This window comes from Mastigoproctus giganteus, chromosome 14 (genome assembly GCF_048544385.1).
Source record: "Mastigoproctus giganteus isolate SK-2022 chromosome 14, ASM4854438v1, whole genome shotgun sequence".
Taxonomy (NCBI): domain Eukaryota; kingdom Metazoa; phylum Arthropoda; class Arachnida; order Uropygi; family Thelyphonidae; genus Mastigoproctus; species Mastigoproctus giganteus.
Window position 1 is genome coordinate 49112834 of NC_143588.1, and position 72089 is coordinate 49184922.

The window sequence follows — 72089 nt, forward strand, 5'->3', positions numbered from 1 at the left end:
ACCAAGTCTAAGTCTTCCAAACTCTGTAATTGGGTAGTGGAACTCTCTCCACAAGCGTGGAACCAACTAAAACTGCAAGACAGGATCTTTATTGGTTGGAGCAGCCACCGCTTCAAGGAACATGTGGCTGTTCCTAAATGCTTCAGGTGCTGTCGTTTTGGGCACACCATCCACACTTGCACACAGACGGAACCAATCTGTGGGCATTGTTCCCAAAAAGGGCATCAGTATAGCAGTTGTCCAAATAAATCATCTGCTGCGGTGTACGCAAACTGCAAAGCAGTAAAACTGGATCCATCCCATTCAATCACAGACAGCAAATGTACTATTTACATCAAGGCAAAGCGAAACAAACAACTGAACTCCGATTATGGTAATGAGGCCTAAACCATTCAACAACAGTGTTACTAAATTTATACAACTTAATGCTCAGCAAGCACGTACAGTAGCGGAGGAAATAAGGGAAAAGGCAAATTAAGAAAACATTGATATACATCGATACCCCGCACTGACTGTAAGCAAGAAAAGAGGAAATTAGCTGCCATGCTAGTACTGCAAGAACCATACACCCACTCCAAGAAATTAGAGGCTATCCTCTGACATATAAAATAATTCAAGCAGATGAAGATATAGCCTGGGCTGCCATAGTCGTCCGGAACCCGAATATAACGGTCACCAAAATCTCTTCTCTCTACACGGTGTGGGCAGTGTGTGTGCCCATGTAATTGGCCCCTTAGGTGCCTTCTATTTAATATCAATCTATTGTAGACCCAGTCAAGACATCGGCCCAGCTATTAACTACTTAAGAACAGTTATCACTACTCTACCTAACGCTAAAATCATCCTGGGGGCGGATGTTAACTGCCGTTCTGCTGCTTGGCGCAGCCTCAGAGCTGACCGACAAGATTGTCATAATGGGCGTCATTTGGAAGACTTTCTGGCCAACTCACCTTTTGATATAATAAACAGGCCCAATAACCTCCCAGCATTCTCCAGTACTGAGTGGGAGTCTATAATAGACATAACAATTACCACAAGATCAATCTCAAGTAAGGTGTCAGGGTGGCAGGTCAATGAAGCCTGGACCACCTCTGACCATACAGCAATAAGATACAGCCTCACAAGAAATATAGAATCAACATGGGAGGTTAAGTGACCAGCAGATTTCCCACTTCAAAATGCTTTATTCACCGAGTAGTTCAACTAGATGTGATTAACGTATAACTTATACATTAAATAACTACATTAAACTCATACAATTTTCGCATAGAAGACTGAACAATATTTAGTTCTGCTTCGCTAACTCCTAAGATGAGTATAATATGCTAGTGATATCATATAAAGTTTGAGTAGGGCTCATTGGGTGCATAGGTTGATAAAACGGGTCATTCGATCTAATACAGGATTTAAAATATCTAGTTTTCATACTGAACTAACAAAGTTTATAAAGCAACAAGAAAATAATTTTTTTGGGCGGTTAGAATGCCAACAGAGATGAATTAAAATGTATTTAATATTTAAATAAGAATAAAAACCATCTTAAATTTTAACATTTAATTTTTTTTGTGTTTCTTGGAAAGTAGTGCAATATCAGGCAACTCGTTGCAAAAGCAAATTTTATTCTGTTGTGAACATTAAGATCATAGCATTAGCTAGGCAGTTTAGATCCTACTGGCTGTAAAATCATTTGCCTTTGTTTATTCAATTTTCTGAACAGATGCTTCCTGGAGGCCTGAGAACAAGCTCAGTTAGGTCTATTTTTTTAAGGATTTAAACAAATGTATTTTCTAAGTTCAGGACTCCTTAATTCTCGAAGATGTTAGGTTTCATATGGTCCCAATAATCGGATAACTACATTTCATTCTTTCCCAGACATTTAATCATGGATCCAGGAAAATTTACGGGGGGGGATTTCAATAGAAATATATGTAAATAAACAAATATTATAACTTATATACCATAAATGAGCATTTTTCTAGAAACCTCTGAAGAAAATGAGTGTTGTATCGGTGCATAAAATAAAACAAACTTGGATACAGGTTCGGAGACCTAAAGTTTTTTAGTAGAAATCAAACATTAGTGGTAGATATTATTTTTTAAATAACATTCATATTAAGTGGATGTGCACTGTAAATGAATACATTAACTTAATAATATATAATTTAGGCTTAATATATTTGCATTTATTTGTGAGTCGGATGCTGGGGAAGGAGGAAGTGTCCTTGATCTGCCACCGATCACATGTAATGCGTTCGATAAATTTGCAGAGACGCATTTCTTTCCACAAAGTGACCACTTAAACATTTTAGTTCCTCCGAGGTCCTTTGGCCATTTTGTATATTCTTTAAACAACTAAAATAAAAATTCCTAATCACTTCGATAAACAACATATTCAACAAATTCACTTCCTACGAGTGACCAATTTGAATCTTTACGTCTCCTGTAAAAGAAACAATTCATTTGTTGCGTGGAATGCCTGACATATAAATTAAGTTGAAATCGGGATTACATAACGCTTATCCCATTTAGAAAGCAGGAGTTCTTTTACTGACAGCCATGTTAAGAAATTCACGTCTAGAACATTCGGTATATCATCTTCAGCCTTTGTCGATCCGCTGTAGGATGAATGCCTCCTCAAGAAGTTTCCAGCAAATGCGATCTTGGACTTTCTGTTGCCATTTTATACCAGTATATATTAAACTACATAAATTCAGTATATACTGAATTATTACTTATTTACTTCATGATACTTGGCTGCCTTGGCGATTAATACACAAACCAATACCGGTATCCTTCTAGTCCTCATCTTTATAGAATATTACTTCCAATAAAAGAAGTGAAGGCTGAGTGAAAATAATCCTTTCTGTTGGATATTTTGCACTAATCAGTAATTTACTTTTAAAAACAGAAATAAATACGCAAGATGATTTTTATTGTTGGTAATAATTATTACCAACATGTAACGTGAATAAATGCTGACAAATTAAATGATCGATATAATTTATTTTTGCTTTCAGTTCATATGCAAACTTAATGGCTGGAAACCAGGATCCAAAAAGTATGAAATGATACAAGAAGTGTACAAAATTATTTGGAGTTGTTTACTAGCAGAAGCAGACTCTGATCAAGATGGTAAACTATCCTCTGACGAATGGGTAAGGAGACTGAATGGACTATATATATAGTTTTTTTTTTGTTTTAATATCATTCCATATACAATACTTCTCAAAAATATTCAAACCCCCCTTCCACCTCTGAAACTAACGAAGAGCATACGCATAAGTAACAAATATGAAAACATGGAAGAAATATCAGTAGCCTGAGATTCTACATTTTACGTAGTTCCAGGATGTTTTCTTAGAGGTCACCACGTAAATTATTTTTCAGTGTATGATATAGCAGATGGTTACTTTTGCCTTCCAAAGTTGTCAAAGGTTGGAAGATCGATAGTAATATAACAGTTGGGCTACAGTCAAATAGGGCTAACTGGACAGGAAATGGACTAATATTGATCAGAGAATGCTGTAAAGAATCATCATCCTTGAAAAGGCCCTTACAAAACGTCCCATTGGGAGCTTCAAATGTCAGTTTCAGAGCGTTTCATCGTGATTAAAATATGATACTGCTAGATCCGCACACATGTGGGAGAGAGAGAGATCTTTGCATAGTATGGTTGCTAATGAATAGTGGGATATGATCCCTCATCTTTCAGTGATTTTAGAACAATGGAAAGTGATTTATAATGTGACAGATTGCGCTACGCAGTGTTTAGCGTTAACTTGAGTTTTGGCTTGGAGAATGGCCAAAGAACAATATCTATTGAAGTACATCGTCCCAGCAATAGAGTTCGGAGGAGGAACCGCCATAGTGTGGGCTGGGTCTTCTTAGACAGGTTGGGTATAGTGACAAAAGTCTTCATTGTCCAGATTTGCTTGTATATGCTCATTGGTTAACATATTGATGCCTGCTCTTCAAAAATTCTGCAGAACCGTTCATGTTTCTGCATGATAATACTGTCCCACAAAGCCAAGTTTTTATATAATTGATTTGAGGAGAACTAAATTCTACAATTAGCATGGCTGTTCTAGAATACTGATCTGAATCCCATAGAATCCCGAATCATGACGAAGCTAGCACGACCCACTTCGATTTATGAGATAGTGAATGCGCTGAAGAAGGAATTCGCTTAAATTCTAGCTTTGTTCCAAGCACTCTCGTTTGTAAAAATGGACCCACGCGTTTTTAATTCCCATTTCTTTCGAAATTGCTGGTATACTTTTGAGAGGACAGTATATTTATTTCTAAGATTTTTAATTTCTATTGCATCATCTATTATATCATTAATGAAAATGAAACTTATTCCTATTTCCCTAGATCACCGTCAGGTTATTTTCTTAGTATTCTGTGATGATTATAGAAATTGGTTATCGTATTCGTTGCTAAATGTTTAAGAAAGAGTGATTTGCTCTTGTGCTCCCACAAGCAGGATGGCTTCAATACGAGTCAATGATTTCATTTCGTCGCCTGAAACGATCTTTAAATTTGGCGAGCCGTCCCCTATGTTCTGACCTTTTTTTGTGTGCGTAAAATGTTTACTCTCCAAAATTTTCGAAAGGGTTGTTGCTTCAGTTGCAAGTTTTAGGAATTAAAAATTACTTAATGCAATTCACAGTAATAAAAAAAAACAAATATGTTCTTTAATCTCTCTTGACTCTGAACACTGAAAGGAGAATTTTATTTCATTAAAAAACAAATACAAGGTCTTCTTTTTTTCTCAGGTTCGAATGCGGGAACATCTAGGTCCTGTGTTGAACAAAAATGCCGGTCTTCCTGAATGGCTTACAACTTATTTATGGTACAGATTTAATATGTATGACAGAACAGGTAAGTTAATCTTGAAAGGGCTAGAAATGCATCGTTTCACGTTTTGTAGTACCGCTAAAATCAGATATAGTTCAGACCTTGTGCACTCATATTCCTTAAAGGAATATGAGTTTATTTTAGAATATTACTTGCATATTAACCATTTTTCATTGCCAAGAGAAATTCGTAAAAAATATCCAAACAGGCATATCTGTGCCAAATAAGACAAGCCAAATATTAGTAGGTTGGTGGACACCTGTACCATATTCTCTTAACAGTTTTATAATTATATTTTGTATTAAACTGAATGAAATTTTATTATATTGCAAACTAGGTTGCAGTTTAATTGGATAAAATTTACGTTTATAGCCTATGAAATGTTTCAGTATATTACAAGTTAATAAAAATTAATTATGTATCAGTTATCACAATGCAGTGTTTTGAAGTAAAAAAGACTTCATCATGAAAACAAAAAAACATCTTTAGATTAATAAAAATCGATACATTTCTTGTCGTTATTTCAATAAAATTAAAAATTACTTATGAAAATAAAACACACCTTTTAGATTATCAATATTTTTTATTTGTTATTTGAATAAAATTAATCCTCTTCTCCGGCTATTAAGCCTTTTATTTTTTTCAAGTTGTCTCTTACAGGTAATGGAGAAGTGAACTCTGAAGAATATTCTTTCTGTAAACTAAGTTATGCTGACCGTCGTGAGCCTCTTACCCTAATAAAAAGACAATTTACAACGATCGAATGTTAAATATGAAATAAAAAACTTTTCTCTTTCCCCATAGTACTGGTCATCCTTTCTATTCCTTTTGTTCTTTTTATGGACAATTTTGAAAGCCAGATACAGAAAACAATGTACTTCCTTAGTGTGTTTTGTGTTAATTACAGATTTTGTATTATGTATGAACTCTCAAAATTTTGGTTGGGTAAGAGATAAATTATAGTGTTAGACATTCAGAAAGAATTCTAGTGCATTGTATTCTTTACTACATTATTTTTCATTAAATAATTTTCTTGAATCAGAACCACACGTCAGTTACAACATTTTTCATTTAGATAATTTGTTTCCTTCACAAAAGGCATAACAGTTTTAATTCCATTACGTCTTCTTACCATTCACACACCCAGTATTTTCTTATTTAATTAACATTAGAAAACAGGAAGTTTCTTTAATAGTATTTTATTTTATTTTTTTTTTTTTTGCGAAGGTTTCATGGGTGTGGATAATCCGATGGTCAATAAAAATCTAGTGGTAATCAATAAAGAGATCTTGAGTACGCAGTACTCAAAACGTGGCCATGAGTACTGCATACAGGTCCGGAGACAACATTTTAGGAAGGATGTAGATTTTCTTGAGCCTGTGCAGAGAAGCGCAACAAGATTGGTGAGTGAAATGAAGGGATCTTCTTACCAAGAGAGACTGAAGGTCTGCAAATTGTAGCGGCTGGAGACTAGGTACCTGCTAGGTGATCTGATTGAGATGTATAAGGCCTTGAAAGGGTTGAGTACCCAATTCTGATGGGATTCTTCCACTTGCCCAGAATACGAACTTAAGGGGGCATAAATTGTAATTGTAGAATAGATGTGGAGTAATTTGCCTATAGCCAGCGGGTGGTTAATTGCTGAAACAAACGTCCATCTGTCGTTGTGGAAGTTGGTAGCTTAAATAAATTCAAGGAGGAACTGGACAAACATTTAGAGGGAATGGTTGTGTGAATTTTTTTTTTTTTTGGATGATGCCACATAAGGTCATACGCTTGCTTTCTTGCATCACATACCTCTATTACTATTATTATTTCAAGTTTTTGTTGAAATTGAAATTTGGCAACCTTGAAGCAACATTATTCAGGCGCCAGCTATCAAGAACAGCAAAATTAACACAGAACTTTTCATGTATGCATCCAGGAAAAAATGAATAGCCTAAAAATTTTATATTAGAAGTATAATCGTATCATAGACCATAAGCTCTTTTATTAACTGTATGTTTACAATTACCAAAAGAACAACAATTTTTTTAAATAATATTTCGTCATTACAAATGCATAAATACCAACTAGGACTGGACTAGATAAATGCCTCCATAATGAATGCGTAAATTTCCTATAGTGTCATTTAGGTCTACGTGTAGGTTTAGGATTAGGTCTACGTGTAGGTTTAGGTTTAGGTTTACGTGTAGGTTTATGTTTACGTGTAGGTTCAGGTGTAGGTCCACCTAAAGAATAAAATAAAATAATGAAATTCTAATAATTATAATAATAATGAATATTTTAATAGTTCATTCAGTTATATAGTTACGAAAATAAAAACATTAATCAATTAGCCTACAATAATTTGATATAAATCACTTTTATTCTTCTTATATTAAATAATTATTACAAATGATATTATCTATTAAATTATATTATTATATTAGATAAATCCATGTAAGTTTTAAAACGAAACCGTAAAACATGCTTAAAAAAAGCTAAAATTTCAGGTTCAATCAATATTGAAAAATTGATCATATATAAAACTAAAAGTGAATATAATAACAGTTATCGATCTCTCGTAGAAAGCAAACAAACTCCGAAGGACGTCGTCTCTAAAAGATAAAATTCATTTTACAAATAAAATGAGTTTTCCAAATTTGACTTCGTTGCTCTTGCTTGTCGCTATTTATGAAAAAAAAAAAAAAACATAGTGACATGCATTTGGCTTTCGTAGTTTGCTCCTTCTTTGCAGCAACATCAGCTGTGAGATTTTCGATTTATCTTTAAAATATCCCCACGTAAATTAAAATTATAATATTTGTGAACACGACATGAAGTTTACTACTGTGGCTTTCCCTCAGAAGTTTAAAACCCTTGGATTTGAAACTTTGATTTCATCCAAACGAGCTCAGAGTTTGCTTTCGATTAATTACAACTTTTCCAGTAATTTTACTGATTAGTGTTCTTTGATGTTTCTATAAAATAGAAACATCAAAGAATAATCTGTAGTCGGCTGGTGCAGACGGGAACCAGCGTTAGTAGGTGACGAGCAGAATCTTTTTGCTAGCTGAAATGTCCACAGGACAAAGAGAAACACTAGTCTAGATTCTAGATGGAAAGATGCCATTCAACAGTTCATTTTAAACTGAAATCAGACCATACTATTATTACCGAATGACCTGCCAACCATCAGCAACTCAGACATCATATAGTGATCAGTGATTCCAGAATGAATGAATATTTTAAGTTTTAATAAAGTTATGCTGAACTTCTTGAATTATCCTCCACCTCTGAATCAATATTCAGATTCATTTTCAATATTGATTCCACACTATTTGCTGCGTGTATTATTCAAACAAAAGGAAACGGTTACTTTTGACCGTCTCCGAGGAAACTTTGAGTATCTTATGTAATTATGGCTGTTGACATTTCATTTCTTACTATATCAAGCGAAGTTAAATTAATTTTCTGTTCATAATTAATAATTGTCAATATTCATAGCTCAAAATTCGTAAAACTTTCGTAAACTTGTTAACCTATGAAATAAAATAAGACATTTCACTGTTTTCTTAAATGCCGTTCGGCTAGGTCTTACCTTTGCAAGCTTTTTCACATTCTTCCTCTGAATTAAATCTGTTTAGATTACCTCCGCAGCCACCATAAATGAATAGGTTACATTGTTCAATCTCGTCATCCCAGTAGAAAAGCCGGATCTCAGCATCACAAGGTCCCTTATCGGGAGGAAAGTGGCAAAATATTTCTTGACCATTTACCCCTGAAAAGTATGACAAAAAGAGACGTCAAATAACAAGAAACGTTTCCTGAATGGAATCTAAAATTCAATTACATCTATAATAAGATGTGTATATGTAAAGGGCGGTACCTGGAACATTCGTTCAACTCCGCCTCGTGTCTCTGTGAAGAACAGTATCACTACAAATGGGCCAGATATGTGTGTATAGGTTTGTGTGTATTGGTTCTACTTTTCTGTTCTGGCCACTTGGCTACCCAGAAGTATCAGTCACCTGGACAGATGATTCTGGATACTCGTCCACACCACGGGAAGGTGGGTCAGTCCCGATATTTCACGTAACGTTTAAAAACAGACTCTGACTCACTTGGAGGTGCTAACAGGTGGGCCAGGATCCTCTGGGGGCCAATTTCAGAGGGACATTAGCAAAAAAACACACAAACATTCACCTGTGGTGCAGGTTTTAAGAGAAGAAAAAAAAAAAGCGAGGTGAGGGAATGAAAAAAAAAAAAATAGAATAATAATATTCCTGAAAAGGTCAATTGGTTGATCTTTGATTGGTGCTTGAGGTTTTGTTGCTACCGCATTGGTTGTAAGCATACGTTTCCTTCTGGCAAAGGCAGAAGCTGCAAACGCGTGGAGTGCAGACAAATGATGTGGAGTCAGAACATGTTGGTCAACTTGATTTTTGCTGAAGGACGAGACTTCATTTCGCAGCTCATTCCTAATGTCTTCATAACAGGCACATTCGTGGAGATGTTGCCTGTTTTCTTTTGCTCCACAGAAACAGAGGTCAGTATTTAACAGACCTTGCTGGTGGAGTTTTTCTTTAAGGGACCCATTCCCTGTAATAAGATGCGATGTTTCCATACTAATTGTAAACCATGAGCTAACCTTATTCGACATCACAAAGGAGACATCCGGTAGGAAATTTCTGGCTACAGTGTCAACAGTTGAATTGTCCCACCTTGTTTGCCGGATATTATTAGCTCTTTAAAGCATCGAGCTTTTATTCCTTTTATTATCATCATTCAGCGATAGGTCTATATCCATGATGGAGGTAGGTATTCCTTTTTTAGCCTGAAGCATAATCCTCTAAATATTACATATAGGTCCCAGCAATAACCTGGATTGCCACGCGGTGGACACCGTTCGGCAAATGCGATGTATTGCTAGTAGCATTACCCTGTGCATTGAGTTCAGTTTTTGCCTCATTTTACGGTTACCACTCTGTGGAACCAAGCTCCGGCCGCGAATGAGACTATGGGAACGAATACCACTTTATAGTACAGGAGCAGGGTCTGCCTGGAAAGGCCCACTCATTTCTTGAAATTCTAATGATGGAGGCTGTAAACTTCCTGGTTTTTTCACAGGTCAGATCCCAGAACCAACCCTGGGGACACCCTGGTAAATAAGCCTCTGGAACTGTTGGTATTTAGATGATCGATCGCTCTGAAAAGTAGTTCCGGATTAGCCAATAGAGATTGTGGGGGAATTGTACCGATCTGAGGCGTTCCAGGGCGCTTTCCCACCACACGTTGTCGAAATCCGCCTCAAAATTAATGAACAAAGCCATTTCATACTTGTAACTGGACATCTCCTGATGCAGGACCAGGGTTGAGAGGGCCTTCTCACAAGACCTACCTCGGGTAAATCCATATTGTGCAGGCGAGATCAGATTCCGAGAAAGAAACAGATTTGTAATGCACAGAACTATTAACCGTTCTAGGATTTTTCCCAATTTGGCCAGAAGTGCTATGGGTCTAAAGGATCTCGGCTCTGTAATTGGTTTATTGGGCTTGACGATGAGGCGAAGTAGTGCAGTCTTTCAGATTTATGGGAAACATGAGTGAGAGAGACATTTGTTGTATAACAATAGCAGGAGCTCAGGTTTAATTTAAGTAGTGTAATGATGAAAACATATTCCACCTCCACCATGTACAGTCCTGGGCATTTTTTGACGTTAATCTTCTTAAGAACTGCTTCAAGTTCAGGTTTTGTGAATGGGTCAGTTTGCACTGATGTTTGGTATTTTTCATTGTCTTTTCTGATTGTACTGTGTTCTGGAAGGTCTTCCAGCGGGTTATCGTCAGGAAAGAGTATGTTGAGAATGGCGTTGATTGAGTCAGCCCAGTTAGAGGTTTCCTGCTGACAGATTTGATGGTTCTAAAGATGTCAGTTGCGAAAATCTTGTCTCGTGCTAACTTGTATAGTAATCCCCATGTATTCGCATTAACTGATTCATTTACAAAGTTGGACAAAGTTTTTGCTATTTCCTTGGTAAGGTAAGGTAAGGTGTAAGGTATATTGATGTCATGCGGCACCAGGGGTTATCCCCCATCTCCGCGTTGCTTTCATTGTGGGTGTACCAGTTTGCTGGGAATGCCAGAGATTTAAAAGTGTGTGGGTATTGTACATGTGTAATGTCGTGTACCGTTGTTCATCTGGTCATTTAGCCGCTGGGCCCCTGCTCGAGCCCAACGTTACCCCACCTTCGCCCCGTGGAGGCAGACCAGGAACCCAGTAGACTTAGTTACTCTTGCAGGTCCTGCCGCTTAGTTTCCTGAGATATCGGCGGCTAGGACCAAAAAAAAAAAAAAATCATGATATGTATGTGTATATACACATGTATATACTCATTTCACTTGTCTGCATACACCATTCGTTGTATGCCTATACATACCGCTTGGGGGTTTGATATTACGTAGATGGATAGGCCGAGACTGGGCGAAGATTATTTTGAGTGTTGTTAAATTTAGTGTGTGGGGCGTTCACGTTGTATATAGATAGAGTAGGAGGGGAGACAGAAGACTGGGGGGTAAAGATAGAAATATGGGAGCGATAGAGGAGATGCCCCCAGTTGGTCAGTGAGGCATGCCCATGCCTCACCAGAGAGGAAAGGGGGGGGGTTCGGCGAGGGGATACAAGGAGTCCCCGCCCCGCCGTGGTAGGGTTGGAAAGGAATCGAGTCAGGTGCTCGATTCTGGTCCCCAACGAGTCTTGATGGCAGCGTGGTTCAGGTCCGTGTGGCCCTTTTGCAGATTCAGAGTTAAGTCAGTCGCAGAGTTGTAGAACATGTCCTTTTATTCTCGTTGGAGGTATGAAATTTGTTGTGGGAACAGTAGCTTGTCCCATTTAGTTTCCAGTTGTGTTGTCATTTGCTTGTTGGGCTAGTGTGGCTCGACGCCTGTTAAACAGTTTCTGCGCAAATTCGGTGAATGCTATATATGACCCTTTATCGTCCAGAATGAATTGCTTCTGGTCCTTGGGTGAATGTTGTAGTCTTGTCACCAGCTGGCAGCGGGTGTCGTCGTATTGGTGGCAGTCATACATTAAGTGCGACCAAGTTTCTGGAACGCCACAAGTGCAATTTGGATTTTCAATTATTCCCAGAGTTGTTAGTTTGGTTTAAGGCACCATGTCCTGTGAGTAGGTACGTCACAAACAGACCAGGTGCGTACTAGGTTGGTAATTTAGGTTGGAATCTATCTATATTTGGAAAGAATTTATTTGTTATCCGACCTTTGATGGAGACCCCATCGTGCCTGCCACGCCTGCAGCAAGTGGGTCTGGAGTCTTCTTTTTTCCGCAATGCGGTTATTTCCTGGATCTCCGTTGAAGTCAAGGTGTGTACAAGCATTGCCTTTAGCGAGCTCGTGGAGGATGCCTCTCCTCACCATCTCTAGGTCTAAGGGGAGGGTTCCTGCGATGACTTGCAGAGCGTGTGTGTTCACTGTGCTGCAGGCGCGTGTAGCAGTGAGTAGCATGATTCTATGTATGGAATCAAGTATTCTTAGGTTTGCAGCTGTGCTGACCTTTTTGTACCAGGCAACAGCGGCGTATGTTGCGATTGGTAAGAAGGCTGCTTTATAATAAAACATCATCGTTCTCTGTTTCAAGCCCCAGTCTCTTCGGGCAATTCTGTTTATTAAGGCAGTGCATTTTCTTATTTTTCTTCTTACGTAGTTTAGGTGCGGTTTGAAGGATAAGCGGGTATCCAAGATGACGCCCTGGTATTTGAGCTCTGTGCTGAGCCTTATTGTTCTAGTGCCAATTTTAATTTGAGGTGGTCTGTGGATATTCAGTGTTCCCTTTAAGAGTATGGAGTTGGTCTTCGTCGGTGACATTTGTAGTAAATGGTGTGTGGACCAGTCTTGGAGAATTTGCACAGCGCGGTTTGCCAGTATTTCCAGTTGTGCCCTGGAATTAGCTTCTATTGTTAAGATGAGGTCGTCTGCGAAGGCTTGTGAGCGGACCCCTTCCAGATCCTTGTTTAGAAACTGGTCCATCAGGAGGTTCCACATTGTTGATCCAAGTACTGACCCCTGTGGGCACTCTCTATATATTTTTCTTTCTATTTTTTGTAGGGAGCTTTTATCTTGATTGCTCTGTCGGTGAGATAGCTTTTAAGCACATTGAAGAGGTTGCCAGGAATCCCTGTCTCCCGGAGCCGGGTCAGGACGCTCGGCCACCATAGGGTGTCGAACGCCCCGGCAAAATCAATTGAGATAGCTAGCACGTATTTTTTCTCAGATTCTTGTGCTTGGGCAATTAGGCTTTGGAGTGCATCAACTGTGGATCGACCTGGTTTCAATCCGTACTGGTTTGGTGAGGATAGGTTTGCCTGTTGGTAGTGGTGATTTATTCTGGATAACAGTAGCCGTTCAAAAAGTTTACTTAGTACTGTGAGTAGTGTGATCGGTCTGTAGGAAGATGGCTGTTCTGGTGGTTTGTTTGGATTCTTAATTATTAGTTTAACGTTGGCCATTTTCCAATCTTGCGGGTATGCTCCCACTGTGAGGCATATGTTAAAGAGTTGGAGCAAGAGTTCCGGTTCTATTTCTACGATTTTTTGATTATTTCCGGCTCCAGGAGGTCTGGACCTGGGCATTTTTTCGCTGCTATACGTGAAGCCGCCAGGATGAGCTCATCCGTAGTGAATTGCGATTCTGCATTATCTGTTCTGTACTTATCATTTTCCCTGCAGGTCTGGATCTGCTCCTCCGTTTGTGGGATGAAAAGTGACATCTAGCATATTGTTTATTGATGCCTCCCACGAACAGGTTTCTTCTCCTTGGGGCGTGACAGTGGTTGTAAGCACTTCACCTCTGGGGAGCTTTTTTGTGACAACCTTGTACACAACACCCCAGGGGTCAGTGTTCCCTGAGTTTGCTACTAGTCTCTCGCAGGTTTCCTTTTTATTTTTTCTTATTAGGGCGGTATAATTTCCCTGGTATATGTATTTTTCTTATTTATGTAGTCTCTATAATGCCGGGTGACATCAGGAGTTGGCCAGTCTCTGTGGGTCTGATATATTTTTCGCGCTCTGTGGACATCTCTCTTTTGATTGGTCAATTCTGTTCTCAATTCCACCAAGCACAGGGTCTGGTGCAAACTCTCTTCTAACTTGCCGACCTATAGGGTGCCTTGGTTATGACGATTTGGATGGTTTCTGCCAGTTCTTCAGGCGAAAGCGCTGTGCGATGGGAGGAGTCTGATTCTGGAAAGTCCTGTTTAATGGAATCTTCATATGCTGCCCAATCTACCTTTTTCATGGAGAATCGGACAAAGCCAGGCTATGGTTCATGGAGAGGGGCTGGCGGTTGGTTATTAGTAATGTGGAAATATATAACCCTGTGGTCACTAAGCGTCCATTCTCGAATGGTTGTTCAGTTCTGTATGTGTGTTCGGAGATCATTGTTAGTAATGGTTACATCAATATTTGACTGTCCTATTAAACTGCAATATGTAGATAGTTTGTTTGGTAGATTCTGGATGGTTAGGTTCCTGGTGAGGATAAGATCTTCCAGCAGCAGTCCTCGGGGATCAGGAACTAGGCTGTGCCAGAAATGGGACTTCGCATTAACGTCAGCCGTTATTAGGATGTTCTTTGAGCCTCAAAAGTGTAATGTATGGTCAAGATAGTTAAGTGATTCCTCGAACTGTCCTGAGGGCGGACAGTAGAGGGACATTAAGTAGAGGGACATTAAGTAGAAGGTCATTGAGTGGTGCGTGATTTGAATGCAGGTTGCAAACCTCGTGCAGAGCCCATGAACCACCAGGACATCCAGTTTCTCGTTTAGAACAATTATACAAGTTTTTAAGTCTGTATTGGTTTGCTGTATGATTCTTACTTGGGTTGAGTACCCTGTGATTTTATGGGTATTGGTAGAGGGGATTTTGGTTGCATACGGCTCCTGAATTGCAATAATATCAATTTTGTTATCTTCAGCTGCTTTTTGGATTTCATCTGCCACCACACGTGATCGTTGTCCATTAATTTGCATGAGCCTAAGTGTTTGGGAGATTTTGCTTGGATGGTTAGTTGGTTGATTGGTGAGCTGAATATCTGGAGTTTGATTGTCAGCCGACTGGGGACTAGGACAGAGGGTTTCAGCCATCCGCGGTCCTAAGTCGCGCCAGTTCTAGAGCTTTTTGGTATTCCGGGCAGGCTGCATCTCTAACAGAATGATTATGGTCACGACATTTTCTTTTGCAATTAATGCAGCTCGGCTGCTCAACCTTGCTCGGGCATTCGGCATGCACGTGATCGCTTCGGGCACAGTAATCACATGTTGGTGATGTGTGGGTGCAATGCATTGAAGTATATCCAAACCCCGGGCAAAGGAAACATTTTGTCACCAGAGTGAAGGGTCTAAATTTATGGGAGCTGCACCCAAGGAATATCGTGTCAAGAGACATCAGACTCCGGAACAGGTTTGGAGGCAGTGTGATAACTCGGTGCGGTACTGATCCCTGTTTAGCTTTGAAATTAAGCCGATTTAGGACACACCTTCAATGGTGTGTCCTAAATCAGCAAGATTCTTGAAGAACAGATCCTCCAACATTTATTCATTGGTGAGGTCTCTTGGTATACCGTATGAAACAACGGACGAGTTAGCTAGTTTTGGGGGATTCGATGAAATTCCTGAAGATTGCAGGCTGTTGGCTGCTGCGATGGTCACTAAATCATCTTTGGAGGTCGTCTCCGGTAAGACTGCACGGTTCCGGATGGGCCTAAGTGCTTTGACTTTCACAGTCTTAAAATCTGTCTTCAGGATTTGTTGTACTAGATCTTTGATTTCTCCACTGGTCTTGAGTTCACATCCCTTCGAAGCTCGTAGGAGAAGAATGTGCTGTGTTTTCGAGTTATCACATTTTGTTGATTACATTTGGTTGATAGGTCTAGGCTGTGGGATCGCTTTTTTGGGTTTTAACAGGAGCTGGGCAGGGACAAGGATCTTTCTCCAGTTCCGCGTTTTCTTCCTGCGGTAGAGGAAGCCTAGAAAATGTGTCCAGAACTTTCTCAAGTATTGTCGTCCTTGACTTTAGCTCTTCACTTACTGCCTTGAGCTTCTCATTATCAATAAGGAGGGCAGTTGTGATCGTTTCTAGGCTAGCCCATAGCTTTTGTATATAATTTCCTGCGGCCTTGGTGAATCTGTTATATACATTCTTAAGAAATGTGATGATATTTTTATGGAGTACTGAAATAATCTGATTGATTGAAGTTGATTCGTTCTCATTCCCTTGCACGTTGTAACCTTGGAAGAGCCGAAATTGCCAGCCTGCTAGTAGCAGGAATTCCTGAGGCAATGGTTTGATCAAGTGAGGATGGTGGTGGAAGGTAAGTTAGCATTAGCATTAGTAGAGGCATATGATGCAAGAAAGGAAGCTTATGCAGCATCAGCCAAAAAAAAAAAAAAAAAAAACTTCCACTTCACCCCTCTGTTCGTTCAAAATACCTGTCCAGCTGAGCCTTAAACTTATTTAGGCTATCAACCTCCACTACAAGGGATGGAAGTCTGTTCCACCAACCAACCACCCGCTGGCTAAAGGCAAATTTCCGCACGTCTATCCTACATCTGTCTTTCCCCAGTCTGAATTTATGCCCTCTCAGGTGATTATTCTGAGCAAGAGGAAGAATTTCATCAGCATTGAGCATGCTCAAACCATTCAAGGCTTTATACACCTCTATCAGATCACCTCGCCAGTGCCTAGTCTCCAGACTCTGTAATTTGCAAAACTTAAGCCTTTCTTCGTAAGAGCACCCCTTTGTTCCATTCACTAATCTTGTTGCCCTTCTCTATACTCGTTCCAGCAGCTCTACATCCTTCTTGAAATCAGGCCTTCAGACCTGTATACAATACTCGAGGTGTGGCTTGACCATTGCCTTATTAGTATTAGTAACGGCCGCATGGTGCAAGAAAGCCTATGGCTTATGCTGCACCAGCCAAAAAAAAAAAAAAAAAAAAAAAAGATAAAAACAAAAATTAAATAAAATAAAATAAATAACTAAATAATAATAATTAATATATAAAAATAAATAAAAAGGAAATTAAACCTATAATCCTATGCGCTTCCCTTACCCGAAAGTACTATCCAGATGACCTTTGAATTTCCCCAAACTGTCGGCCTCCACCTCCCATGAAGGCAACTTATTCCAGTAATTTATAACTCGCTGGCTAAAATAAAACTTCCTGCAGTCCAATCTAAACATTTCCCCCCGTAACTTGAATTTATGTCCCCTAGTTCTAGCATCATTTATAATCTTGAAAATTTTGTCCTCATTCATTTTACTGATGCCTCTCAGAGCCTTAAACACCTCAATCAAATCTCCTCTAAGGTGTCTAGTTTCCAAACTCTGCAACCCACATATTCGAAGTCTTTCTTCATAAGGACGCCCTTTTGCCGATCTCACCAGGCGAGTTACCCTTCTTTGCACCCTTTCAAGAAGCTCGATGTCTTTCTTTAGGTGCGGTCTCCATACTTGAACACAGTATTCCAAACATACAAGGGAATAATCACCTCCTTATCCCTGCTAGAAAAATTCCTGTATATTATTGATAAGACACCATGAGCTACTCTTGCAGCCCGTCTGCAAAGCTCAGAGAACTTCATATCTGCCTGCACTATTACTCACAGGTCCTTTTTGCTCTCTACCACTGTCAGTGTAGTACCACAGAGTGGATACGTTGTTCTGGAGTTGCTGTTTCCCATATGTAGTACTTTACATTTGTCAATGTTAAACTTCATTTGCCACATCTCAGCCCATCTGCTCAACCTTTCCAGATCCTGTTACAGCAGCATAGCGTCAGTAGTGTCCTTAACAACCCTGCCAACCTTTGTATCGTCTCCATACTTGGACATTAAGCTTGATATACCATCATCAATATCATTTACAAATACAGAAAACAATAATGGACCCAACACTGAACCCTGAGGGACTCCACTAATAACATTAGTCCACGACGAGCAGTGTCCATTGATTACCACTCTCTGTCTTCTCCCCCTCAACCACCCCTTTATCCATAACAGCAATTTGCTTCCAATGCCACACTGCTCCAATTTGTGCAGCAGTCTTCCATGTGCAACAGTATCAAAAGCCTTTCTAAGATCCAAGTATATAATATCAAAGTTATTCCCTGCATCCAGTTCCTTTGTGACTGCATCATAGTATCCAATCAAATTGGTCAGGCAAGACCCGCCCTTAACAAACCCATGCTGTGTCCGAGCTATAACTGAAGTCTTGTCTAGATGATCCTGCAGTGCTTTTTTAACCAGTGCCTCCATTAATTTTCCTGGAACAGAAGTTAAACTCACAGGTCTATTTACTTGTGTCAGCCTTTGATCCTCCTTTGTGAATTGGGGTCACATTTGCACATCTCCACTCTATGGGTACCTCCCCTGAGTCCAAGGAAGCTCTCATAATTGTGGCTAAGGGTTTGCTTACTTCCTTTGCCGCCTCCTTTAATATAACTGGATAGATCCCATCCACCCCAGGTGCCTTTCTTGTGTTTATCTTCAACAATTTCTCCTCCACTTTACTCTCAGTTATTACAAGATTATCTAGGTTACTGCCAGAGTTGAATACACCTCTGACATAGTTGGTGCATTGGAAGCTGACGTTAAATTTTGTATTGCCATTGGGGGGGGGGGGGCAGAACATCAGCCTGAGCAATTCAGGAAGAGGAAAAGAAAACAGCTCAATGTGGAGAAGCTGGGGGTGATGAGGAGGCAGCACAGGCAAGTGATTCTAGGAAGGAGGCTGCAACATGGGTTAAGATGCTGAAATATAGTTTGGAGGAAATTGACTCGTCAGGATCTCCGGGGATTCCTTCGCAGGGCGTAGCTTTAACTGCGCAGCATACGTCATCACAGGGCAAATTTAAAAGCTTAAAGTATTACAAAAGCGAGGGATTTTTAATTTTTATTTTTTTATTAATTAATATATTTTTAAAATTTTTTGATAACAGCATGTGGCGAGGACAGACGAGAATGTATAGTGGCAGCACTCATTCAGTAATGCATCCCAAAACCCATGATGTGAGTATCAAAAATATTTATAGCTAAGAAAACAAACATAATTGTTTGTTTTCTTAGCGGTATTGGAATTTTGTTAATTTAAAAATTCAATTTACATTATGTGTAGGATTTAGAGTTAAAAAGCCTCAGGTAAGACTCCACTTGTATAGTAATACAAGTAGAGTCTTATGCGAGATATAATGAAAAAGAGTTCCCTATTTCATTATATTTCGCATAAGTAACAGTTCCCGAGTAGAGAACACTATTGTTACTTATAATTCTGAGTGGGCACCACCACCTAGACGGCCGTTTTAGGGCTATTTGTCCCCTCATCGGTGAGTGGGTAGATATTCCGATGGTATAACAGCTGACAACCCAGTTGTGAATTAAGTTCACAACATCAGAGATGCTAGTGGGGTGTAGTTTAATATGTGTAAGGTTAAGGGCTAAAAAAGACTCGACCGCGGGACTTTTCAGCCCTAAACACTACACGTATTAAGTAAGCTACACCCTACTTGGCATCCCTGGTATTGCAAACAGAATTCACAACTGGGTCGTCAGCTGTTATACGGTAACATCGGGATACCTATCCACCCACCGAGTGGATGATTATCAAATAGGTGCCAAATAGCCCTAAAACGGCCGCCTGGGTGGTGGTGGTGCCCACCCAGAATAAGTGAAAATAGTCTTCTCTACTTATTCGAGGTATAATGAAATAGGCAACTCGTTGTGAAGGAATTCACAGTACAGTAGAACCCGGATAAGAAATTCCCACATAAGAAGTTTTTCCCTCTACTAGGTCTGGTTTCTTAATTCCCAATTTCAACTCTAAATATTGTAATGTATTATATTCCCAAGTACGAAGTTTCCCAGGTAAAAAGCTTTCCCGCATAAAAGGTACGTGATATAGCATACATGTACTGTATTATTTTAATGATTTCTTTCCCACTTAATACGTTTTTTTAAATATACAAATTGTTTATTTTTATAATAAAAAATATAAACATTTTGGTAATCGAACAAGTTAGTGAGTGAATAGCATCAATTCAGTAAACCACCGAAGTAGGTGAAATGGCATCGCTTTTACATCTCATATTGTGAATGCTTTCACAACGAGTTGATCTGATATTGCACTACCTCCAATAAGCAATGCTTCGCCAGTGGGGAAGACTAATGTTATTTATTCTCGGCGGATATCGCCTCCAGTGGGTAGTGGTATTCGCCAAGAATCCACTGGTGAAATGTTGCCTATTCGAGAATCCACTCGTGGAGTGTTGTCTATTCGAGAGTCTGCGCGGGGTAGCACAGTGGTATCGTCACCGTCCTCCCCACACCGGGTGGAAAAGGCCTGGGTTCGAATCCCGTCGATGACGCGAGGAACTTTAGTGGGCTTTTTTCACTCTGTGGCTGAGTTAGTCGGTCTCAGGCGTAGATAGCAACCTCAGAAACTGGGGTTTTTTCGTCCAGCAAAACAGGCAAATCGACCAGAGAACACACGCAATTTACAGACACGAATACGGGTTAATGTAATCATTTACGGGTAACCCTAATATAGTAATTTGATTTTTTTTTTTTTTTTTTTTTGTCTATTCGAGAATCCACTGTGGAAGATAGTTTAAAAATGATACTGCGCACTAACATTTGTTCAATTAATGAATTTTCCGTGGTCAGAGGCTTTCAGAGCTGAAACCTTTTTAGTATAAACATTTTGATTTAATGGAAGTGATATTTTGCAATTGTTTTAATCGAAATCCATAATTGGATACGCCGACCACGTCAAGAGTTAAGTTCCGATGGTGGTGAACAGTTCTGAATTACTTGTGGTTTGTTGCTCTGTCTTATTGTAATTGTGACCTTTCCAGACTCGTCTGTTCAGACATCACTAGCCAGAGGTGCTTTTGAACGATACATTGATATTTTTTCATTATTTTGAATAATTAAGAGGAAAACACAAAAGGCGATATTCACTTGGGATATTTTGGCACATTATAGCCATAACAGCTTATATAGATGTTTCATTCTATCCATTCGAATTTACTGCAATTACAGCTTGCCAAATTTGAAGTAAATTTTAAAAATACAGTACTGGAAAGTGGTTGCAAATAATACTTAATAAAATGTTATATGGTTCTTAAATCTTTTTTAAATTATTATAATCTATTTTACAAATAATAAGAAGTATATAAGCATGTGCACGTTTAAAGGTTCGCCCGATTAACGGTTTCTACAACTGGAAGTTGGAATAGTTTCATCTTTATATATTATGTCTAAAATGTTTTTTCTTAAATTTTCAGCTAAATTTATATTTTTAAAAAAAATAAAAGGCATGAAAAACACACCCTTTTTAAATGTTTAATCTTCTTATTAAAAACTAAAAAAAAAACAAAAAAAAAACACATACAATAAGTATTGCAATCCGTTAATAAAAGATGAAATAAAGTGTATTGATGTCTAACGGCACCAGGGGTTTCCCCCATTTCCGCGTTGCTTTCATTGTAGGTGTACCAGTTCACTGGGAAGGCCAGTGATTTAAAAGTGTGTGGATTTTGTATATGTGTAGTGTGGTGTATCGTTGTTCATCTCGCCATTTAGCCGCTGAACCCCTACTGAGCCCCAACGTTGTGCACACTTGGCCTCGTGGAGGCAGATCAGGTACACGGAATGAAATTTTACTCTGGCAGGCCCTGCCACCTAGCTTCCTGAGATTTCAGTGACTAGGGCCTAAAAAAAAAAAAAAAAAAAAAAAACTTCCTGAGGGTGAGCGCTAGAGTTAGGAAAGCGAATTGAGGTTTATGCGGTTTAATTTGGACGAGTTTAAGTTTTTGCAGTTTGTGTGAGGTTATACGCTGGCGTATAGGCAGAGTAGGGGGAGCCAGAAGGTGGGGGAAAGAAAGAAAGGAGTATGGGGACGATAGAGAAGCGACCCCAGGATGATCAGTGAGGCAGGTCCGTGCCCCACCAGGAGGAGAATAAGGGTTGGCAGGGGAGGAGAGGAGACAAGGCTGTCTCCTCCTCCCCACCAGGGGAAAGGGACTAAAGGTACCAGGCAAGGGAGCCCGGTACAGAACGCCATCAGGCATTGTCAGTAGAGAGCACGAAGAGTCCAAGCGATCTGAACCGGGTCTTCGTTAGTGATCTTTTTCAAAGTAGAGTCAAATCCAGTCGTAAGGTCATGCATGAGGCAGTCTCGTCCTATGGTTGGTCATGTAACCTGTTCAGGTCGCCCAGTATGCCTGTTATCAGGATGCTGCCTTCCATCCTAGTAATATCATTTTCTTAGTTCGTGCGTTGGTCATTTGGTTTAGTCATCCAGCTAGTGGTCCAGTGCGAATAATTTGTATCCAGTTCATGTCAAGTCCTGTGTCAGTTTGTCTCTTGTTCAGACGTAGGTCTTCCTGGTTGTCAGTTCCCTCACGAACAAGGCTAAATAATGGTCATGTTCGTGGTTGTAGGTTATTTTGTACAGTTTTCTTGTGTATTCCAGTTTTCTCCAGTCCTAGTTTTGTGATGCATCATCAGCTTCCGGGTGCTGTGCATGGTGGTTTGCCAAATGTGCTTGCCTTCTGGCAAAGATGTAAGGGCTTTGTATTCACGTTCCCAGTCGGGAAGATGCTGTTCCATGTTCTGTGGGAAGTAGGTGATAGCAGTGGTGGGCATGCATCGCAGGTCCTCATAGTAGTCGCAGTCATACATGAAATGTTGCCATGTCTCCTCGCAGCCACAGAGGCACGGGGATCCTCGGTGATTCGGAAGGTAGACAGTTTTGCATTAAATGGCCCGTGCCAGTCAGTAGAAAGATGACGTGGAGCCCCGGTTGGAACCAACTCGGGGTTTTTGGAAAAACTTGTTTACGCTCGGAAGGAACTTCTTGGTGATTTCCCCTTTAGTGTATTCTGTACACCGATCCTGCCATTCTTGTCGGAGGTGGTCGAGCAGTCTGGTTTTTTCAAGTTTCCTGTTGTTGACAAGATCCAACGTGTAGTTCAGGATAGTACACGGTATTTCTTTTGCCATATTATATGTCAGGGCGCATCTAACAATTTCCAGCGGGAAGACTCTCGCCAGAACCTGGAGTGCGTGCGTGCTGACTGTCGAGACAGCTCGTGTGATTGTCAGAAGTATTGACCTTTGAATACTGTCCAAGGTTCTTCTATTTACCACTGTGGTTACCTTTTTGTTCCAAACTGGTGAAGCATATGTGACGACCGAGATGAAGGTAGATTTGTAGTAGAGGGACAGGGTCGGCTTGTTTTTTTTTTTTTTTTTTTTTTATTTGTTGATATTGGACTTGTTTAGTCCCCAGTCCCTCCTGGTCACTCTTGCGGACAATGCAGAATATTTCCGTATCTTTTGTTTAATGTCCTTTTGATGGGGCTGGAAAGACAGATTTTTGTCAATGATGATTCCGAGATATTTGATTTCTGTAGCGAGTTTTATTGTGCTGCATTGGATTTTCACTTGCGGTGGTCTGGCAAGGTCGAGTCTGCCCTTCTGGAGTACCGAGCACGTCTTACTTGGCGAAATCTGCAGGCAATGGAGTGTAGCCCAGTTTTGCAAAATTCCTATCGCGTGGTTGGCTTTTTCTTCGATCTGCGCTCGTGAATCAGCAGCAACAGTTAGTATCAAATCATCGGAGAAGGCTTGGTCGCCGATTTCGCCAATATCAAGGGCCAGGAATTCATCTAAAATCATATTCCTTAACAGGGGTCTTAGGACGTAGCCCTGCGGGCACCCCCCTCTGGATTTGCCTGATTAGCTTCCTATACAGTGCATGCACTTCGATTGTTCTCTGTTTTAGATAACTCTTGATTGTGTTATACAGGTTTAGAGGCACTCCAATCCGCCTAAGTCTCGCAAGGACGCTCGGCCACCAGATGGCTTCAAACGCCCCCCCCCCAAAAGATGAAATACTGGTAGACTAGAAGAAGAAATGGTGGCTGCAGAAACATATGAATTGATAAGATAGCCCTCCTAATTTTAGATAATTTCAATAAAATTTAATAGCATTAGTTAATTTATTATTTTGTTAATTATTTTAATAAATTATATAATAATGTATAATGAAATGCTGCGAGCCAAAATAAAATATTAAGTTACGTAAAATGAATTAATATAGATATAATTTATGTCACCTGGTCTGCATACAATGTCACGTAAGAATTGCATGCTTGAAAAACACAAAAACCTTACCTGTTTGATAGCAAAGCAGAATCAAACAAACAGTAAATATTGAAGTCTCGTTTATCCACGACATTATACGTACTTGTATTTAACCCAAGTTCGTAAGAAGAGAAAGAAATCGAGTGAAGGTTGTTTGTTACCCTACTATATATATATATGCAACTTTTTTTAGCAACGCACTAAAATTTCAGAACATCTTTGAATGTTTTGCACGTTTCCACTTCAAGAAACGTGTTCAAACAAATTTTCTCAATCCTCTCCCATCATTACTCATCGAATCCAAGAAGCATGTACCTGTGCTTCAAAAGCGTTACGAACGTGTCCTGCTTTAAGTGTGTCCTACTATGTCTACATATCGCTCAGGTAAACCTTTAAGACAAGGTTGTGTTCTCAGAAACAGACAGGCCATGACGCAACAGATTTTGGGGAAAGAAATATATAATGGTAAAGTATTCAAAGTATTTGTATATTGTACGGCGGTCTCCAGAGTTCCCACTATAAGCCGCTGATTCATTTCACAAGACAGCGACGATGCCGGCAAGTGTGTATGTGAAGGAATGTACAGTGTAGAAGCACATAAAATACTGCACCAAGTCGAAGTCTCCCAACCTCTGCAATTGGGTAGTGGAATTCTCTCTCCACAAGCGTGGAACCAACTAAAACTGCAAGACAGGATCTTTATTGGTTGGAGCAGCCACCGCTTCAAGGAACATGTGGCATTTCCTAAATGCTTCAGATGCTGTCGTTTTGGGCACACCACCCACACTTGCACACAGACGGAACCAATCTCTGGGCATTGTTCCCAAAAAGGGCATCAGTATAGCAGTTGCCCAAACAAATCATCTGCTGCGGTGTACGCAAACTGCAAAGCAGTAAAACTGGATCCTTCCCATTCAATCACGGACAGCAAATGTCCTATTTATATCAAGGCAAAGCGAAACAAACAACTGAACACCGATTATGGGAGTGAGGCCTAAACCATTCAACAACAGTGTTATTAAATTTATACAACTTAATGCTCAGCAAGCACGTACAGTAGCGGAGGAAATAAGGGAAAAGGCAAATTAAGAAAACATCGATATACATCGATACCCCGCACTGACTGTAAGCAAGAAAAGAGGAAACTAGCTGCCATGCTACTACTGCAAGAACCATACACCCACTCCAAGAAATTAGAGGCTATCCTCTGACATATAAAATAATTCAAGCAGATGAAGATACTCCCTGGGCTACCATAGTCGTCCGGAACCCGAACATAATGGTCACCAAAATCTCTTCTCTCTACACGGTGTGGGGAGTGTGTGCCCATGTAATTGGCCCCTTAGGTGCCTTCTATTTAATATCACTCTACTGCAGACCCAGTCAAGACATCGGCCCAGCTATTAACTACCTAAGAACAGTTACCACTACTCTACCTAACGCTAAAATCATCCTGGGGACGATGTTAACTGCCGTTCTCCTGCTTGGCACAGCCTCACAGCTAACAGACCTGGTTGCCATAATGGGCGGCATTTGGAATACTTTCTGGCCACCTCACCATTTAATATAATAAACAGGTTATTGGGCCTGTTTATTATTTAATATAATAAACAGGCCCAATAACCTCCCAACATTCTCTAGTACTGTGTGGGAGTCTATAATAGACATAACAATTGCCACAAGATCAATCTCAAGTAAGGTGTCGAGGTGGCAGGTCAATGAAGCCTGGACAACCTCTGACCATAGAGCAATAACATATAGTCTCACAAGAAATATAGATTCAACTCCTACTCCGCACTACGATATCAACCGCTATACCATGAGCAAAGCCAACTGGGAGATGTTCACCACCTCTCCCCAGTCAACAATCATGGATCATAACGACTCTGATATTCACTCCCTGAATCCCAAGCAGCATCAGAAGCTTGTCACTGACATCACCACCCTCTCCTGCAAGCAATCTATGCCCAAGAAAAAAACCTCTTCCAAGTGCTGTTCCATTGTGGTCTCAAACTCGAACGCCTATGCTGGACTGTTCATAACAAGAGGAAAGCTTTTCAGAGAGTTCGCACTTCTTGGCCAGCTACTGATGTGCAAGCCCTTCGTGAAGACTACAAGAGGACTAGGAACCAATACACTTTAACATTAGCATTAGTAGAGGCATATGATGCAAGAAAGCAAACTTATGCAGCATCAGCCAAAAAAAAACATCATTGGTCTTGGATTGAGCATTAATTATGTTCTTTAAATTACAGAACTGTTAAATTGCAGATCTTTATATTTATATCTGAGCTGGAGACTGTAGGGTCAAAGGCTCCCAGTGAGACTCTTGCACTGATTATTAATGTTGCAGTGATTTGGTAAAGTGACAAGAAATGGATATTTTATTGGACAATAGAAATGGGTTGTAGTGAATGTTGTCTAACTATTCTGTCAACTGATTGTAATTGACTTTGAATATCCGTAAATTGTTTGCAGTTGGATAATGATGTGACAGCTGTTTTGCCATGAGTGCCGAAATGAGGTATTGTGACAGTTAGACTGGTTGATGGTCGTTCGGGTTGAGGTCGTTGAAATAAAAAAATAAATAAATAAATAATAAAAAAAACTAACTTAGGGAATTGTGACCTGAAACATAATACAGTTCTTAATGAATACTTTGATGGTTGGACATCTTTGCCTGATGGATTGTTGGATAATGGTAGACAGACTAACGTTGATGGTGTCTATTTAGACTTGAAAATAAATTGTCAGTGTCTTCTGCATCTTTCTGAGAGCTTGGGCTGCACCTGGATTGTTTGCCGGAAAAGAATTGGTTTTGTAATCGATGTTGAGGTTTTGTTTGTCTGTGGAGCTTTTTGGACAGTTGGTCGTCTGTAAAGTGTAATTTGTGGCCTATAAACTTTGTAGTTTTGGTTTTAAGGTTTTTGAGTTTATATATGTAAATAGCTATGTTGCTAGCTCTGCACCATAGAACATTGTAGTTTTGATTTTAATGTTTTTGGGTGTATATATGTAAATAGCTATGTTGCTGGCTCTGCACCATAGAACATTGTTGTTTTAGTTTTAAAGTTTTTAGGTGTTTAAGGCTGTGTCTATATTGACCTTCTATTTTTTTTTTTCTGTAAACTTTTTCACACTTTTCTCTTATTACTCAGGGGATGTCTTTTCTTTCTTCCCCTTGCTTTCTGTCCACTTTCCTTCTCTTCCATTTCCCATATTATTACACTTAAATCCTACTTCCTTTCCTTGAATACCTTGGGGCTCCCAGGCTTGCCTGATAGCCCCAGTAAGAGTCTACTTTTTGGTAGTTGATCCTGGTTGCCTCCACGTGGCTTGGGATGGGAGTCAGGGTGCTGGGGCCCAATTGTCCTAAATTCCGGCACTGAACATTCAACACAACCCACACATAAACTGTACTTGTAGACATGTGTATATGTAATGGGCGGCACCTAGAACGTCTGTTCAACTCCGCCTCGTGTCTCTGTGAAGAACAGTATCACTACAAATGGGCCAGATATGTGTGTGACGTACGTTTGTGTGTATTGTGTGTGTGTTCTGTTGTTCTGTTCTGGCCACTTGGCTACCCAGAAGCATCAGTCACCTGGACAGATGATTCTGGGTACTCGTCCACACCACGGGAAGGTGGGCCAGTTTCAGTAGAGCACGTAACGCCTCAAAAGAGACTCGGACCCACCTGATGTTGCCAAAAAGTGGGCCAGATTCCTCCGGGGGCCCAATCCAGAGGAAAAAGGAAGGAGCGAGAGAGAAAAGAAAAAAAAATAATAATAATAAATAAATAAAAAAATAATAGTAATAAAAAAAAGAAAATAATAATAATGATAATAATAAAGTAAACACAACCCGTGGTGCTGGTAAAAAAAAAAAAAAAGACACGTTGCGATAAAAAAAAATAAATAAATAAATAAAAGAATAAAATAAAATAATAATAAACTAATAGTAAAAGAAAAGAAAAAAAACGCACAGACTGGAGCTGGGGGGGGGGGGAAAGGGTAGTCTTCAATAAATACTCTTGTATCCAGAATAATTCAGATGTGGAACTGATGACCTTTAGGATCAGTGCAGTGACAATTCATGCAGACATGAACCATAGAAGAAAATAAATCAGAGAAGCAAACTATTGTCTCGCTTACACAGTTGGATTTGGTGGATTGTTCTGGTGCGCTAATCTGGCGTTGATTCTTTTTCTGCGAGAAAACACCTCGGAGGCAAAGTTCTGAAGAGTTGAAGATAATTCTTATTATGCAGAAGCATTTCCTCTTTCCCCGGAGAGAGATCTGGAACGTCAGTTCGGAGCTTGACCCAAAGATCGTCGTAGATTGCAGAGTTAAAGAGCAGGTGACTCCAATCTTCTGTATACCCGCAGCTGCAAAGATCGGTGTGATGCAAGCTAAACTGAAAGAGTTTTTAATTGAGAGAGCCATGTCCTGTTATCAGAAATGAAGTTTACATAGTTAAAGAGCACCAGGTTTTAACCGATTTAGAGAGTAAGAAGGTCACATCAGGCAGGAATTTTCTTGTCGTCGCTCCAAGTGCGGTGGTGTCCCATCTGGTCTGCCAGATGCTAATTAGCTCGTTAAACCATCTGGATTTCTCTTTTTTAGTATCTTCATTTAAATTTAGCTGGATACCAAGTAATTGGAAAGGTTCGGTGAAACACAAGTAGTTGCTCTTGACATCTCAAAGGCTTTTGAGCGTGTTTGGCATAAAGGTCTTCTAAACAAGCTTCCATCTTATGGTTTGCCAACTGTTTTTAGTAATTGGTTATCGAGTTTTCTCTCTGATCGCTCACTGAGGGTGATGGTAGATGGCTCTCTGTCTTCTAATTTCTCAACTAATGCCGGTGTCCCCAAAGGTTCAGTTCTTTCCCCCACTCTTTTCCTCTTGTATATTAATGACCTTCTTCCATTGACTGGAAATCCTATTCATAGTTTTGCCGATGATAGCACATTGCATTCCACTTTCCATTATGAGAAACCATGTCCTGCTCAATCAGCTTCAACTTCTCGAAAATCTGCTACCAATTCCTTAAATGCCGATCTTCAGGTAATTCTCCAATGGGGCAAAGACAACTTAGTTGATTTCAACCCTTCTAAAACTCAGTCTTGTCTTATATCTCGCAAAAAGGATTCTTCTGCTCCTATGCTTATCTTTATTGACACTCCGATTTCTAGGCAAAATGATATATCTCTTTTGGGGATTACGCTGACTTCTAATCTCTCTTGGCACAAGCACATTACAAATATTGCTTCCTCTGCATCTAAAAAACTTGGTTTTCTCTTTCGCTCTCGGCGGTACTTTTCTTCCAAACAGCTGCTCACTCTGTATAAATCGCAAATCCGCCCTGCCATGGAATATTGTTCCCACATCTGGGGTAGTGCTCCCAAAACCTCTCTCAGGCTTCTTGATTCCATTTAGAAGAGGGCAGTTAGGTTAATTAATGATTCATCTCTAACAGAGTCTCTCCACTCGCTTTCTCATAGACGTACTGTTTCTGCTGCATGCCTCTTCCACAGATACTTCCATGGGCACTGTTCTTCTGAATTGGCTTCTATAATTGCCGCTCCCTCTGTCAAAACAGTCCGAACATGTGCTGCCACCAGCCAACATCTATTTACTGTCCAACTTCAAACTCACAGAACCAACTTTTCATCTTCCTCATTTATTCATTCAACTGCCGTTTTCTGGAACAACCTTCCTTCATACGTATTTCCTGAAAATTACAATCTACAGAAGTTCAAGTCCAATGTCAACAAATATCTTCTTTCGTCTTCTCAACCTCCAACCCAAGCACGGTACTAAGTACTATAGGTTCTAATACCTCTCGTGTTTGGGGTTCACATAAAAAAAAAAAAAAAAAATTCTGAAGGTATTTGTTTTTTGTGTCGAAAGCAGATGCCACGATAGATGACAAATAGATCCAATGGGAGGGACCCCGCAATAAGTTGCACTGCAGCGGTGTAAACTGTTCTACAGACTCTGAGAATAGAGAGGAGCATGCTCCGCTGGATGGAATTCAGTTTTAACCTCATTTTGGAATTAGTGGCCCGATGAAACCAAGCTCCTGCTGCATAGGTGACTATGGGCAGGAAAACAGCATTATAGTAAAGAAAGGGTGACTTCCTAGAGAGATTCCACTCCCCTCTGGAAATTCGAATAATTGACCCTGTGAACTTTTTGATTTTGGTACTTATGTGAATCAGATGAGGATAGAAGGAAAGCTTACGGTCAATAATGACGCCAAGGAGTTTTGCCTCAGCGACTATAGGAAGCCGTTTGCCAAACATTTTGACTTGGGGGGGCCGCCTGAGATCTAATTTGGATTTAAAACGCATCATTTTTGTGTTCACTGGATTAATTTTAAGTTTGTTAGTCAATGATCAGGTGGAACGGTTAGTTAAAATCTGGTTTGCATTCACCTCCAACACTGCACGAGAACTGCCGGGGACCACAATTGTCAGGTCATCGGCGAAAGCAAAAATTTTGCAATTCTGGAGAGAGTGGCCCAGCCAGTCTTGAAGCACAATGTTCCAGATAAGGGGCCCCAGGACTGAACCTTGGGGGCACCTTCCTAGAGACTTGGAGGAATTTGGACTTGACAATTATTGAGCGGTAAGAGAAATAGTTTTGAAATAATTTGTACATATGAAAGGAGCAGCTGGCAGACCGGAGACGTTCAAGGGCGCTGTCCCACCAGACAGTGTCAAAGGCGCCCTCGAAGTCGACCATAATAGCTAGTTCAAACTTGGATTTAGAATTTATAATGTGCCAGACAAAGTCAGACAAGGCCTCCTCGCAAGAATGACCTGGGGTGAAGCCATATTGACAGGGAGAAAAGAGATTTTGTTGTTGAAACAGAGCTGTTAGTCGAAGAGCCATAAGCCGCTCCAAGATCTTCCCTAGATTAGCAAGCAGCGCAATTGGTCTGTAGGCACATGGATTTGAGGCAGGCTTATCTGGCTTTTTGATAAGACGGAGCAAAGAAACCTTCCAACTGTACTTACCTACACATACACATACTTGCCGGCATTGGCGCTATCTCTTTCCAGATGCATCAGCGGTTTCTAGGAGAAACTCTGGAGACCGCCGTACAATACACGAATACTTTAAATTCTTTACCATTATATATTTCTCTTTCCAAAGTCTGTTACGTTATGGCCTGTCTGTTTCTGAGAATACAACCTTAAAGGGTTACCTGAGCGATATGCAGAAATAGTGCAATTGCTTAAAGTAGGACACGTTCCTAACGCTTTTGAACACGCACCTGTGCTTTTGAAGCACAGGTATGTGCTTCTTTTGGAATCGATGAGCAACGATGGGACAGGTTTGGAGAAAATTTGTTTGAACACGTTTCCTGAAGTGGAAACGTGCAAAATATTCAAAGATGTTCTGAAATTTGAGTGCGTTGCTAAAAAAAAGTTGCGTATATGCAGTGTCTAAAAAATATTGGTACAAACGTTTAGAGAAGGTAGGTAACATCTAAAGGCATGTGAATCCCATAGGAACCCATAACCGGAAACGTCACCGTAAGTCGGTAGACGACGCTGTTCATCAGTTCGTGAGAGGGAAAATTTCTGGTTTACTCATTCAAGCAGTAGTCGCCGCACGAAGAGCATGCATCGATATACGAACTGTGAGCTGGCAGACATGCACCTAGCGTATGGATTAGCAGAGGGCAATGGACGAGCCGCTCAAAGAATTTATGGAGAACGCTTTCCAGACAGACATGTACCGGACCACCGTTTGTTTGCGCGTGTGCATCAAAATTTGCGCGACTATGGGTCATTTAGAGGTAACAAGAGTAGTGCGGGCAGACCACGTTCGACGCGAACTCCCGCTATGGAAGAAAGTGTGTTGAATGCCGTCCAGAATAATCCTACTACCAGCACACGTGCCGTTGCCTCTGCCTTAGGAGTGTCTCGTTGCAGTGTACAGCGTGTCTGGCACGACGATTCCTTACACCCCTTTCATCTCCAAACGGTTCAGTTACTGCTCCTCCAAGATCATCCTGCACGTGTGGCTTTTGCGCAGTGGTTTTTCCAAGAAAGTGTTCAACAAGACTTGAATTTTCCAGCCTATGTTTTGTTTACGGATGAGGCTTATTTCACTCGGGAAGGCTAATTCACAATGCTCATGTGTGGGCTCACGACAACCCCACACGTTGTGCGCCTCCATGCGGCACAACATCGCTTCGCAATAAATGTGTGGGCAGGTATGGTCGGTGACTGCTTAGTCGGTCCATACCTGTTACCATCCCGCATTCAGCTAAATATTGGATCATTCTTGAACAAGTTCTACCAGGATTACTTGACGATGTTCCAGCAAATGTGAGACGCAACATTTGGTTTCAAAATGACGGAGCGCCTGCCCATTATGGAAGGTGTGTTCGTGACCATTTGAACAGGCATTTTGGGCGTCGATGGATTGGTCGTAGTGGACCCGTTGCCTGGCCCCCACGCTCACCTGATTTATCGAGCCTTGATTTCTTTTCTGTGTGAGGCCCTCAAATCTATCGTGTATGAATCGCCTGTGGAGACGGAAATGGATCTCGTGGCGAGACTCGTCTGCGCTGCTGCTACTGTCAAAGAAACTCCAGGTGTGTTCGACCGTGTCCGCCAATCCATGCTGCGTCGGTGTCGGTTGGTTGGTTTTGTTTTTATTGGCGCATTAGCTACTAAGGCTATAATGCGCCAGCTGCGTCGGTGTCACGCATGCATCGCGTCTCATGGTCGAACCTTTGAGCATCTGTTGTAACATCATGAAATGCATCCATCTCGTACTCCATTGTTAATATTATGTCAAATAAATGTTTGCCACTAATTACTGTCTTGTGTCATTTCTGCTTCTTGTGCCTCTGCTACTACTTTCCCGTGACGTTTCCGGTTATGGGTTCCTATGCGATTCACATTCCTTTAGATGTTACCTACCTCCCCTAAACGTTTGTACAAATATTTTTGAGACACCCTGTATATAGTAGGGTAACAAACAACCCTCACTCGATTTCTTCCTCTTCTTACGTTGGGTTAAATACAAGTATAATGTGGAGGATAAAGAGGACTTCAATATTTACTGTTTGTTTGATTCTGCTTTGCTATCAAACAGGTAAGGTGTTTGTGTTTTTCAAGCATGCAATTCTTAGGTGACATTGTATGCAGACCAGGTGACATAAATGATATCTATATTAATTCATTTTACGTAACTTAATATTTTATTTTGGCTCGCAGCATTTCATTATACATTATTATACAAAACGTGAAATGATGCATTGCTAGCCTTTTCAAGATTAACTTACCTGTTCTGTCATACATATTAAATCTGTACCATAAATAAATAATAAGTTGTAAGCTATTCAGAAAGACCAGCATTTTTCATAAGCACAGGACCTAGATGTTCCCACATTCGAAACTGGGGAAAAAAAAAAAACTTGTATTCGTTTTTTAATGAAATAAAATTCTCCTTTCAGTGTTCAGAGTCAAGAGAGATTAAAGAATATATTTGTCTTTTTATTACTGTGAATTGCATCAAGTAATTTTTAATTCTTAAAACTTGCAACTGAAGCAACAACCTCGGTCGAAAAATTTAGAGAGTAAGCATTTTACGAACACAAAAAAAGATAAGAACACAGTGGACGGCGCGCCAAATTTTAAGATCGTTTCAGGCGACAAAATGAAATTGTTCACTCGTATTGAAGCCATCCTGCTTGTGGGAGCACAAGAGTAAATCACTGTTTCTTAAACATTTAGCAATGAATATGATAACCAATTTCTATAACCATCACACAATACTAAGAAAATAACTTGACGGTGATCTAGGGAAATAGGAATAAGTTTCAGTTTAATAAATGATATAATAGATGATGCAATAGAAATTAAAACTTTACACTGTCCTCTCAAAAGTACACAGACACCAGCAATTTCGAAAGAAATGGGAATTAATAATGCGTGGGCCCATCTTTGTTCCAAACGAGAGTACCGTCTTTCGTAGAAGACTTTCAGCTAATCCGCAATAAGGACCAGCTAGAATTTAAACGAATTCCTTCTTCAGTGCAGTCACTATCTCATAAATCGAAGTGGGTCGTGCTAGCTTCGTCATGATTCGGGATTCTATGGGATTCAGATCAGTACTCTAGAACACCCATGCTAATTGTAGAATTTAGTTCTCCTCAAATCAAATATATAAAAACTTGGCTGTGTGAGACAGTATTATCATGCCGAAACATGAACGGTTCTGCAGAATTTTTAAGAGCAGGCATACCTAATGTCCATATACAAGCACTCATGGACAATGAAGACTTTTGTCACTATATCCAACCTGTCTAAGAAGATCCAGCCCACATTATGGCGCTTCCTCCTCCGAACTCTATTTCTGGGACGATGTACATCAATAGATAGTGTTCTTTGGGCATTCTCGAAGCCAAAACTCAAGTTGACGGTAAACACTGCGTAGCGCAATTTGTCACATTATAAATCACTTTCCATTGTTCTACAATCACTGAAATATGAGGGATCATATCCCACTACCCATTAGCAATCATACTATGCAAAGATCGCTCTCTGCCCCACGATGCAACATCAGCGATTTGCCACCGTAGCAGGTTCAATACGGTGGCGGACCACTGAAGTGTGCGGATCTAACAGTATCATGTTTTAATCACGATGAAACCCTCTGGAACTGACATTTGAAGCTCTTAATGTGACGTTTTGTAAGGGCCTTTTCAAGGATGATGATCCTTTACAGCATTCGCTGAACAATATTAGTCCATTTCCTGTCCAGTTAGCTCTATTTGACTGTAGCCCAACTGTTGTATTACTGTCGATTTTCCAACTTTTGACGACTTTGGGAGGCAAAAGTAATCATCTGCTATATCATGGACTGAAAAATAATTTATGTGGTGACCTCTAAGAAAGCATCTTGGATCTACGTAAAACGTAGAATATCAGGCTACTAATATTCTCTGATATTTCTAGCATGTTTTCACATTTGTTATTTATGCGTATGCTCTTCGTTACTTTCAGATGTGGAAGGGTGGGCTTGAATATTTTTGAGAAGTAGTGTGTATGGACTGATAGTAAAAGAAAAAAAACTATATATATTGTCCATCCAGTCTCCTTACCCATTCGTCAGAGGATAGTTTACCATCTTGATCAGTTTCTGCTTCTGCTAGTAAACAACTCCAAATAATTTTGTACACTTCTTGTATCTTTTTATACTTTTTGGATCCTGGTTTCCAGCCATTAAGTTTGCATATGAACTGAAAGCAAAAATAAATTATATCGATCATTTAATGTGTCAGCATTTATTCACGTTACATGTTGGTAATAAACATTACCAACAATAAAAATCATCTTGTGTATTTATTTCTGTTTTTAAAAGTAATTATTCATAAGTGCAAAATATCCACCAGAATGGGTTACTTTCACCGAGCTTTACCTTCTGTTATTGGAAGTAATACAGTATTCTATAATGATGAGCAGTGGAAGGATACCGGTATTGTTTTGTGTATTAATCGCCAAGGCAGTAAGTATCATAAAGTAAATAAGTAATAATTTAGTATATATTGAATTTATGTAGTTTAATATATTTGTGTACGATGAAGATTATAGTGTGGTATTTGTTCACTGAGTCGAATTGGAAGTTATATCATTTAGGACTTAATATGATGTTCCCATTCCACTTTTAAGCCACACTTAACATTTAATTAATATCATCTTGTCAGAAAGTATCTTACTACTTACAATTTAACTTACTACTCTGTGGCTTACGTCATCGCAGGGCAAGCCCAATGTTTAAAGTAAGAAGCTAAGCACTGAATTTACAAAAGCAAGGAATTTCTTATATTTTAATGTAAATTTTGGAAAAAAATATGTCTAAAATATTTATTGCTAAGAAATAAAAAAAAATAAATAATAAAAAACACATATAACGTTAGAATTATGTTAATTTAAATTATTAACAGTATTAGACCTTTTAAGTTATATGAAGTTTGGAGGTATATCTTGTAATTTCTTATGTTTCTGCTGGGGACAAAAACATATGAAAATTACCTAATTAATGCAATAGTCTTAATGCTCACAACAAACTTTGCTTTCTCAACGCGTTGCCCTGATACTTCACTACTTCGAAAAGTGCTATCGCCAAGAGGTTTGTTATTATTTGAAAGAAAGGATCTGCTGTGTTAGAAGAACAAATAAGTCCTGAAAGTGACTGTCATCTTTTAAACGAATAATAATAGAATAAATGCTTGGCGATGCTATTTTTTGAAAGAAGTGCAAAACCAGGGTCACGCTTTGTGAAGGAAAAGTTTATTCTGCAGTAAGAGATAACATCGTTTCTTTTTCTATTATGTTTGTTTGTTTATCATCTGCTGGCTTCCCAAATTATTATTATTATTTATTTATTTGGCTTCCTAAATTATTATTATTATTGATTTATTTGGCTTCCCAAATTATTATTATTATTAGCCATATGGTGCAAAAAAAGGCTGAGGTTTATGCTGTACAAGCCAAAAAAATTCTCCGAGTTTCCCTGAGAGAGAAAGAGAGAGAGAGAGAGAGAGAGAGAGAGAGAGAGGAATCACCAAGAAAGAGAAGAATGATGATATCCAGCTCAGGGTCCTGGGTGTGCCAAGCGCATACTCACTAGATGTGAGCCCCTGGGTAATTTTGCATACAACCAAACCATAGTTTTCGCCAAACTCCAGTCACATTTGATTTTTGAACTTTCTTCCATACTGCTTCGTCCTTTCATGTAGAATACATTCGGCCTACTAAATGGCGCTCAGATTTGGCGAGAAACATTGCAACAATGATTCATTTTCAATTAACTTGGATAACTTCTATTTGGTAGCAGCACGTTCTAAACAGTCTGGTTTCTATCCTTTAAAGATGGAAAGATGATCTGTCTTAAACCCAATAAGCAGTACGCTTAATGGAAAAGAAGAAGAAGAAAAAGATATTCTAAAGAGACAGGCCAGAGCCAAACAGGAAAACGCAATTCTATCTTTCATACCCTCTAACATCAAGTTGTTAGAAGGTAGAAGGTTTCAGGTTACATCGTTATAGGAGTTTCAGAAGGTTTCAGGTTAGAAGGTTTCAGATTACATCGTTATAGGAGTTGAAAGGCAAGCTGGCACATGCAACTGTGGCAGCTTCCTTTCAACGTTATGGTCTGTCTGTTTCTGATAATACAACCTTGTATTAAAGGGTTACCTGAGCGATATGTAGACATAGTGCAGTTGCTTAAAGCAGGACACGTTCCTAACGCTTTTGAACACGCACCTGTGCTTTTGAAGCACAGGTGCGTGCTTCTTGGATTTGATGAGTAACGATGGGACAGGTTTGGAGAAAATTTTTTGAACACATTTCCTGAAGTGGAAACGTGCAAAACATTCAAAGATGTTCTGAAATTTTAGTGCGTTGCTAAAAAAAAGTTGCGTATATATATATAGTAGGGTAACAAACAACCCTCACTCGATTTCTTCCTCTTCTTACGTTGGATTAAATACAAGTATAATGTCGTGGATAAAGAGGACCTCAATATTTACTGTTTGTTTGATTCTGCTTTGTTATCAAATAGGTAAGGTGTTTGTGATTTTCAAGCATGCAATTTGTATGTGACAATACAAATGAATGAGGAGAATGAATGATGAATACCTGAACGTCAGTTCACGTGCCGTCCTACATAAGGAAGAGGCGGGTGATTTGTATATGCAGACCAGGTGACATAAATTATATCAATATTAATTGATTTTACGTAACTTAATATTTTATTTTGGCTCGCAGCATTTCATTATACATTATTATTATATTATTATTAAAATAATTAACTAAATTAACAAAATAATAAATTAACTAATGCTATTAAATTTTATTGAAATTATATAAAATTAAGAGGGCTATCTTATCAATAATGTGGGGAATTTGCCTTCAGCGAGCGGGTGGTTAATTGCTGGAACAAACTTCCATCTGTCGTTGTGGAAGTTGATAGGTTGAATAAATTTAAGGAGGAACTGGCCAGGCATTTGGACGGAATGGTGTGATTTCTTTTATTTTTTATTTTGGCTGATGCTGCATAAGCTCATACACTTGCTTTCTTGCATCACATGCCACTACTACTACTAATTCATATGTTTCTGTAGTTACCATTTAAACTACTGCATTGGTGGCGCCCCTGTTTGTTACAAAAACTGTGGCGCTATACCTGATAGGTGTAAATTTTCTTTTTAATTTCTGGAAAAACGTTTATGGTCTTTTTTAAATTCTTCTTGTAGTCTACCAGTGTTTCATCTTTTATTAATGAATTTCAATACTTATTGTATGTGTTTTTGCTTTTAGTTTTTAATAAAAAGATTAAACATTTAAAAAAGGTGTGTTTTTTATGCCTTTTATTTTAAAAAAATATATAAATTTATAGCTGAAAATTTAAGAAAAAAAGTTTAGACATAATTTATAAAGATGAAACTATTCCAATTTCCAGTTGTTAAAACCGTTATTGGCACGAACCTTTAAACCTGCACATGCTTATATACTTCTTATTTGTAAAATGGATCGTAATAATTTTAAAAAGATTTAATAACCATATAACATTTTATAAAGTATTATTTATATCCACTTTCCAGTATTTTTAAAATTTACTTCAAATTTGGCACACTGTAATTGCGGGAAAATTGAATATTGCAAACTTCTATCCCGAGTTGTTATTGTTGTTATGGTCGTTTAATTCTCTGAAACCATTACTGAACGTCTATATTTGTCCGAGAAATTCTTTTGTGTATTCTTAATTACATTTTACAATAAAAATGAAAAGAGACACCGCAGATTAAGAAATAAGATAACTGTATTTACTTCTGTGAACATGATGAAGCATTGTCTTGACTGTCTCTCTGGAATTCCAAAATTCTCGAGGATGAAAGAATATTCTTCAGAGTCCACTTCTCTAATACCTGTAAGAGACAACTTGAAAAAAATAAAAGTCTTAATAGCCGGAGAAGAGGATTAATTTTATTGAAATAACAAATAGAAAAAGATTGATAATCTAAAAGGTGTGTTTTATTTTCATAAGTAATTTTTAATTTTATTGAAATAACGACAAAAAATGTATTGATTTTTCTTAAATCTAAAGATGCTTTTTGTTCTCATGATGGTGAAGTCTTTTTTGCTTCAAAACACTGCATTGTGATAACTGACACATAATTAATTTTTATTAACTATTACAGATTATCGAAATTGCTGAAACATTTCATAGGCTATAAGCGTAAATTTTAACCAATTAAACTGCAACCTGTTTGCAAATTCCATTCAAACGAATACAAAATATAAAACTGTTAAGAGAATATGGTAGAGGTGTCCACCAACTCTACGAATATTTGGCTTGTCTTATTTGGCACAGATCTGCCTGTTTGGATATTTTTTACGAATTTCCCTTGGCAATGAAAAGTGATTTGGATGCAAGTAATATTCTAAAATAAACTCATGTTCTTTTAAGGAAAACCCGATGTTACGACCCTAACTAATCGATGTTGAACTATTCCTCAAGTATACTGCTGTCACAATGAAACAGCCTTCTGCCACCTATCTAAAAATATCTCACTTTGCACCTGATGATGTCATGTACTCTGTTGCCATAATTGCATCGGTACAAATTGTTAGCAAATAAATGTATATCACTGTATTTGAATTATGCCTATCATTGATGCGATATTCCATTGTAGACAGACTAACTTATTATATTCTTTAAACAAGCAAGCCTAACTTAAGTTAGGCTTGCTTGTTTAAAGAATTTAGAAATGTATACTTAGGTTACTGTAAAATAAGCAAGTTTTCTGTTTATACAAGACAGAGAGAAGACAAGAACATTATACTGTATTTAGTAGTCCAGGAAAGCGGTTACTCAAAGAGCGTGAAATACCGTTGCGCTATTTAATGGACAATTACAGAATTGTACGTGTTTTAATGCTATTTTCAACAATTTTAATAGCGTATCACTAATGAGAAATACTCCCTATTATGTATTAATGTATTAATACAATAAATAAATAATACCCTCCATCACAGATTACATGTTTCTTGGTTTAGTCTCGGTTCGAATCATAGCTTATCTAAAATGTTTCATAATGTAATCACAAGGCCGTGTCTGGTTCCTTTTTTTGGGTGTTTGGGAGGTACCCGCTATTTTATCCTTGAAGTTGTTTTCAGAAGAGTAATTTTGCCGATTTGTTCCATTTTAGTGTACACTGTGGGTAATAATTTCAGTTACAAGTATGAGGATAAACTACACATGTGTATAATGTCACTCTGTTATTCACAATATGGTAAACTTTTGTCCAAGACGTGACGGCGTCTGGCTGCACAAGGGCTAAACTATATCTGATTTTAGCGGTACTACAAAACCTGAAATGATGCATTGCTAGCCTTTTCAAGATTAACTTAACCTGTTCTGTCATACATATTAAATCTGTACCATAAATAAGCCATTCAGAAAGACCAGCATTTTTTATCAGTACAGGACCTAGATGTTCCCACATTCGAACCTCAGAAAACAAAAAAAAAAAAACCTTGTATTTGCTTTTTAATGAAATAAATTTCTCCTTTCAGTGTTCAGAGTCAAGAGAGATTAAAGGACATATTTGTCTTTTTATTACTGTGAATTGCATCAAGTAATTTTTAATTCTTAAAACTTGCAACTGAAGCAACAACCTCGGTCGAAAAATTTAGAGAGTAAGCATTTTACGAACACAAAAAAAGATAAGAATACAGAGGACAGCGCACCAAATTTTAAGATCGTTTCAGGCGACGAAATGAAATTGTTCACTCGTATTGAAGCCATCCTGCTTGTGGGAGCACAAGAGTAAATCACTGTTTCTTAAACATTTAGCAACAAATATGATAACCAATTTCCATAACCATCACAGAATACTAAGAAAATAACCTGACGGTGATACTAAGAAAATAACCTGACGGTGATCTAGGGAAATAGGAATAAGTTCCAGTTTAATAAATGATATAATAGATGATGCAATAGAAATTAAAAATCTTAGGAATAGATATACACTGTCCTCTCAAAAGTATACAGACACCAGCAATTTCGAAAGAAATGGGAATCAATAACGCGTGGGCCCATCTTTGTTCCAAACGATAATGCCGTTTGGAACAAAGCTAGAATTTAAACGAATTCCTTCTTCCGTGCAGTCACTATCTCATAAATCGAAGTGGGTCGTGCTAGCTTCATCATGATTCGGGATTCTTTAGGATTCAGATCAGTACTCTAGAACAGCTATGCTATTTTAGAAGTTAGTTCTCTTCAAATCAAATATATAAAAACTTGGCTTTGTGGGATAGTATTATCATGCCAAAACATGAACGGTTCTGCAGAATTTTTAAAGAACAGGCATCATTGAGTTACCCAATATCCATATACAAGCACTTATGGACAATGAAGACTTTTGTCACTACGTCCAACCTGTGTAAAAAGACCCAGCCCACATTATGGCGCTTCCTCCACCGAACTCTATTGCTGGGACGATGTACTTCAATAGATAGCGTTCTTTGGCCATTCTCCAAGCCAAAACTCAAGTTGACGCTAAACACTGCGTAGCGCAATTTGTCACATTATAAATCACTTTCCGTTGTTCTACAATAACTGAAAGATGAGGGATCACATCCCACTACTCATTAGCAACCATACTACGCAAAGATCGCTCTCTCGCCCAGATGTGTGTGGATCTAGCAGTATCATGTTTTAATCACGATGGAACGCTCTGGAACTGATATTTGAAGCTCCTAATGTGACGTTTTGTAATGGCCTTTTCAAGGATGATGATCCTTTACAGCATTCGCTGATCAATATTAGTCCATTTCCTGACCGGTTAGCCTTATTTGACTGTAGCCCAACTGTTGTATTACTGTCGATCTTCCAACTTTTGACGACTTTGGAAGGCAAAAGTAAACTTCTGCTATATCACACTGAAAAATAATTTACGTGGTGACCTTTAAGAGAACATCTTGGAACTACGTAAAATGTAGAATATCAGGCTATTGATATTTCTTCCATGTTTTCATATTTGTTACTTATGCGTATGCTCTTCCTTACTTTCGGATGTGGAAGGGGGGGTTTGAATATTTTTGAGAAGTAGTGTGTATGGACTGATAGTAAAAGAAAAAACTATATACACAGTCCATCCAGTCTCCTTTCCCATTCGTCAGAGGATAGTTTACCATCTTGATCAGAGTCTGCTTCTGCTAGTATACAACTCCAAATAATTTTGTACACTTCTTGTATCTTTTTATACTTTTTGGATCCTGGTTTCCAGCCATTAAGTTTGCATATGAACTGAAAGCAAAAATAAATTATATTGATCATTTAATTTGTCAGCATTTATTTACGTTACATGTTGGTAATAAACATTACCAACAATAAAAATCATCTTGTGTATTTATTTCTGTTTTTAAAAGTAATTATTCATAAGTGCAAAATATCCACCAGAAGGGGTTATTTTCACTCAGTCTTACCTTCTCTTATTGGAAGTAATATTCTATAAAGATGAGCACTGGAAGGATACCGGTATTGTTTTGTGTATTAATCGCCAAGGCAGTAAGTATCATAAAGTAAATAAGTAATAATTCAGTACATACTGAATTTATGTTGTTTAATATATATTGGTGTACAATGAAGATTATAGTGTGGTGTCCCCTGATTCGAAATGGAATTTATATCATTTAGGACTTAATATGATGTTCCAATTCCACTTTTAAGGCACACTTAACATTTAATTAATCTCATCGTGTTAAAAAGTACCATTTTGGCTATGTATATAAAGTGCTTAGCATCATAATACACAGCCATTTCTGAATAGGCGCCTTAGTCTAAAGTACCATTTTTTAAAATTACTATTCATAGCTTAATTTCATCTGTTTTGCTTGTTTGTTTTTACGTGTGTTTTTAGTATAGTTTCTTGCATCCTGCTTGACAGGGTGTGGCTTTAACTGCCTATCTTACTACTTATTATTTTATCTTACTACTCTGTGGCTTACATCATTGCAGGGCAAGCCCAAATATTTAAAGTAAGAAGCTAAGCACTGAATTTAGAAAAGCAAGGAATTTCTTATATTTGAATGTAAATATTGGAAAAAAAGATGTCTAAAATATTTATTGCAAGAAATAAAAAAAAAACAAAAAAAACCACATAAAATGTTACAATTATGTTAATTTAAATTATTAACAGTATTAGACCTTTTAAGTTATATAAAGTTTGGAGGTATATCTTGTAATTTCTTATGTTTCTGCTGGGGACAAAAACATATGAAAATTACCTAATTAATGCGATAGTCTTAATGCTTGCAGCAGAACAAACTTTGCTTTCCCAACGAGTTGCCCTCATACTTCACTACTTCGAAACAAGTGCTATCGCCAAGAGGTTTGTTTTTATCTGCTGTGTTAGAAGAACAAATAAGTCCTGAAAGTGGCTGTTATCTTTTAAACGAATAATAGAGTAAATCCTTGGCGATACTATTTGTTTGAAAGAAGGGCAAAACCAGGGTCACGCTTTGTGAATGAAAAGTTTATTCTGCGGTGAGAGATAACTTCGTTTCTCTTTCTATTATGTTTGTTTGTATATCATCTGCTGGCTTCCCAAATTATTATTATTATTAGCCATATGGTGCAAAAAAGCCTGAGGCTTATGCTGTACCAGCCAAAAAAATTCTCCGAGTTGCCCTGAGAGAGAGAGAGAGAGAGAGAGAGAGAGAGAGAGAGAGAGAGAGAGAGAGAGAGAGGAATCAACATGAAAGAGAAGAATGATGATATCCAGCTCAGAGCCCTGGGTGTGCCAAGCGCATACTCACTAGATGTGAGCCCCTGGGTAATTTTGCATACAACCAAACCATAGTTTTCGCCAAACTCCAGTCACATTTGATTTTTGAACTTTCTTCCATACTGCTTCGTCCTTTCATGTAGAATACATTCGGCCTACTAAATGGCGCTCAGATTTGGCGAGAAACATTGCAACAATGATTCATTTTCAATTAACTTGGATAACTTCTATTTGGTAGCAGCACGTTCTAAACAGTCTGGTTTCTATCCTTTAAAGATGATATATCTTAAATCCAATAAGCAGTACGCTTAATGGAAAAGAAGAAGAAGAAGATATTCTAAAGAGACAGGCCAGAGCCAAACAGGAAAACGCAATTCTATCTTTCATGCCTTCTAACATCAAGTTGTTAGAAGGGTGCAGGTTACATCCTTATAGGAGTTTGAGAAGGTTTCAGGTTAGAAGGTTTCAGATTACATCGTTAAAGGAGTTGAAAGGCAAGCTGTCACACGCAAGTGTGGCAGCTTACCTTTCAACTCCTATAACGATGTAATCTGAAACTGTTTGGTCGTTGTTTGTTGTAGGGGTTCAGGCGCATCAGCAACTTAGGCCCTATTGCGCCGTATATAATATGTCTGTAAACTGCGTGTGTTCTGTGGTCGATTTGCTATTTTCTGGACGAATAACCCGAATTTCCGGAAGAAACACTATGCTACCCTCGCCTGAGATCAACTAACTCAGCTACACTGTGAAAAAGGTCCATAAAAATTCCTTGCGGCATTGACAGGATTCGAATTCAGGTCTTTTACACACTGTGCGGAAAGAATTACTACGCATCCTTTGACAGCAAATAATTTTGCCCTTGGATCGTCCCCGAGTTTTAGAATGTATCCCGGGTCACTCACGAGAATTGCAAATCGTAACATAATAATTATTATTATTATTTTTTTTTTTTTTTTTTTTTTAAGGAAGCCTGAGGCTTAATCTGCACCAGCCAAAAAAAAATTCCCGAGTTGCCCTGAGAGAGAGAGAGAGAGAGAGAGAGAGAGAGAGAGAGAGAGAGAGAGAGAGAGAGAGAGAGAGAAGTAGAAGGTATCACCAAGAAAGAGAAAAGAATGATGATATCCAGCTCAGGACCCTGGGTGTGCCAAGCCCATCCTCACCGGATGTGAGCCCCTTGTCACTATTCTCTCTCTCTCTCAGGGTTAATACTGTATATTCAGCACATGATAAGTACTCTGGATCTGGCCGACGACATTTTAGCTTGCCGATACCATGGCTGCATTAGTGTAAACGTCAGTGGCGTAACTAGAGTATGTCAAATGTGGCCTTGGCTATAATAAGTGTTGAATGTCTTAAAGGAAATTTCCCAATAACTGAATTTACTATTTATTTTGAAAAATATGACCACGATTTTTAATATTTTTATTATTATACACTGGTGTACAAAACTTAAGGACCAGCACTATTTCTAAAGATTACAACCACAAAATCTTTATTAAGGTACTCTACTAATGAGAGTAGATTCGGTCTCAGCAGCGATTCTGTACGTCAGTTAATCTGGCAAGAGGTTGGCACACGGTATCACCCCACAAACATCACTGAAAGGGATCGATATGGTGGTCGAGGTGTTCTCGTCTGTTCTCACTAGGCAGGGCAGGCGTTATCTTGGATGGACGTACACAACTCCAGAAACTAGAAGGCGGTACTGTAACCGGTGCACGCTACTGTACTGAGGTAATCCTTCCTCATGTGCGTCTGTTCAGATGTGCCATTGTCCCCGAGTTCGTGTTTATGGATGATAACGGAACACCCTATCGTACTGCAGCTGTGATATGCTTTTGGAAAGTTAGGACATTGTTCGTAAGGATTGGCCTGCCCGTCCTTCGATCTAAATCCCATCGACCACATATGGGACGTTCTGGGGAGACGCCTAGCGGCACGTCCACACCCACCAGAAAATGTTCACCAGCTGAAGATGGCGCTGACAGAGGAATGGACGATGTTACAGGAAGAACTTATAAACAACATTGTTCTAAATATGGACAGGCGGTGCAAAGGCTGTATCGACATTAGGGGTGGCCTTATCTCCTACTGAGGACCACCTCTTCCCTTTGTTCCATCTTTGTCAGTGATGCATCGGTATCATGGCAGCCAGTCATATGTTGCTATTTTTGAATAAAGTCTCTCTGTACCGTTTTGTTTCCATTGCTGTGTCGGTGTTGTTTCCATCATCATTTCTGTACCTCACGAGGTTCCTTTGGTATGCGTTTCCCATATCCAGGCCACTCCTATGAGAAGCTACAGGTGAAAACCTGACTGGTCCTTAAATTTTGCACACTAGTGTACAAGGTTGTAGCTTTTACATGAAAGTTTCAACCTTTAAAACCTGCTGTCCTACAAGGCAGACTGCTGCATAGAAAATTATATATTACTTCGATAATAATTTGATAATTAAAAGTATAAAAACTGTTGTTATTTCGCTTTATTGAAACATAATCTGCCTTACGTTATTTTGCGGCCAGTAGAACTTAAATTGTTTGAATAATGCAACTCTCTTAATGCCCACAAACGGTAAACACTTTGCCTTCGCAACACGTTATTCAGGCATTGCATTACTTCCAAAGCGTTTATTTTAAAACCCAGGATCCTGAGTTGGATATCATCATCCTTCTCTTTCTTGGTGATTCCCTTCTACTTCTCCTCTCTCTCTAAGGGGGGCGCCTCCGTAGTCAGGTGGGCAGGAGCAGCAGTGCGTAGCATACGCTTCTTGACTAGACCGGGGTTCGAGCCCTTGACCACCAAATACGGAGGATGCGGAAAGGTCAGGGAATGACCATCGCATTTCCCGGAGCAATATGGCCTTAGTAGCTAATGCTCCTAAAAACCAAATAACATAACAAACTCTCTAAGGGTAACTCGGGAATTTTTTTTTTTTTTTTTTTTTTTTGGCTGGTGCAGTATAAGCCTCAGGTTTCCTTGCACCATATAGCTAATAATAATAATAATAACAAAGTAGTGCAATTGGCAGATAAATCTTTGGCGATGTCATTACAACAACCATTGTCTCATGTTTTAGTGTTGCATTTGTCTAAAAGTAATGCAATACTAGTGCAACTCGTCGTGAAGGCAGGGTTTGTTCTGCTGTTTGCATTATAACCATTACATTAACTGAGCAGTTTAAATCTTGCTGGTTGCAAAAAGAAAAAAAATACAAGAGCGGACAGAAGACTCTAACTGCATGAAATTTAATATACAATGCTAATGTTATATTCATTGTACGGATACTGCATACAGTGCATAGCTACCAGGGTGGTTCCTATGGTATGTGGCGCCCTGGTGCCAATCGAAATTTGGCACCTCCCTTTAAAATTTTCTTCATATGTGTTTGTAAACTTTAGGTTTTCAGGTGCCTCTTGAACGTTGGCGCCCGGGTGCACTGCACCCCTCTCACTCTCGGAACGACTCGCCCCTGAGAGCTATATAGAAGCAAAATAGTTTGTATGAAGAGCATCATTAAACCGCATTACATATGACTTTGTGATTCATTTCACTCGTTAAAATATTGGTAAATATTATAAAATAACTATAATTTAACTGAGCAGGTTAACTTTCTTTTAATATTTTGAATACCTATTGTACGTTATGGTTACTGTTTACTTTGATTTTAATTCCGAACTAAGAAATCAGTTGAAAATTCTTTCACAGAACTTTGTCTTATTTTGAAGTCAGAAGAATATATCTCACTATCCACAAAGTATGTGTGTACTTGTTTAAATTCGTGATGCAGTTAAATAATTAAATTTGAAACGTTCTGATTACTGGATCTTTTGCTTATTTTATTTAGCTTATAGCAATTCCAAAGAACTAGAGAACATATTAAATCAATGTAAATCAATACACAGGGCCGTGTTAAGATGGGAGCAACCACATCTAGGAACCAGCCTTCGGGAGCAGCGCATAATTAATCTCAATGGGACTTTTTCGTAATTGGATAGCGGCGAAATAATTGTTGGGACTTTTCATGTAATGGAAGGGGGGGGATATTCTTGTTCCCACTCCTCCTTTTAAGTCTTGATACGGCCCTGGCCACATATACAACTTAACTTTATCGTTCTAAATTCTGAAAGCAGATTTGATTTTCTTTCATTGCAGAACTATACCAAGAAGCTTGATTTCGTTTACTTCTGCGAATTGTCTGCTGAATATTTCTATTCCGATGATCCATGTGCTCTTGGAAACTTCATTTCGGAAGGCTGCAATTCTGATTCTGTACTGAGACCAGTGGCGTAGCTGCCATGTAGGCAGGCAAGGCAATTGCCTCCGGGCCCGGGCCCTTTAGGGGCCCGGCGTCTTTGGCTGTCTCCTGTTTTTACAATTTTCATTAATTAAGTAGGGGCCCGAACATATTCTTTGCCTTCGGGCTCCAAAAAGGGTAGCTACGCTACTGACTGAGACTGTAAACTAAGTTATGTTGACCGTCGTGAGCTTCTGACTCTAATAAAAAGACAATTTACAACGATCGAATGTTAAATATGTAATAAGAAAACTCTGCTCTATACCCATACTACTGGTCATCCTTTCTATTCCCTTTGTTCTTTTTATGGACAATTTTGAAAGTCATATACCGAAAATACTGTACTTCCTTAGTGTGTTTTGTGATAATTACAGATTTTGTATTATGTATCAACTCTCAAAATTTTGGTTGGATAAGAAATAAATTGTAGTGTTAGATATTCAGAAAGAATTCTAGTGCATTGTATTCTTTATTACATTATTTTTCATTAAATATTTTTCTTGAATCAGAACCACACGTCAGTTACAACATTTTTCATTTAGATTATCATTTTTTTACTTCCCAAAAGGCAAAACAGTTTTATTTCCATTATGTCTTCTTACCGTTCACACACCCAGTATTTTCTTATTTAATTAACATTAGAAAACAGGAAGTTTCTCTAATAGCATTTTTTTTTATTTTATTTTATTTTATTTTTTTTTTTTTTTTGTTGCGAAGGTTTCGTGGGTGTGGACAATCCGATGGTCAACAAAAATCCAATGCTAATAAATGAAGAGATCTTGAGTACTGCGTACAGATCTGGAGGCCACATTTTAGGAAGGATGTAGATTTGCTTGAGCGTGTACAGAGAAGGGCAACAAGATTGGTGAGGGGAATGAAGCGATCTTCTTACCAAGAGAGGCTTAAGTTTTGCAAATTACAGCGGCTGGAGCATCTGACTGAGGTGTATAAGGCCTTGAATGGATTCAGTACGCTGAATTCTTATGGGATTCTTCCACTTGCTCAGATTACGAACCTAAGGGAGCATAAATTCTAATTGAGGAAAGACAGAAGTAGAATAGCAGTACGGAAATTTGTCTTTAGCCAGCGGGTGGTTAATTGCTGGAACAAACTTCCATCTGTCGTTGTGGAAGTTGGTAGCTTAAATGAAATCAGCGAGGAACTGGACAAACATTTAGAGGGAATGGTTGTGTGAATTTGTTTTTTGTTTTTTTTTTTTTCGCTGATGCTACATAAGGTCATACGCTTGCTTTCTTGCATCACATGCCTCTATTACTATTACTATTACTATTTCAAGTTTTTGTTGACATTGAAATTTGGCAACCTTGAAGCGACAGTATTGAGGCGCCAGCTATCAAGAACAGCAAAATTAACACAGAACGTTTCATGTATGCATCCAGGAAAAAATGAATATCTTAAAAATTTGATATCAGAAGTATAATCGTATCATACACCATAAGCTCTTTTATTAACTGTATGTTGACAATTACAAAAAGAACAATTAACAATTTTCTTTTTACGTAATATTTCGTCGTTACAAATGAATAAATACAAACTAGGACTGGACTAGATAAATGCCTCCATAATGAATGCGTCAAGTTCCCTTTGTGTCATTTATTTGTGTTCAATCTAAAAAATAAAAAAAAATAAAAATGAAATACTAATAATTATAATAATAATGAATATTTTAATAGTTCATTCAGTTATATAGTTACGAAAAAAACAACATTAATCAATTAGCCTAAAATAATCGGATATAAATTACCTTTATTCTTCTTATATTAAATATTTATTACAAATGATATTATCTATTAAATTATATTATTATATTAGATTCATCCATGTAAGTTTTAAAACGAAAGCGTAAAACATGCTTAAAAAAAGCTAAAATTTCAGGTTCAATGAATATTAAAAAATTGATAAAAGATAAAACTAAAAGTGAATATAATAACAGTTATCCATCTCTCGTAGAAAGCAAACAAACTCCGAAGGACGTCGTTTCTAAAAGATAAAATTTATTTTACAAATAAAATGAGTTTTTCAAATTTGACTTCGATGCTCTTGCTTGTCACTCTTTTTTAAAAAAAATACATAGTGACATACATTTGGCTTTCGTAGTTTGCTACTTCTTTGCAGCAACATAAGCTGTGAGATTTTCGATTTATCTTTAAAATATCCCCACATTTATTAGAATTATAATTTTTCTGAACACGACATGAAGTTTACCACTGTTGCTTTCCCTCAGAAGTTTAAAACCCTTGGATTTGAAACTTTGATTTCATCCAAACAAGCTCAGAGTTTGCTTTCAATTAAACTTTTCGAGTAATTTTATTGATTAGTGTTCTTTGATGTTTCTATAAAATATCTGTAGTCGGCTGGTGCAGACGGGAACCAGCGTTAGTAGGTGACGAGCAGAATCCTTTTGCTAGCTGAAGTGTCCACAGGACAAAGAGAAACAGCTTGAGAAACACTAGTCTAGATTCTATATGGAATTACCTATAGCGAAAAATCAGACCGTACTATTATTACCGAATGACCTACCAACCCTCAGCAACTCAGACATCATAATTATACTGATCAGTGATTTCAGAATGAAAGAATCTTTTAAGTTTTAATAAAGTTATGCTGGACTTCTTGAATATTGATTCAAGAAGACCAGCATAGACTCATTGACTCAAAGATTCATTGACTCCACCTCTGAATATTGATTCAAAGATATCTGCTGCGTACATTATTCAAACAAGAGGAAGCGGTTACTTTTGACCGCCCACCCCAGGAAACTTATGAGAATCTTATGTAAGCTGTAACGTTATGGCTGTTGACATTTCATTTCTTGCTATATCAAGTGAAGTTAAATTAATTTTCTCCTCATAATTATTAATTGACAATATTCATAGCTCAAAATTCGTAAATCTTTCGTAAACTTGTCAACGTATGGCAGTAAAATAAGGCGTTTCACCGTTTTCTTAAATGCTGTTTGGCTATGTCTTACCTTTGCAAGCTTTTTCACATTCTCTCTTTGTACCGAATCTATTATTATTACCTCCGCAGCCACCATAATAGAAGAAATCACATTTGCCTTCTTGGGCATTGAAGTAGAAAGCCGGGATCATAGCTTTACAATGTCCGGGTTCGGGATGTAGGTTGCAAAATTTGTTCTTGCCATTTACCCCTGAAAAATATGACAAAAGGAGAAGTCAAATAACAGGAAACTTCCCCTGAATGAATCTAAAATTCAATTATATCTTTTTTTTTTTATTAGTTGTTGGCGCATCAGCTTCTATGGCCATATTGCACCTCCCAAAGTTTTTGCATTTTACTGTGATCCAAGCCCGAGGCGGGAATCGAACCCGCGACCTTTGGGTTGCCAGGCAGGCACCTTACCTACCTGGCTAGCCTGGTCGGCCAATTAGATCTACAATAACAAAAGAAAAATATCAGCTGTGGAATATATTGGACTGTAAAGAATTACGCCGTAACAAATCTATCTGGAAATCACTATGAATATAATCGCCTATGATAAGTACAAGTCTTAATACTGTAATGGGGCAGTCTAAAGTTCCCTTTCACAGCTACGCTGGCTGTTCTTCGACCCGATGTGGAAAATGCCTGGGTTCGAATCCCGTGTGAACGGCAAGGAATTTTTAGAAACAAAGACACTCCTAAAAGGTCATCGGACTCAAGGAGCCCTTTCTGTACCCTTCTCTGTAGCTGTCAACTTATGATGGAAATATTTGTGACATTGTGTTGAACGGTGAACGATTGTATCGAATATAAACGAGCAGCCAAGTGGTATATCCGGAAGAGAACTCCAGATTGCAAACGTTAACTTGAGTCATGTGAATATTAAATCCCACTAGGTAGATTGCATGAGCCCAATATTACAATATACTAAAAAATGGGAAGCTATCCCAACGCAGGTTAAAGCACAATTTGAAATAGCATCATAAATAACGCTTTATGTTATTTTATTTTTTTATTATTTATTTATTTTTTTTATTTTTTTTTTCTGTTGACTGTCAGAGTACGCTGTATTTCACACAGTTAAAGGCTTCCTGGTTCGCAGGGAGTAGCTTTAACTGCGCAGCATACGTCATCTCAAGGCAAAGTTAAAAGCTTAAAGTAGAGAAACCAGTCTGAACTTACAAAAGCAAGGGATTTTTAATTTTTATTAATTAATGTCTTTTTAATTTTTTTTATAACAGCATGTGGCGAGGAGGGACGAGAATGTATAGTCGCAGCACTCATTCAGTAATGCATCCCAAAATTGTTGATGTGAGCATCAAAAATATTTATAGCTAAGAAAACAAACATAATTGTTTGTTTTCTCAGCTATATTGAAATTCTGTTAATTTAAAAAGTCAATTTACATTATGTGTAGGATTTAGGGTTAAAAAGAATCAGCCTGCGGGGATCGTTTATTGTCATATTAAGTTGTGCATTACCGTCATTTCTATATACAGAAAATCAACCGACGTTGTGCAGTGGCATCATTACATAACATCTCATATTGTGATTCCTTCACAAAGAGTTGCCTATGTCATTATATCTCGAATAAATAACACTTCCCGAGTAGAGAAGACTATTGTTACGTATTCTGAATGGGTACCACCACCTAGACGGCCGTTTTAGGGTTATTTGGCTGCTCATCGGTGTAACAGCTGATTCACGACACAGTTATGAATTAAGTTCACAATATCAGAGATGCTAGTGGGGTGTAGTTTAATATGTGTAGGGTTTAGGGCTAAAAAGAGACTCGACTACGGGACTTTCCAGCCCTAAATACTACACGTAGTAAGCTACACCCTACTTGGCATCCCTGGTGTTGCGAACATAATTCACAACTGGGGCGTCAGCTGTTATACGGTAACGTCGGGATACCTATCCACCCACCGAGTGGATAGGTATCAAATAGGTGCCAAATAACCCTAAAACGGCCGCCTGGGTGGTGGTGGTGGTGGTGCCCACCCAGAATAAATGACAATAGTCTTCTCTACCTATTCGAGGAATAATGAAATAGGCAACTCGTTGTGAAGGAATTCACAATACAGTAGAACCCGGATAAGAAATTCCCACATAAGAAGTTTCCCGGGTAAAAAGTTTTCCCGCATAAAAAGTACGTGATAAAGAATACATGTACTGTATTATTTTAATGATTTCTTTCCCACTTAATACGTTTTTTTAAATATATAAATTGTTTATTTTTATATTAAAAAAATATAAAACAATATAAACATTTCGGTAATCGAACAAGTTAGTGCATAGCATCAATTTAGTTCGTAGTAAACCACCGAAGTAGGTGAAATGGCATCGTTTTTTGCATCTCATATTGTGAATGCCTTCACAACGAGTTGCCCTGATATTGCACTACCTCCAATAAGCAATGCTTCGCCACTGGGGAAGTTTAATGTTACTTATTCTTGGCGGATATCGCCACCCCTGGGTAGTGGTATTCGCCGAGAATCCACTGATGAAATGTTGTCTATTCGAGAATCCACTGTCGAAGATAGTTTAAAAATGATACTGCGCACTAGCATTTGTTCAATTAGTGAATTTTCCGTAGTCAGAGGCTTTCAGCGATAAAACCTTTTTAGTATAAACATTTTGATACAATGGAAGTGACATATTGCAATTGTTTTCATCGATATCCATAATTGGATACGTCAACCAGGTTAAGAGTTAAGTTCTAATGGTTGTGAACAGTTCTGAATTACTTAATGGTGTTTCTCTGTCTTATTGTAATTGTGACCTTTTAAGGTATGTTAAGACACATCTGTTGAGACATCTTTTCTAATGTTAATTAGAGTCTGTGTCTTCATTTCTCCTTTTTGATAATTATTATAATTATTTATGTATTTGAAAAAATATGCATTACTTTTGGATGATCACTCAATCACAGTACACTGAAAGCATTATAACCTAAAGGGAATTTAGTTATCCAAATAATAATCAGAAATTAGATAGAGGACTCCTTTACAAAGTAAAGCAGATACTATTTAATTTATGATTGTTTTCCAGACATTCATAACTAGAATTTAGCCTTTTAGCAAGACCAATCATTTGGAAGTAGTGTAACACCAGTACCACTCGTTGTGCAAAGTGTTTTCCTGCTATGAGCATAAAGAAGAGTATAAAAGACAGTCTGTGGTAAAGAACTGTCACAGGAGATGAAATATATAAACATCAACGGTTTTATAGACATCCCTAGTCTTACATGAGATGTTTTTGAAAGATATAGTACTATTATATTTTTTTCGTAGGTAGTGCAACTCGTTGTGCAAGCAAAGTTTTTTCTCCTGTGAGTATAACGAATAGCTTGTCAATGGTAATGAACTCTCCCAGGTTTTCTTTAGACATCACTAGCCAGAGGTGTTTTTGAACGATTCATTGATATTTTTTCGTTATTATTTTGAATGATCAAGAGCAAAACACAAAAGGCGATATTCACTGGGGATATTTAGGCACATTATAGCCATAGCAGCTTATGTGCCATTAAACCTCCATAACAACAACAACTCGAGATAGAAGTTTGCAATATTCAAATTTCCCTCAATTACAGTGTGCCAAATTTGAAGTAAATTTTAAAAATACTGAAAAGTGTATGTAAATAATACTTTATAAAATGTTATATGGTTCTTAAATCTTTTTAAAATTATTACAATCCATTTTACAAATAATAAGAAGTAAATAAGCATGTGAATGTTTAAAGGTTCGCGCGATTAATGGTTTTTACAACTGGAAATTGGAAGAAACTAATAGTTTCATATTTATATATTATGTCCAAAATGTTTTTTCTTTAATTTTCAGCTAAATTAATATTTTTTTAAAAAATAACCTTTTTAAATATATATTAAAAATATTTAATCTTCTTATTAAAAACTAAAAAGAAAACATATAATAAGTATTGCAATCCATTAATAAAAGATGAAATACTGGTAAACTGCAAGAAGAATTTTAAAAAACCATAAACTTTTTTTTTTCCAGAAATTAAAAAGAAAGTTTACACCTGTCAGGTATAGCGCCACCGTTTTTATAACAGAGGGGTCACCACTGGAGTAGTTTAAATGGTGGCTGCAGAAACATAAGAATTGATAAGATAGCCCTCCTAATTTTGTATAATTTCAATAAAATTAAATAGCATTAGTCAATTTCATATTTTGTTCATTTAATTAATTATTTTAATAATAATATAATAATAATGTATAATGTCAATTTTAATAATATAATAATAATGTATAATGTCAATAATGCATTAGTCAATTTCATATTTTGTTCATTTAATTAATTATTTTAATAATAATATAATAATAATGTATAATGAAATGCTGCGAGCCAAAGTAAAATATTAAGTTACGTAAAATGAATTAATATAGATGTAATTTGTCATCTGTTTGTAATTTGTCATCTGGTCTGCATATAATGTCACGTAAGAATTGCATGCTTGAAAAACACAAACACCTTACCTGTTTGATAGCAAAGCAGAATCAAACAAACAATAAATATTGAAGTCCTATTTATCCACATTATATTTGTATTTAACCCAAGATCGTAAGAAGAGGAAGAAATCGAGTGAGGGTTGTTTGTCACCCTATTATATATATACTGGACTTTTTAGCAACGCAGTAAAATTTCAAAACATCTTTGAATGAAGTGGAAACGTGTGCAAACAAATTTACTCCAAACCACTCCCATCGTTTCGTCGAATCCAAGGAGTACCCACCTGTGTTTGCAAAAGCGTTATGAAAGTGTCCTACTTTAAGCAACTGCACTATGTCTACATATCGCTCAGGTAATCCTTTAATACAAGGTTGTATTCTCAGAAACAGACAGGCCATGACGTAACAGACTTTGGAGAGAGAAATATATAATGGTAAAACCAAAGTCAGGGTGTTAATTAATTAAATAATATAATTAGACTGCCTTTAGTGATTAGAAACAAAGTATGGCTCAATTACACTTCGCTGGATTAGTTAATGACTAAATTATTTGAAATGTAGCAGTCAGTCACCTGTTAAGCTTATCTTTCCAGCTCTTTTGAGATTATCTTTTCTATTAGAATGCAAGCAACTGAGGAAATATTGTTTTCATTGTACAGTAGCTTTGACAGAATTGTTTAGATAGTGGTGCCTACCAAAAAAAAAAAAAAAAAAAAAACCGCAGATAATAAAATTATGTGATATGTGTTTGTTTATTTATTTATTTATTTATTTTGGTGCATACTCGTGTTTTGGTACAATTTGTTAGCTTTGTTCCTTTTGGCAATACTAATGCTAAAGAGATTTCTGATCACATCTCCAATATTTTTAGTATCAAAATTTTAATATCAAATTAAAATTAGTCTTATTTTTTAATTCAATGGACAAATGCAACTAGCCTAGAAAATATATTGCTGAACATTAGCTTGCACCCTTTAGCTGCTGAATTAGGAAAAAAAAAACGTGTTGTTTTCTACTCTTGCGTTAATCTTTTTCAATCCTAAATCCATTAATTCATGGTAATCCATGGATTTACCATCAAAAAGGTTAATCCAACATTCTTGGTAATCCATCACTTTCCTTGGTAAACTCTCTCATAGTATAATTCATTCCAAATAAGGCACTTTCCTTTTTAATATCCTATAAATCACTACCAAAACAAAATTTTGTATACTCCGACAAGGTCATCCGTTAGACAGAGAAGTTTGCATCTTGGAAGCCATTCCAGGCAGTTAATGTATCAGCGCTAGAGTTAACAATTGTCCTGCATTTTTTGTGCAGATGTAGATGCAACTCGCAATGTGTGTGTTTACAACTGGACACATACAATACCCAGACTACTGGAGGCGACACAGACTCACCAAATGGAGTTCCTATGACGACACCTGGAGTAGACCTTCCCGAACATGACTCATCCACCACAGCAACACTCACGCTGCTGGATTTCCACCAAGTTGTCGGCTCCTACTGACTGGCCGTGTTAGCCGTACCTACCCTGTATTTGCGGGGTATCTCTATCTCTCTCTCTCTCTTTTTTTTTTTTTTTTTGGGTGGTCCTTCCCCCAACTCACTCTTCCCTCTGGTGAGGCATTGGGCATGCCACACTATCAGCAGAGGCCATCTTTCTTCTGTTTCCTACCATCCGGCCTTTTATCCCCTCTCCCCCCTATATTTCTCTTACACAATGCTTTTTTTTTCCTCCTTTTTTTGTGTGGGGGTGGTTTTTCGTCCACCCGCGACCCCACTCTTCTCTCTGGTAGGCACTGGGCATGCCACACTGTCAGCAGGGGCCATCTTTCCTGTCGGCCCCTTCCTTCTGTTTCCTATGCTCCAGTCTTCTGGAGGGTAGGAAACAGAAGTTTCTTTCTTTCTTTCTCTTACAAAAAGGGGTTTGTCTGTTTATATATATATATATATATATATGCCCCACAGGTCTAAATCTAAATACATCAAAATTATTGCCCGACCTATTTGGTCCTAGAACAAGTTATCAGCGAACAACCCTACGCTCTGTTAAAATTACAACCGTTGCTCAAGAAACAGCGATCATCTCATTTCCAAATCTGGTTCTAGCCACTGAAATCCCAGGAAAGTAGGTGGCAGGACCCGCCAGAGTACTATAGCACCAGTGGAACGCTAAGTCAGCCTCCCCGTGGAACGGTGTGGTAACGTCGGGTCCCAGTAGGGGCTCGGCGGCTAATAGACCGGAGGAACAGAGGGCACAACACAATATACAGCACATGACGCCCACATACCTTCAAATCTCTGGCCCGATACAATGTACACCCGCGGAGATGGGAGAAATCCCAGGAGCTGTTAGACACTAACATACCTTACACCCAAGACTACACCAACATACATAGCGTAACTTTGGTTTACCTTTTGCCAATTCTTAATGTTTTTGAACTTGTTCTAAGTCTAAAACTTTTTGCGTATTTTAATTTTACGATCCAGCAATGTTAGAGTGAATGCAAGAGAATTTTCATTCTGATCTGTTGCATTGCGGCCATCTACATATGAAAAAACAATTAACATTTGAGTATCTTACAAAAAAGGGCTAACAGAATATCTGAAATGCACTTCGGAGCAGAATAAACATGTAAACCTGAATTATTTACAGAGACAGAAGTAGAGTTTACTTCAAGTGTCTGCTCAGTTAAAGTGATGTGAGCATTTCTAATTTCTAATTTCAGAACAGCGCCGGACCAAGGTATTTCTGAGCCCTGGGCAGAAAGATTTTTCGGCGCCCTTTTACTAAGAATATACAGTATACATTTCTTGCCTCATCATTCTTCTGTTTTTGGCGCCCTACTAGCCCGTACCTTAATCCGGTTTCGGAACTTGAAAAGCATAATTGAGAGACATACAAAAAAGGTGCATTATAAGCGATCTATTTTGCATTTGGATACCGATGACCTACTTCGTTGTCTTAGGTGATTCATTGAGAATATGAGATCAAAGAGCAGGGTTAGGTGAAGGTGAACCGCTTGAACGAATACAATTGCAAAGAGCACAAATAAATAGAACAAGCTAGCAATGAAAGATTATTACTGGTAGCGATGGAGGAAGACTGTAAGAGAAAGATACTGCTTGCAAAAACGTGAAAGCCATTCACAAGTTCACCACTTCTTTTTCTTTCTCTCCATATACCTTCATCCCCATATTTCGTGGTACCAACGTTGAAAGTAAGCATTGCATTTCTTGGAACAATAGCTCATTGATGAGAAGACACAGAGAAGCTAGTGAATGACCTTGATCCGCCTAAAGAAATTCTCTTGACTTTAGTTAACGCAATGGTCTTAATACACAATCGTTACTTGACCAAATTCGGAGCTTTGAAAGTGAAAAAAAAAATGGGAAAACGAGCTAATTATTAGCTAAACTAAAGAGTTTGATGGTAGATGGAATCTTAAGAAATAAGGAAAGGTACGTGCAGGAAAAACAATAATAAAAGGAGTTCATTGTATATGTTTAATAATAATAACGAAAAAATATTGTAGTTATATGAAATTAAGAGAATTATTTTGTCCTTTCATATTTTTACAGACAGCAGGGTTTAAACAGTCTGCTTAATGTTCAGCAGAACAAATTCTGCTTTCACTACGAGTTGCTCTAGTATTGCACTACTTTCGAATAATCGGCAATCGTCAAAAGGCTAATCGTAGTGCAGTACCAGGACACGCTGGCGTTGAAAACAAAATTTGTTCAACTACATTAACTAGGTAATTTAAATCCTGCTGACTACAAAGATATACGAGTATTAAAAACATTTCTTGGACCAACAGCTCATTGATGAGAAGACGCAGAGAAGCTAGTGAATGACCTTGATCCTTCTAACTTCAAATACAGGAAGTCTTCGTTGTGGTTACTTTCGTTCCTAGAACGACGACGAATAACGAGGACCAATCAACCTCCATATGTATTCTCTGCACATGACATGTATTGCCTGAAAGATATGTTCCAAAGCCAAAAAATATATAATATTAATAAAAATAAATATTTATCTATGTAAATAGGACAGATGTACTTTGAGATCAGATTTCTCAATTTTAATAAAATATAAGATATTACTAAATAAAAAAACAGTTCGTGGCTCAACCTCCTTCTCCCTCCGTGTACATCTTGCACTCTCTCCCACATAATTCGTGTTCTCGAGTCGTTTTACCCTCTAGTATAAACTTCCTTTGAGTTTAAGCTATAAACAATACCACCAGTTTATTTCTGCAAGGACTCGGTTACTGAGGCCTCATTTCAGTCGTTTTATTTTGTTTTCTTTCTCTTTGTAAACTTCTTTGTAATAGGAAATTACATTTAAAGCGATCAAACTATCGATGACTATCATTGAAAGCTTCTTCATTCGCCAACTTCTTAGTTTACACGCTTATGTAAACTCCATGCCTTGTCCATAATTATCCTCATACTAATGTATTAATGCTGCATTTATTTTATTTATAATTATTTTTTTATCTTTTTAATTCTGATTTTTCAAACATGATTTTTTCTGCGAATGTCTCCATCCCCCAAAACCGAACCGCCTAATTCGACTATATGGACGGCACCCTTTTAGACCAGGGGCCCTAGTCAACCTATGGATTGATTTTCTTTCCGAAATTGTCAAAATGTCCTTTTCTTTCCTGTCTTTCACCCCATTAAAGAAAGACAAAATACTTCCTCACGTAAAAAAAATCACTTCCGTATTGATTGTACAACGTATAAAAAGTTATTATTATTATTATTATTATTTCGGAACCCTGGGTGTGCCAAGCCCATACTCACCAGTTGTGAGCCCCGGGGTTAGTGTTTCAGAATTTTGTGAAGCCCATTTTGTGTTGCGGATCTTGGGGGGTTGGGGTAATTAGTCCCCTACAATTATTCGAAAGCATGTTAATTAACCTTTTCGTACATCCATCATTTAAATGTATCTTCCATTGTAACATTTTCAAAAAAAGTGACTCAGCATTTCCTTTTGCTATCGAAATTTCGATAGCAGGTTTATTTGGGCCACCGGATCAGTCACGCAATTGAGTAAACTCATCTTGTGGTTTTTCCGAAACAGCTGAGTTGTCAGCTTATGAATGTGCTAGTGAAAACTGTGCAAATATGGGTTAGTGACCAGCCTAGGTTGAAAAGTTCTTAGGAGAATTGTTTATGAAAAAGTATTGCAAAAGATGTACAAGTTTTGATTGAGAGCATTTATGTTTTGCAACACATGCATCTTGTGCAAATTGTAATAAGTATATTGGGCTGAAACTTGTCTAATTTCTATCGAGTTTCATGTGTAGTAAATACCTTACTTTCTATAAAAGGGAAATCGCATTTATTAGATTTGATTTTTAATGAAAACTCCAAACACGAAAGGCATTAGAAGCAATAGTACTTATTACTATTGTATTGAAAACTGAGAAGACAGGAGATACATTAAAATTGAAATTTTCGGGAAATACAATCGACAGATGTAGGATTGTTCCAGAAAACAGAATGTAGATGGAATAAATGAGGAAGAGAAAAAGTTCGTTTCGGTGAATTTGGAGTTGGAAATTGAATGAACGCAGAGGCCGATTTAACGGCGGGCGCACCGGGCGCGCGCCCTGAGCCCCGACTTCTGAAGGGCCCACGCAAAACCCCAACAAATTAGTTGAACATATTAGTTCAAAACTTTGTGATTATTATTATGCTATTATTAATTATATTATACATATATTATATTCAAATTTTATTGGAAATAAAACATTAATAGTACATAATATTTTTTATTTATTTAAAAAAATGGTTAACATGTATTTTTATTTTCCCTGTCTCTCTCTTTTTTTTAAGGGACCCAATATTTTCTTCTGTGCCTGGGGCCTCAACCGACCTTAATCCGCTCCTGAATGGACGCTGATAGTTACAAGACAGAGAAGGGAAAAAAAAAAAAATAATAAATAAATTTAATAATTCAGTGGAAAATTACAATTTCATGAAATGTTTGGGGGGCAGAGCAAGAGGTTATGCTAGAGAAAATATTTCTTTAAGAATAATCTGCTAATGATGAAAGGATTGACATCGATACTGCTGACTATGTCTGAAGATGATAATTCTTAGGATAATGCAAAGAAACTTTTTAAGGAAGAGGAGACATCCCAATTGTCGTTGATAAAAACAGCGGTCCCGTTCATTAGCATAACCGTCACGAATGCGGTCACACAGAAGAAAAACACTTACTGTATTTGGAATTTTATCCATAGTAAAGATATCAATGGAGACAATATTTTCATTTTGTATTAATCGATGCCAGTTTAGAAAAAAAAAAAAAAACCGGAAGTTCGTATATTGAACAAACACATCTTCAGTTATTCAGAAGACTTCGAAGCTACTAAGATATCAGTTACGCCATTTGACAGTATATAATTTTGTTCTTGGAACGTCTCCGATTTTTAGAATGTATCCCATGTCACTCACGAGTAATGCAAATCGTAACGTAATTGCCACTATTCTCTCTCTCTCAGGGTTAATATATTCAGCACTCTGGAATTGGCCGACGTCATTTTAGCTTACTGATACCATGGCTGCATTAGTGTAAACGTCAGTGGCGTAACTAGAGTATGGCAAATGTGGCCTTGGCTATAATAAGTGTTGAATGTCTTAAAGGAAATTTCCCAATAACTGAATTTATTATTTATTTTGAAAAATACGACCACGATTTTTAATATCTGTATACAGTACAAGGGTTGTAGCTTCTACATGAAAGCTACAACCTTTAAAACCTCCTGTCCTGTCCTACAAGGCAGACTACTGTATAGAAAACTATATATAGGGGCTCACATCTGGTGAGTATGGGCTTGGCACACCCAGGGGCCTGAGCTGGATATCATCGTTCTTCTCTTTCTTGGTGATTCCTTTCGACTTCTCTGTCTCTCTCTCTCTCTCTCAGGGTAACTCGGGAATTTTTTTTTGGCTGGTGCAGCATAAGCCTAAGGCTTCCTTGCACCATATGGCTAATAATAATAATAAAAATAATAATATTACTTCAATAATAATTTAGTGATAATTAATTAAAAGTTAAAAAACTGTTGTTATTTCGCTTTATTGAAACTTTGGAGTTAGGACTATTCTGCCTTCCGTTATTTTGCGGCCAGTAGAACTTAAATTGTTTGAGTAATGCAACTCAATGCCCACAAATGGTAAAAACTCTCTTAATGCCCACAAATGGTAAAAACTTTGCCTTCGCAAAACGTTATTCAGTCATTGCATTACTTCCAAAGCGTTTATTTTAAAACCAGGATCTTGAGCTGGATATCATCAACCTTTTCTTTCTTGGTGATTCCCTTCTACTTCTCCCCCCCCCTCTCTCTCTCTCTCTCTCTCTCTCTCTCTCTCTCTCTCTAAGGATAACTCCGGAATTTTTTTTTTTTTTTTTGGCTGGTGCAGCATAAGCCTCAGGCTCCAGCTTCCTTGCACCACATAGCAATAATGAAGTAGTGCAATTGGCAGATAAATCTTTGGCGATGGCATTACAACAACCATTGTCTCACTTTTATTGCTGCCATTTGTGTAAAAGTAATCCAATACTAGGGCAACTCTTTGTGAAGGCAGAGTTTGTTCTGCTGTTCCCATTATAACCATTACATTAAATGAGCAGTTTAAATCTTGCTGGTTTCAGAGAGAAAAAAATACCAGAGTGGACAGAAGACTCTAACTGCATGTGATTTAATATACAATGCTAATGTTATATTCATTGTACGGATACTGCATACAGTGCATAGCTATCAGGGTCATTGCTAGGGTATGTGGTGCCTGGGTACCAATTGAAATTTGGCACCTCCCTTTTAAATTTTCTTCAAATGTGTTTGTAAGCTTTAGGTTTTCAGGTACCCCTTAAACGCTGCCGCCCGGGTGCAGTGCACCCCTATTATCCTCAGAATGGCCCGGCCCTGATAGCTATACCCATAGAAGCAATAGAGTCTGTGTGAAAAGCGTCATTAAACCACATTACATATGATTTCGTGATTCATTTCACTCGTTAAAATATTGGTAAATATTATAAAATAACTATAATTTAACTGAGCAGTTTAACTAACGGGAAGATGAATCTGTGGTAACCAAAAATGAAGAAAATATAACAATGGTAAAACTAGAGTTAATATTACAAAAATCAAAAACTGAAAAAGCCCAGGCATAGACAATTTGAATAAAGAACTAATAAAATATGGTGGCACCTTATTAAAAATTGCACTACTAAAATTATTTAACATCATATTGCATAAGGAACAGATATCCAAAAATTGTGAAACAGAACAGTAATCAATTTACACAAAAAAGGCTCGAGAAATAACCTTAACTACACGGGGATAACACTGGCATTAGCATTAGCAAGGGCACATGATGCAAGAAAGCAAGCTTATATAGCATCAGCCAAAAAAAAACTACAACCCTTCTCATTTCACTCATTTTTGTCTCCAAATGTTTGTCTAGTTCTGCCTTGAATCTGTTTAAGCTATCAACTTCCACAAAGACAGAGGGAAGTTTGTTTTAGCAAACAACCACCCGCTGGCTAAAGGCAAACTTCCGCACATCTATCCTACAACTGTCTTTCCTCAATTTGAATTTATGCCCCTCAGGCGATTATTCTGAGCAAGAGGAAGAATCCCACAGCATTGAGCATGCTCAAACCATTCAATGCTTTATACACCTCAATCAGATCATCTCGCAGGTGCCTAGTCTCCAGACACTATAATTTGCAAAATTTAAGCCTTTCTTTGTAAGAGCAACCCTTTTTTTTTTTTTTTTTTTTTGTTAGTTGTTGGTGCATCGGCTTCTGTGGCTATAAGCACCTCCCAAAGTTTTTTTTGCATTTTACTCTAATCCAAGCCCGAGGCAGGATTCGAACCCACGACCTTTGGGTTGCCAGGCAGGCACTTTACCCACCTGGCTAGACTGGTCGGCAGCAACCTTTTGTTCCATTCACTAATCTTATTGCCCTTCTCTGTACTCATTCCAACAGCTCTACATCCTTCTTAAAATGAGGCCTCCAGACCTGTATACAGTACTCGAGGTGTGGCCTAACCATTGCCTTATACAAGGGGATAATCACCTCCTTATCCCTGCTAGAAAAATTCCTGTATATCATTGACAAGACACCATGGGCTACTCTTGCAGACCATCTGCACTGCTCAGAAAACTTCATATCTGCCTGCACAATTACTCCCAGGTCCTTTTCACTCTCAACCTCTGTCAGTGTAGTACCACACAGTTGATATGTTACTCTGGGGTTACTGCTTCCCATATGCAGTACTTTACATTTGTCAATATTAAACTTCAGTTGCCACCTCTCAGCCCATCTACTCAACGTTTTTAGATCCCGTTGCAGCAGCATACTGTGATTAGTGTCATTAAAAACCCTGCTGACATCTGCAAACTTGGACATTAAGCCTGATATACCATCATCAATATCATTTATAAATACAGAAAACAACAATGGACCCAACACTGAACCCTGAGGGATGCCACTAATAACATTAGTCCACGAAGAGCAGTGTCCATTGATTACCACTCTGTCTTCTCCCACTCAACCATCCATAGCAGCAATTTGCCTCCAATGCCACACTGTTCCAATTTGTGCATCAGTCTTCCATGTGCAATAGTATCAAAAGCCTTTCTAAGATCCAAATATACGATATCAAAATTATTCTTTGCATCCAGTTCCTTTGTGACTACATCAAAGAATCCAATCAAATTGGTTAGACAAGACTTCCCCTTAACAAACTCATGCTGTGTCCAAGCTATAAATGAAGTCTTGTCTAGATGATCCTACAATGCATCTTTAACCAGTGCCTCCATTAATTCCCCTGGAACAGAAGTTAAACTGACAGGTCTGTAATTATCTGTATCTCCCTTTGATCCTCCTTTGTGGATTGGGGTCACATTTGCACATTTCCAGTCCATGGGTACCTCCCCTGAGTCCAAGGAAGCTGTCATAATTATGGCTCCGGGTTTGCTTACTTCCTTTGCTGCCTTCTTTAATATAACTGGATAGATTCCATCCACCCCAGGTGCCTTTCTTATGTTTATCTTCAACAATTTCTCCTTCACTTTACTCTCAGTTATTTACAAGATTATCTAGCTTACTGCCAGAGTTTAATACACCTCTGGCATTCCCCTCCCTGAATAACTCCTCATGTGTGAATGTAGATGCAAAATATTCATTTAGTTTGTTAGCTACCTGAGCAGTATCATCAACAATTGAACCATCAGTATCAAGTGGACCAATCTGTTTCATCCCCTTCCTTCCTTCTAGAGTTTACACAAGTAAAGAACTCTTTGCTGTTTTTCTTTGCATCCTTTTCAAAACATTTCTCTTAATTTGCCTTTGCCAGCCTAACCTCCATTGTGACTTTGTTACAGAGCAGCTTATATCTATCATAGGCTTCCATGTCACCCATTAATTTATATGTATCCCATGCATTTTTCTTCTCTGCCACATGTCTAATTAGTTCATCTGATATCCATTTATGCCTAAACCTTGAACAATATTTCTTATTTGGTATGAAAAGCCTAGTAGCTTCCAAGATTATTTCTTTGAATGCTTCCCATTTTAACATCATCAGTTGGGCCCACCATATAGAATTTAAATACTGTCTCATACCATCGTAGTCACCTTTACAAAAGCAAAAACCCTTCCCTTTACCCCTGATGGTAACCTCTTTGAGTAAATCCCACTTCAGCACACTGTGATCACTGCCACCTAGTGGTTCCTTTATTTGCAGATTCTTAATGCATGAAGAATCACTACTGATAATAAGATCAAGAGTATTACTCCTTCTAGTCACCTCCCAGACATGCTGCTGTAGAAAACAATCATCCCATAAATCCACAAAAGCCTTGCTAGTGTGTGAGTGACAAACCCACAAATTCCAGTCAATCTCTGGAAAATTAAAATCCCCATTATAAGACACTCTGGTTTACTGGCCCACTATTTCTCTGCACAATTGCTAATTATACTCATCAGATTCATTAGGCCTATAACACACACCTACTCTCATTTTTCCTTTTCCAGTGCTTATGTCTCACACCAAACAGACTCAACATTGCATTGTCCACCAACATCAATTGGATGCACTTCCATAGATTTTATGTGTTTCTTAACAGCATAACCCCTCCTCCCTTTCTGTACACATTGTACTCCCCAAATTCCAATTCTGCACTGCTTATGTCTGTATGACACCACACCTCTGATATCCCAACAATATCTGCCTTTGATGTCTTGACTAGCACTTCAAGCTTATCAAATTTATTAACTATACTCCTAGCATTGGTGTACACACAAGTATACATACACCTGTTTCTACTCTTAGTTACCCTAACACTATTATAAACCTATATAAAAGCCTATATAAAAACTCAAAAGTCTGCATAAAATATTCTAATAGCAACTATCAGACCCAATTAACACCAATAAAGGAGTGAAATAAGGATGTGGACTATCGCCAAATTTATTTAATATCTACATCAATAAAATTATTAAAGAATGGAAACAAATGATTAAAAATGGAATACAGCTGAACAACAGGAATAAAATCCAAACTATATTATATGTTGATGATCAAGTTATAATTGCAAAATCCAAAGATGAATTACAGATGGCAACTAATGAACTGAATAAAATAGGCAAAAAAGTAAGAGATGAAAATCTCCACTTCAAAAACAAAATCAATAGGATTATGTGGAAAAAACATACAAAGAGTCAAAATTGTTATTGATGACAAAATAATAGAACAAATATCTGATTTCAACTATTGGGGAAATTTAATATCAAATGAAGGGAAAGACATTCGCACTAAACTACAAAAATATAATAAAATGATTGTATTTTATTATATATTTTTCCCCATCACTTCAAAATCAGCCCTGTTCTACAGCTGTGAGACTTGGGTCATAAATAAGAAAGATGCACACAAACTAGAAGCAGCACAAATGAGATTTTTAAGACTATTATTAGGCTTTACAAGACTAGACCACCAAAGAAATTTTGATATTCGTGAGAAATTAAAAGTAGATAACATAGTAAATGACATAAAAAGGTATCAGAAAAAATGGATCAGCCACATAGAAAGAATGAACCCAGACCAGATCCCAAAATAAGCCTTTAACTACTGTACACACCTACAGGCAAGAGGGATATGGGTCAACCAAGACAACGATGGCAAGATCAAGACCATTTCCAAGTGCTATTATTATTATTAGCCATGAACCCAGGGTCCTGAGCTGGATATCATCATTCTTCTCTTTCTTGGTGATTCCTTTCTACTTCTCTCTCTCTCAGGGTAACTCTGGAATTTTTTTTTTTTTTTTTTTGGCTGTTGCAGCATAAGCCTCAGGCTTCCTTGTACCATAAGGCTAATAATAATAATAATAATAATAATAATAAGGTGCAAGGAAGCCTGAGGCTCATGCTGCACCAGCCAAAAAAAAAATAAAAAATGCCTGTGCTACCCTGAGAGAGAGAGAGAGAGTGTGTGTGTGTGTCAGAAGTAGAAGGGAATCACCAAGAAAGCAAAAAAGAGAATAACGATGATATCCAGCTCAGACCCTGGGTTTGCCAAGCCCATACTCACCAGATGTGAGCCCCTGGGATAACTGAACAGATATTAAAAGACCTAAGCGGACCAAGTTCATGATGATGAACTATAATTTAATTACGAATTAAACAAATTCATTATTTAATACTATACCCCACAACAGGGAGAAATAATCATAAAGTAATTATTTTTAATAATTTCATTTTTGATGACGTAAATATCAAAATTTTCATCAAAATAGTTTGAGCCATTAATTGTAGATGGCAGCACATGATACGTCATATATAAATATGACGTATCATGTCATATAATTAAAGGGCGCTTCAGCATTTGGCAGAATTTGCTAAACAACAAATAAAAAAGCTAGTGAAAAAGGGATAAACATTGTCTCAGTGTTTGATTATTGCGATGTTTCTTGTATGATTATGAAAGAATTTTGACTAATTTGTATTGGTGGCGTATTTCGCACTGGCAAATTTTGATAGAAACATAATTTGTGCTTTAACCTTTATTTTTTAAGTGAAATATTAGTTGGGATGAGTTATTAATATACAGGGACAGAGATTTCGTATTTATGCCTTTTTAGGAGATTCCCGTTCCCACCTAGCCTTTGCAGTACCCTGCTTTTGAAATTAAAAATTTAGTCACTGTAGGTTCGTGTTTTCATCGTTTTTTTAAGCAAAGTGCATTTCTTGATGGATAAGAAATTTGCGGCACATAAAATCAATATAAACTTTATTTTCTCCGTTAACTTCGAGCACAAAAAAAAAAAAAAAACTTTGTTCTCATGACTAGAAATAAAATGATTAAAAAATTAATTACTAATTACATAAATTTTTATAGGGAGTATATTTTTATTATGTTTTAAAACACATCAAAATATAGAAAAGCAGATGAATGCTAATTTTGATAAACTATTTCGCGAAACGCTGGTTGGAAAAATTAGCTGCTATATGTTCATTGTACTTATGTCATGTATAGTACAGTACTATAGATTACAGTACGTAAAGTGCTTCCATCTACACGCAACGTATAACACTATTTTGATTCAATAACTTCTTTCCTTTTACATAATTATTGCTAAAATTTTTTAAAATTTCAATCAATCGCCATAATAAGAATATCGAATTCTTGATTCTTATGGGAGAAGAATTTACTTAATTTTTTCCCCCAAATTTACTCCATAACGAGATACTTGTCAGTGTTGTCAGGATGACCGGGTTCGAATTCCGTTGCAAAAATTTTAGAGACAAAACGAAACTACCGACAACTTTTCGTATGTGACTGCCAGAGGCGGACTGGGTCAAAAATTCTTACCGGAGAAAACTTGTAGCCTCATACTAGAGTTGATGGCCAAAATCACATAGGCCTCGATTGGAATCCGGCCCACCGAAGTTTCCCTGGTAAGTCTTATGGACAGTCCGCCGCTGGCTGCTGCTTTCTCTTGGTGCGCAATATTTTATATTCTACACACTAACTGACATTTCCTATGTCAGTTAGTGTGTAGAAAAAAATATATCATCAGCATCCTGTAGGTAAAAATATATGGCTCAATGATTGCATCCAACTTGCATTGTGATGGTACCATATCAATGAATTTTTCTATCATGTGCTGCCATCTACAACTAATGGCTTCATTTATTAATAATAAAAGCAATTTTTTTTTTAATTTGTTTTTTTTTTTCTTCTAATTGTTTTCTGTTATTTTCACGTTCACAGCCGGAAACAAAATTCCTTCAACATAAAGAATATTGAAATTTGACATATGTGATTTTGTATTTCTTGGAACAGAATTAAATAACGAATAAATAGATTCATAATTAAACACTTGAAATTACATTATAATATTAATTAAAATTTTAGCTAGTTGTAAAACGATTCATAATGAAATGTAATATAGTATAGTGACACTTATGCAAAGTTTCTTTTGCATATACGTTCAAACCCCAGGGCTCACATCGGGTGAGTATGGGTTTAGCACACCCAGGGTCCTGAGCTGGATATCATCATTCTTCTCTTTCTTGGTGACTCCTTTCTACTTCTCTCTCTCTCTCTCTCTGAAAGTAACTCGAAATTTTTTTGGCTGGTGCAGCGTAAGCCTCAGGCTTCCTTGCACCATATGGCTGATAATAATAATAATAATAATAATAATAATAATAATAATAATAATAATTACGACACGGTACATATACCCCACTCAACCTAAGCGAGGAGTCCCCTTCCAACCAGGAGGCACAAACGAAGCTAAAAAGATGCGCAGAGAAGACACTACAATGATCTCCATCAAGATCGCATAGATAAAATTGCTTCCAATGCATGACTCAAGAGCGAGACGCTCTTCCCCGAGACTGGAGGATTCATGCTCGCCATCCAAGACCAGGTAATCAACACCAGAAACTATAGAAAATACATTGCCAAGGAGCCCGGAGTGTCCGATGACGCACGTCGACGATGTCACCTAGCCTCAGAAACGATCCAACACATCACCGCGGGATGCGGTGATGTGTTGTCCAGATCGAGTACACTCATAGAACGACCAGGTAGCCAGGATAACACATCAGAAGCCAGCAAGGAAATAGCAGTTGATCAAATGAAGTGTACCGTACTACAAGTAAGAACCCCAGGCAGTATTAGAGACTTCAACCCACAAGCTGTACTGGGACCACGCCATAATAACGGATAGGACAGTCCCGCACAACAGACCGGACGTAACCCTTGTGGACAAGAAGGAAAAGGCTACCTATCTGATTGACATAGCGGTACCCAACACTGGCAACCTGCAGAAAACCAATGGGGAAAAAATCAGGAAGTACACGAACCTAACACAGAAGATCAGAGAGATATGGCATATGCAACAAGTTACGACCATCCCGATCATTGTGTCAACCACTGGTTTGGTGTCAAAGACCCTACATAACAGCCTAGCAGCAATACGTCTCCCAGCGAACACCTACAAGGAACTCCAGAAAGTCACAATCCTGAACACCTATAGGATAGTCAGACAGTTCCTGAACCAACAGTAACACCAGAATTTTCAACAAACACCCTGTGTACTTGGTAGCAATACCCGTTACGAGGTGGAACCCCCAATCAGGGAGAAACAATATAAGAGCAATAATAAATAATAACAGCTATGTACTATCTGTACATTTTACCAGTATGCTCCAGGGCTAGCTGGTGTTCTGCCAATATACTCCTAAATTTTGATAAATTCTTAGTTTTTTATTACATCTTTCTAACTCAGGCCTATTGACGTATTATTAGGAGGTCCTACTATTATAGTCAAGTAACAATCAGAAACAGATATCTTTTGCTGATTATTATTTGGATGTGCCGAATGGTCTAGCCCTTCATAACGTACCATTAAATGTATCCCTATATGATAATTATCTATAATAATTTTAGTAATATTTATTTTATTTTATTATTATTATTATTTTTTTATTTTATTATTATTATTATTTTTTTTTTTTTTAGGCTTCTCTTTTGTTAGCGGAAAACAGGCTAGTTTTAACTAACCTGTTTTCTGCTTTTACTTCTAAGTTGCATAATTTTTATACATGGTATTAAACCTGTCAGTACTACTATTTTAGGGGCCCAACGGCTAAATGGTCAGAGATACAACATACCATGACACTATCCATATACTTTTTATAAATCTCTTGCTTTCACAGACCTCTGTGTTACACCTACAATGCATACAACGCGGAGATGGGGGGAACCCCTGGTGCCGTTAGACTTCAAATACTTTACTCTTTACTACTATCTTAATCTACGAGAAAATTTCACGTAAAATTCAATTCCATTTCCTTTTTTTCCCTTTCTCATATATTGGCCTATGTTGCAAGTCGCAACATATGCCAGTAAATATAAT

At 37.9% G+C, this 72089-nt stretch overlaps 1 protein-coding gene across 1 annotated transcript; it reads left to right on the top strand.

Moving 5' to 3' along the window:
• The first annotated feature begins 370 nt into the window (after positions 1 to 370).
• On the top strand, positions 371 to 48182 carry LOC150075130 (uncharacterized). The gene is made up of 5 exons (XM_090388375.1): positions 371 to 469; positions 3018 to 3155; positions 4779 to 4884; positions 19032 to 19054; positions 48045 to 48182. Exons 1-5 carry the CDS (start codon positions 371 to 373, stop codon positions 48180 to 48182), a joined length of 504 nt encoding a protein of 167 aa, XP_090244501.1.
• Positions 48183 to 72089: the final 23907 nt, after the last annotated feature.

Bases quoted from the DNA above. Each gene is read 5' to 3' on its own strand.
- LOC150075130 (XM_090388375.1), top strand. From the start codon at position 371: ATGGTAATGAGGCCTAAACCATTCAACAACAGTGTTACTAAATTTATA. The intron at 3,156-4,778 runs GTAAGGAGACTG...TTTTTTTCTCAG, and splicing joins AACTATCCTCTGACGAATGG to GTTCGAATGCGGGAACATCT. The intron at 19,055-48,044 runs GTAAGACTCCAC...CTTTCATTGCAG, and splicing joins TTAGAGTTAAAAAGCCTCAG to AACTATACCAAGAAGCTTGA.